The 72,089-nt window shown below is 42.6% G+C and overlaps 1 protein-coding gene across 1 annotated transcript; it reads right to left on the reverse strand.

Moving 5' to 3' along the window:
- Positions 1-23,355: 23,355 nt before the first annotated feature.
- LOC109854476 (iroquois-class homeodomain protein IRX-3-like) lies at positions 23,356-52,136 on the reverse strand. The gene is made up of 5 exons (XM_020427583.1): positions 50,833-52,136; positions 39,742-40,236; positions 36,567-36,682; positions 25,717-26,021; positions 23,356-25,521 (listed from the first exon to the last, which is right to left on the reverse strand). Exons 1-5 carry the CDS (start codon positions 50,869-50,871, stop codon positions 24,548-24,550), a joined length of 1,929 nt encoding a protein of 642 aa, XP_020283172.1. The 5' UTR covers positions 50,872-52,136; the 3' UTR covers positions 23,356-24,547.
- Between the last annotated feature and the right edge of the window lie 19,953 nt (positions 52,137-72,089).

Below are 72,089 nucleotides of genomic sequence, written 5' to 3' on the forward strand. Positions count from 1 at the left end.
ATCTACGACGAGGGTGCAAAGGTCCCCAATTGTACTCCCGTCGACATTCCTCTTCTCTACTCACGGATGTCGCGAGTCGATCGTAATCTCTACCACATCAATCGGTCACACGTACGAACAAAAGTGTCTTCCGCGACTGACAATTGTGCGCTATATATATATATATATTTTACTCCAAATAATCAAATTTAATGATATCAAAATTTAAATACCGATGCGTCACATACTCGGCTATATGCGGTTAGGTGCACCGCAGCCGAGCGGAGTATTATTAAAAATCCGCTCGGCATTCACGCGCGCGGCGGGCACACGGTAGGCTCTGAAAGGAAAACCATTTATTATCTTTCTGTCAGGAGGGTCCCCGATTACGCTGCATCGGCAGGAACGGTAACGAGCGCAGCAATTACCGCACTTTTTTCATAGAGCGATAGCGAGAGACGCCAGGCATCTTGGCAGAACAATGGGCCGTGCTTCGAGCTTGCACTTGCTATTGAGATAATTCTCCATCCCTGGCACGTAGCCGAGGTTCCTGCAGTCGGACATTTTCTTACCGAGGCGAGATGATAATTCTAACAATTATATACCTTTGCCTTTCGCGCTGTCTTGAAGACGAGTAAATGCCTTCTTCAGCTACTTTTGACAAGAAGTAGAAACTTCATCAAATGTCTTCGCGTATATTAGAGATTAATGATATTCTACTCTCTCCCAGAAAATTATATAGGTTCTTCTTGATCGCAAAATTAAATTACAAATTATTATCACGTGTTTGTAACGAATAATATACGCAATCTCGATTGTTTATATATAAAATTAAATTTGAATTATGTCTCGACATGTGAATATTTCTTCGAAAACATTCTGGAAAACTGATATCAGTCGACACTTCGCGGTGATCAATTTGAAGTTCAACTAAGGTCAAGTGGCCAGAAGAAATCTGCACCGGTCGTATCTCAATAAATCGGCTCAGACATCCACATTGCTTCTCGCGGCATCTACCACGGCCATTTTCTTACGGCGCCGCTCAGACGGTAATTCCAACAATTAGATCGCGGCTATACGTTACGTGCTTTTTCCACGGAGGGTGGCCAGGAGGAAAGCGGGAGAGGGAGGTTAGCCAGTGATACCGACAGGGGGATGAGGAACATGGCCGCACGGGCTAAGCGTCTCCACCTTTTTATTGTGAGCGCCACAGGCAGAAGGCAGAATGTCTGTCCATGCGCCCGTGTGTGTACGTGCGAAACCGAGAAAGAATGAGAGAGACAGACGGAACCGCGGGGGAAGGGGGAGGGAACCGCGGCAGGACATAGAATGAGAACGGATGAAGAGAAGACAAGGAGAAAGAGAAGCGCAGGAGCGAGACGAGAGAATTCTACGGAGAGAGACTCTCTCGCAACCACTATCTTCTGACTGGCTGGTTGGTTGGAACGGAACAGAGTCCTCCAGCACGCTTATTCTGCTCGTGCGACGGTAGTCGCATTTATTTATCGGTGGTTGCTGCTGAGTGGCGCTAGCGCGGCATTTTAATTGCGCTCTTATACCACCTCCGAGCTCTCCAGAACCGCTTTAGTCTCCCCCCGAGGTCCTTATTCTGATTTCTCAGTTTGTTCCGTGAGCATTGCTGGTACCACGAGTATGTTATCGCTTACTCTAAATCGTCTTTTCGTTATTGACTAATGATGTTCATTGCAAAGAAACATTAACATATGAAAATAGAAAGATCACACAGCTTGCACATATAATCTCACTCATCCAATTTTTTCTCTAATAAAAGTATAACGTAACGTAAGAAAACTACCGTCTAAACTGTATAGCTATAAGAAACCATAGGGACCTATAATGATGATAAACTACGCATGTATCGAGTAGGTTAAACTAACGCGCCACCGCAAAACACATTTTTATTTAATTGCTCCCTTGATACTTTCATCTCCTGTGGAATAGGTTCTCATATCTCTTATAAAGCAACCATCTTTCATCCCGCACTAAGCGCACATACTACGTCTACGTGTACATACTCGTCTCCCTCTTTCTCTCTTTCTTTCTTTCCTGCAGTTGGTGTGCATTCGTGTACGTCGCGTCGTAACTACTGTGTACGCGCGCGCGTGTGTGTGTGTGTGTGTTCTCGCGTGCCTCCCCGAAGGCCTGTGTCCGGCGTATTTCAGCCGGGTTATCATCGCCAGATCTACAGGGACTGCGCGAGAAATTATTTATTAGCGCGGGACACCTCCTTCGTCACCCCCCGAGGGAAACGGAGTTCTTTCGCGCGAGGCACGTCGTAAAAAAAGATTAACGAGCGTCTGACCAACCCCAACGGCGACGACCGCGCGGAGAGAAGAAACGCGCGAAATCACGCCGGAAGACGTCCGGGCCCGTTTGATGAGGAATTCACCGGAAAACGCGCGTTAATCACGATTTGCAAACGCGCTGCGCGCGATCAAGCCAATCAACACTCCATTCGTATATAACGGACTTCCGGACGAACCAACGTGGTGGATTACTTTCAGAGAAAGCAGGTCTCGGAACATAAAGCATAAAAAAAATCAAGAGTAAAAAGACAAGTAAATAGATATATAGTTCGGCGTCATAAACCTCCTTTCTATTTCTTATTCTCTCTGGCTATATAGATAGTTTCTGAGTGAACTTGTGCTTGTCAATACATTATCTCGGCATGAATCTGTGTTCAACGCGTGTTTAATAAATAAAGACCGCGGGAGAGAAAAACGGAAAGTTGTTTTATCTCGGAAGGCTACACTTCCGTCAAAAAGATGGAAGAGTGAAAGCTGCGAACCGCGTCGAGCCGGTGAGATTGTTTAAAACGCCGCGTGTGCTCGCGCGCTCGGCAATCCTCGGTGGAAGCGCATTATCATTGTCCATAAGGCGTTCGATCCTGTGGGGAAGAATTTTGCCAAGAAAAATATTTGTCGGGCGTGTCCGGCATCGTGTATAAACAGATCGGCACCGATGGAAATGCGGTCGACGTACGGACAGGTAGCAAGAGCCGCGGCAGCGTTAACGTTCAGCCTGGACTCTCTCGCGTTGTCGGACGACCCTCGGAACTGCTTTCTTGGTTACCTGTCCGGCAGGCAAGGCTCTTGAAGAATTTTCCACCGTTTCTCGCACGTCGGAGACGACGAGTCTTCTCGAGGAGAAGCAATCAAGGGCCGCGCTCGTACGACACCGCGGCTGCTCTCGCTGAATAATTCAGTAGATGTCGTCCGCGAGAGTTTTGCCGGATTTGTAGCGCGACCGCGCTCTCTCGATGTTGGCAGAAAAGGCGTCCTCCTCCAGTTTTCTCGGCTCGTAAGAAAATTCGAGAGACGCGTTTGTTTCTCAGTTTTTTGAACAATCATTAAATTTCACCAATTTCAAATCATTTTTAATAAATGCATTATCAAAATGGCAATATGACCCAATAAGAATATAACATTTTGACTTGTAAGTTGTCGCACTAAGTGCAGTTATTATTATTTCAATATTTCTAAAAATAGCGATATAAATTTTGCGCTCTCTCTCTCTCTCTCTCTCTCTCTCTTTTTTTCTGTATGAGAACATTGGAATGTTGTTTATACTACTACTCGTGTTTTACACTAAGTACATCGATTTACTCTCCGACACGCTCCGTTTACATCTCTTTAATTTCTTCAGGTTTTCCTATCTTACAACTGTGTTAATGTTATAAAACGAACACGCACCTTTTTCTCTCCCACTCGTTAACATATATCTATTTATGTAAATATCTTATCACATCTGGAGTATAAACAAGTGTCGCCGAAACTAATAGCCGATTCGACGTATACAAGAATTTATCGCGCGGGACTTCGATACAGCTCGTTACTCCCGTCACGCCTTATGTACCGCGTAAAATCTGGCGCGCGGTTCGTGAGTACCGAAAAGGCGTACTCGGAATACAATCGTATCTCGCGCAGCCAGTCCGCCGCGTAATTTTCGCACACGCCGCCAATGCGCACACATACGTCGAACTGGAAATCCACGCGTGCATCAGGTTTCGACGTCGCCGCTTATAAGCGTAACGCATTTGCATTCTCTGCTACCGTTACGCGAGTCTCACTGCCGACATGCCTCGTCGCATCTACATAAATATTCGCGGAGGAGGAAGAGCGGAATCAGCGAGCGAGAAGTGGAGATGAACCGGGCACATATAACCTGCGGCGGATGATTTAATTTTTTTTTATTAAATACATGTGTGTAGTACTGTACGAGCTCGTTTAATGGATGTACCGCGTATACAGATTCTCGGAAGACAGCAAATCCCTCCGATCCTCTCCACTTGTCGGAACGATCTCCTCGACGGAGGCATTAAGAGTTTCACCGACCGAGTGGCGTCACGGACCCCGATATGCAGGTGTCGATATGACTAAGCGCTGATTAGCGGCAAACAGACGAGAATAAAACGGCCGGAAATATCACGCCGTTTAGATTTCGCCAATCTCCTTTGATTTCCAGGAAAACTAAACTCGACAGCTCTCTTCTGATCCATTTAAATAACTGTGTGTCATGACGCATATTAAAGCCGTCAGGAAATAAATATTTAAATAACAGCAAAAGAGATTTTCGAAATATATAAATATATGAGTTTTTTTTTTTTCAAGAGTTAAAAGTGATTTTATTCGCATAAAGTGTATCGTTAAATTGATTTACGAGACCGATAAAAAAAAGTACTTGTTTGTATATGTCAAAAGAGATAAGTCGATGAAACCCGATGGTTTAATTTTTTATTAAGCAAAAGTATATATTATGGAAATCACATTGCGCGGATAGTAAGTTTCACGTATACCTATCTTCGCTCTACACTATCTCGTTAAGATAATTTATAGCACAGTTTTATAAATGACATTTTATCGCGTTTTATAACTCGCGTTTATATGTCGCGTTATTGCGATCGAGAGAAACAATTATTATTTTATTGACAAAAAAAAAGAGCTACATTGCTACGCTATCTTGATTAATCAACAATTGACACTTTCTTCGGGGAATACCACGTGCTAATTGTGAAACGGTTATCGTCAGTCTCATTATACGCATACCATGCGCGTGTATCAATCCGTTACGAGCCACACGCCAGGCTTACCTGGGGTCTAGTTGTCGTCTTTCTTCCCGAGGTAGATCTCGGAGAGTGAGAGAGGACGGAATGGTCGCCGACGACTTCAGAACGAACAGGAAGGGCGGGTTTTAACACGACGCTAAGACCCCCTTCTCCGCGCGGTTCTTGGTTGGTCCGCGCGAACGAGGGTGATGTCACTGTTGCCTGTTCGATCCGCTATCGCGAATTTTAATGATGGTGCAAATGTCTCGACGAACCGGCGCTATATTATCTCGGGAGTTTAGACCGGATGTGCAGGGCCGCCCACGCTTAGCTCGGGACGACGACGAGCCACCATTCCTTGTCGCTACTACCAGCTTCTTATATACCTCTCGCGCCTCCATGGAATTTCGGTCTTTGTCTCGGCAAAACGATTTCCGCTCTCGCGGCGCGGCAACCTCAGGCGAAACACAAAAAAATTCAGGACGAACGGACTCTGGTATGCACACCGATGCCTTCTTCGTGGCAGTCTTATGTTACCTGTCAATAGCCGCAATTTATTGCTTCTTTCAAACTTGCATTAGTTGACGCATTGGTATGAAATTGCACTAAAATGGTAGGGTTTTATCAATCTTACATACTTTTTAATAAGAAAGATAAATATTTGAATTTTCTTTGTATATATATTTTAAAAATATATATATATATTAAATTTAAGTATTAAATAAAGATAAAATCACTAATGTGTGTCTGAGAGAAAAACGAAAGTTAATTTCAGACGAGTACACGGCGCTGAATGCACGAAAGTGTGAATGAAATGAGAGGAGATCTGTACCCACGATCAGAGTGCTTCTGGTGAGAAAACGACGATGAGGTCGCTTCTATCACGCGATTCTACCAACCACTTCGTAAATTTCAATTTATACGCGTGTTCGGTCGTCTTGCTCGGTCGTTTAAGAGCCATGCGAACGACACCACTAGCGCGCGGACAAAAACCAGGTTGATTTCTCTTGTGTATTCCAAAGTGCAATACAACATGCGTATTAGAATATCTGATCGAAGACGCCAGTCGAGAGAGAAAGAGAGAGAGAATTGTAAAAACAGAAATTATTGCTTGACAATTTTAATGGAGTTTTACAATGTATTTCTCCACATCTGTGTTGTTTCTCTCGGCAACTTTTTTTTAGCGACGATTAGAGATATTGAAATATTTAATAAATACATACATGTAAAAAGCTAAATTTATTATTTTTATCTAAGCAACGATTTACGAATTAAAAATAAACAAAATAGATAATTTAGCGACATTATACAATAGCAACAAAAAAATCATAAAATAAATATGTCATAAAGAGAAAAAAGCAGCGTGCATCTCGAACAGATGCCGAGAAGTTTTCGCGTTGTTGCCCGGTTGCCGTCGCGTTTAATCAAGACCGAATGTTTTACGTGCGATCATTAAAGGCGGAAAATGGCTCGTGTTATACTTGAATACATAAACCCGAATGGCAATATCGAGGTTTACGTCAGTTTTATTTAAATAAAGTTTCCGTCACACCGAGCGCGGGGCACTTGGCTTGGCCTCTCGTTCTATATTCTCGTCTTCCCCTTCCTCGTAACACATCGCGCTGTTATCCTTGCGTGTCGCCCGTTTCGAAGCTGCAAAAAGCGACAAAAAGAGTTCAATTCGAAGCCTGCGGAAAGCAGGTAATGAAGTCTCGCGATCGTAACGCGATTAGAAAACCAGTATCGTCCTTGTAGTCGTTGTTGTCACGATCTCAAAACCACGGCCGTGTTCGCCAATGGTGAGTACCGTTGTGCTTGTAAATTAATAACGCGAATCGATAAGACAGCGTGTTACTCGCATTAAACGCTGGTGACTGCAACATCTATTACGACAGATAGCAATCGACACGCTTGTAACATAAAGTTAGTTGTACGGTAAAGACTTTTTATTATTTAGCACTGAAAACTCGTGCGAAGAATTTATATCGATAAGTATCATTTATTTTGAATGTGAATACGCAGGATAATCGTTCACCTTCGTTGCCTACGTATCATGTTGAAATTGATTTTTCACGATAAGGTATTAGACTGATAGAGGTAGAACACGTGAGAAACAAGCAGATTAAAAATCTAACAGATAAATCTAATCTGAAAAATCGATCGATGTATTATACATTGATATTTTCTTATAACGATCTCTTGAATCTAATTTGAGATTATAATGTGTGAGAAAGAAACATATATGTATATATATATATATATGACAAATCCGGAATATCTTACTCAGAAGACAAATATCGACAGGCTTAATCGTGCGAAGGGTAACGATAGGATGCGCCGTATAATTAGCCGTCCAAAAATACGCGGCTTACGTTACTCTCTCAGAGTTTGCGCAGCGGCGTATCATTTGGAATTCAAAAGCCGCCAGATGATCATCGTTAAAGTCGCTTTGAAGATCGTGTCTCCCTCCGTGCAAATGGTGGATTGCCGCGCCTTCGCGGCTTTTCGTCTCGCCCGCTGACGGACAAACGGACAGTCCTCGGAGGGACGAAAGGCACGCGAGAAGAAGCGGGGAAACGTACGACGAGGAAGAGAAAACGAACGGAAGCGAGCGAAGGATAAGTCGAGCGAGTCGTTGGCGTAGGCTGTCTAACGAGCCGAAGATGTGGACGACGTTCCTCAACCGCGCTCTCGTTATCCGGCTGCAAGCAACGCGCGCCTGTGTGTCCGCGCGTGTGTGTACATGAGCGGTGGGCGCACACTCAGCGTCGCTGCTAAAGGGTGACTTAATCACTCCGTCGCATCTCTCGAGATCGGACAAAAATCTGCTATTAAGGTGCGGTGCGTGCGCGCACGCCTGTCCGCCAAGCCGTTCCGGTGATTCTCGCCAAGATTGCCGGTCGCTTAAGGACCCTGCTAATTGCGCCTCGCGCTGTCAGACGGGCTTCGATCATACGGCAAAGTCCGTGTCGTTAAAGAGAATTTTCGGGTGGCGCAACACAAGTTAGTTACGAGCTGCCGTAATTCGTAATCCTGGCTGAGGGTCTGTCAGCAAAATAAACAAAATGTCATCATTATATTTTCTCTGCTATGTGATTAATTGCGTTTTGATCGCGATAAAACATTAAAAGAATTTTATTTTTGTATTTAGTTCGATATTTTGTTTTATAATATTACAACCTATTGTTGCAATCATACGAATTTACATAAGGAGTGATCCGCAGCAGACGATGCACAGAGTCGTCCCGTATCCCTCTTCGAGTCTTGATAAATTGATTCCAGGTGTAAGAGAGCGTTGCCGAGTGTCGCGCGCGAATACGCGTTTCCAGGCGGGTAACGATGGCGGTCGGTCATTGTCTCAGGTATTATCGAGGCGGGCATCTCGACGCCTCTCTGAGTTGCGGGGGCGGTCAAGACTTTCTTTCTCTTGTTCCGTTCTCTCATCCCGTCGTCGTTGTCGTCGTCGTCGTCGCCCTCGTCGTCGTACCTCAGAACGAACGGATGCACCAGTGGCGAAGAAAAAGGTCTCTCTTCTACCTCGATCATTCTTTTAAGGCGCGGAAGCACCAACATCGACCGCCTCGACGGAGCGGAAAATTATAAATAATGACGAGTCTATAGATTCACGTTTCATCTCGGATTTCCTCGACGGTTTACCACCTGACGACGATGATGAGCAACGAGGAAAAGAAGCAAGAGGGATCGAAGAAAAGATAGACTCGCGACGAGAAATGACGTGATTTCTTGCACGGCGCAATCGTTAAGAGACAGATACGATAGCGACCTCGCAAATGTATCAGCACGATTATAATTTTATTCTCATGCCGAAGCTCGAGAGGTTTTATAATTTTTTATTTTAAAACAGAAGAACGGGAAGAGACAATTGAATGATATATTTGACGCAAAGTGATAAACATACATGCGCAAAATTCAGTACTTGGTGTAATCGAATCTACCGTGCGGATTATATCTCATACAACGATTACGTGCAACTCGTATCTTTGTTTGTTATAATCGCGGTGGCGACCAAGATCGTTACACGCGCGCCATACCAGACATTAATGTATATGTGTGTGTGTGTGTGTGTGTGTGTGTGTGTGCGCACAGATGCGCGACCCGACGCCGACTTCGATGCCTTCCACGAACGTCCTGGTGGACATCTCCTTAATGATCGGCTCAGTGTATCGCGCTGGATAATCGTCAGATTCAGTGTGTATAGGAATGAGATGCATGGTTCTCGTTATCGCTTTGCCTACGTTGCGTGCATCGAGACACGTTGCACCACGTCGGAGACGTGGACATCAATGCCACACCGCGTTGCCGCGATCCGATCGTCTAATCTCTTACGGACGATTGCATATGTATATCGCGCGCGTTATAATATTCATTCTTATCGAACAACAAATGCGCGCCCGCGTTGCTGACACGTCTACTAACTCGTTTTCTCGCGAAGCAAGGCTTCATTATTTCGGACGTATTATCGACCGATCCTACTGTTTTTCTTCAAGGATAAGCTTTCCTGTACGCACAAGTATTCGTTCGTCATAACGTAATCGGATCCGTACCGGATACACCATCAATGTCACTACGCTTACTTGTACCGCTTACATTTGTTTTAAGTAGCGATATGTCTCATCACATCGTTCTACGTACTGTGTCTCGCAATGCTCGTGGCTGATATAAGCATTGTGTGATTTTTATACTGTCTTTAGATTTAATCTGAGAATCGTTAGGTTTTTAACTGAGAATTGTTTGACTCTCTCAGATCTGGCATTGAGAACAAAAGTTCTTTTGTTCTTTATCTTTTTGTCCGTCAAAATAAATATGTATAGAAGAGAAACGGTGTTTGAAAAAGCTCTGTGTGTGTATGAACGAAAGAATAATTTTGCAAAATAACATGTATAATAAAAAAAAAAAGTTTAGTTTTGTTGTTTTCTTCAAATTAGGCGAATGTAATAACTGCAGCGTAAGAATATTTATAACGCAGAACATTACATATACCGCAATTTTCCAAGATATTCTCCGTGTGTGATTGAACACTGAAAGTACTTTTGAAGAAGTACTTGAGATTCTTATATCCTGTTTTATGTGGGTTGCGGTACCATATCCATGGCGGCAGGCGATACTGGATGGAAGCGCGTCGCATCAAAAGACGCTGCCGCCACGATATAGGGTTACCGACTCCACTATTGGCTACGTTATACCTTTTAGTAGTTTGTATTGGGTTAGGAAATGTCTCTCTCTCTCTCTCTCTTTCTCTCTCTCTCTCTCTCTCTCTCTCTCTCTCTCTCTTTCACTTTGTGGTTATCCTACATGTGGATTCTACCGATCCTTGAACTATTCCTAGCGTACATCTAGTCGAACAGGTGCGGTTCTCATGAAGTATCTTGATCAACGATAAAATGTTTTATGACGGTCATCTTACAATCTCGTAATGTGTATTGCTTATATACATACATCGTTCTAGCTTTGATTTTCTACGCGATGACGAATCTCAGTTAAAGTAATTTAAGATACCAAAATGGAAACTGTTAGGTCAACGTGTGCTATGAGAAAAAAAAAAAAAATAAAATAAATAAAAGTAAAATCTGCGATCAGACGTGTCCGAACGATTCGATTAAATCCCTCCTCGATCTCAGAACGAATAAATTAAATCAGGCGAAAGAGAAGCGGTGGTCGTCTCTCGTGTCTTCTGCCTTCGAGTGGTGTGTTAGAATGACGAATCTCTTCGAAGGATCGTCGGCTATTTAGATACCGATCTAGATGGAGGCCACGGTCCTATCGGAGAAATCTTAGACGACGCGGTCCCTTCGATACCGGTCTCTCCCTTCCTCTGGACGCCTTCGAGGCGTCGGGCATCATTCACGTGTAAAAAATTAAAGATCGCAGCTTCTTTCTGTAATGCGCGGTCTACCCTTCTATAATGCGTTGTAACTTCGATCAGATGATACTCAGGATAATAGTGACATCAGTTTTATAGTTTTTTTTTTTTTTTCATTGCTTATGTCTATATCTCTACTTTTTTTTATCGAACTTGTATAAGACTTGTAATCAAAGAGATTTAAAACTCATAACAAATTTACGTCGCAAAAACGTAAACTTCAGTTTTTCGGGACTTTTGCTTGTACACTTTTGTGATGGTTGGTACCTTCCAAAGGAGCAAAATAGCATTGTAGCACTTGTTCACGTGGATGCTTACACGTCGAGTCGCGAGAATAGGCAAATTCGGGAAGAGAACAAGAGGTAGAAACGGTGGAAAGGTAGGCCAGCTTTGTTACCTTGTTAGAAGCGTAGAAGGAAGACGATTGCGGAGAGAACAGGAGGAGAAGATATTAGCGAGACAAATAGCTCGGCGGGCTCGGCGTGAACGCGGGATCTGAGCGCGCGTGTGTGCGTGTTACGTGCGTGCACGGTTGGTTATGCGCGTGTCTGTGCTGGAATAGGTACCCGGCACCGTAGGGCTAGTACGAACCTTTGGCGTAACCGAGTAACCGAATGAACGTGGTATGCTTGTACTTGGCTCATGGCAGCTACTACGCGAGTAAGCGGAGCTTAGTCCCCCGTATTAGCATATGAGCGTCGCCTAATTAACGCCCCAACCACCGACGCGGCACCACACCGGGGGGCATTAAATAATGTAAACCTGGAACCCCGCTATTGTCGCATCCAAAGCCGTTCGTAAAACTCCGGTTAAGTCGAGCGAGCAGATTTCGACGCCGCCAAGGGTAAAAGCGCCTCCTTGGGGACGCTCTTTCCGCGAGATCGCGGCAGAAAAGACTAATTACTTGAGGATAAACATCCCTTTTCTCATGCATTATTTTCCCCTCTTATCATTTTACACATACATGTATAAATTCTTAAAGTTAGTTATATGTATAAAATTATATACACAATACATATATATATAATTTAACATGCAATAAGTTTTTTCTTATATCATTTATTTTGATGCTAGGTTTTTGCTTTTTCACATTTGGATTATGCTTTAAAGATTTACATAGAAAGTGCAAACTGTGCCAATGACAAAAAAAAACACAAATAAGCTAGTTACCGCTTTAACAATATTTTTACATCATAAATACTGCTTCAGCGAATTGTTGTGCATGTTGAGAAACAGCTGGTATTAAAAGGCGATCGCGCGATAAAGAGAAGAAACGTGACCGTCGTGAGCATACCGATCGACGACAATCGCGCATGCAGATTTGGTTTGAGTGGCAAAAAAAAAATCAATCTCTCGATCTCGCGCGGCGTTCTGTGCACATTGGCAAACGGGTGGTTAAAGAGCGGGAGTGATGGCGGCGGACGTCGCGATTTGGAAACTAACGCGAATACACTTGGATTCCGTCGAACTGGTCTTTCCCGCGGCGGCATATTGTCAGGCAATAAAACGAAGCTGGCAAGAGGCGACGGGAATAAATTTATGAATGCTGGAAGCCGAGGCGGGCGGCTGCATTCCGCGCGCGGCCTGCGCTCGACACACTGAATTGTCGCTCTCATTAGCGACTTTGCCCGGGCTTTCTTTCTTCACTCCGACCGTCTCTTTCCTTCCCCTTTGTTCCGTCTTTTCGTTTCCCTTTCGTTTCCTCTCGCCTCTTTCTTCTTCCTCTCTTCGCTCTTTCTGATGCATCCTTTGCGCTCCCCGTCGACTCGACCGATTGATATGCGTCGCGCGGCTTTTCGAGTCCATTTCCAGAACTGCTCTAATCTCTCAGTGGTTTTTAATGAATTTTAATCGAATGCAAGCGCGCACGGCCCATTCCGTCAAGTGAATCGGGGATGCGTCTCGCTCGGAGATGGAGGACGATCGCGTTTCGTCCGTCGAGAAGCCGAGCGTGTTAATTGGGGGAACTCTCTGTTGGCGCGCCGAGCGCTACGTGGGCGTGCGCGATGAGTATACGCGACATCGTAAATGTCGCGCAACGTCGCGACAAGGTATAAAGTGGACGGAAATGCAGAGCGCATACCATTCTATGCCGAACACATGCCACTCAGTGCAGACATCTTTCGACATGTTGTTTCTCTCTCTATCTCTGTCTCTCTATCTCTCTCTCTCTCTCACTCTTCTGTCTGGGACGAGAGTTAATTCTGCAGAGCATTCTGTAATTTGTGTTACTTACAAAGAGATATCGCGGTTTTTATATTTGCGCGATAAGCTGGAAACAAACGTCGCGGGAAAGAAGGCAAGAAAATCAATTTAACGCATTTACGTAGTGGAAATAAGTGCATCGAAGTACGATCATAGCCGATCGTAAATTCTTTTCGTGCGCATATACATAAGTCAAGTCGGCGCTAATAGTTAACGACTTTCCGACCAAATAGTTCGGCCGTATGTTACGCGAAACGTATGCGCGCAGCTGTACGGAGCAGAGAGTCGTAGCGATAAAACTTTCGCTCCATAAGTTCGAGCGTTAATGCCGTTACGTATTCGACGACTCATCGAATAAATACGGAGACCGGCGAGCGTATATGCGTATCGACGCGGAGCTTAACAGCGGTTTAATAAATACCCGCGTGAAACTCCGCGGCGAATATTTTGGACTAAGCTACACGGCGACGGTATTAAAGCAAAAATTACGCGCAAACGTTACTGATTATAGAACGAAGTAAAACTGTATATTGTGTATTCCCCTATTAACAGGTAGTTGATATTCAAGAAATAAACAACTTATAACCAGTTAAAAATTTTATTAAACTTGTCACGATGATGTGTAACGCGCTAGAAATCAGTTTTCTGAAGTAACATGTGTTTTTTTCAAAGAGAAATATTTTTTATTCATTAGAGCGATTATTCATCTATCAGATTGTTGTCAAAACCTTTGTTTACAATCGTTGATGCGTGAAATCGAATTAACAATCGTAAGTCTCGACATTTTTAATCGATACACAATTCGTAATGAAGGCCGCTTTGGAAAGAGAAAGAGACAGAAAGAGAGAGAGAGCGAGAGCGAGAGCCTGTCGTTCGATTTCCGACGTTCAAGACGTACGTACACTTCCTTCGTCGTTACGGGTATTGCATGCTTAATTGTACGCCACGTCGCTCGACGTCGTTTTCGTCGTCTCGTTCTCGTCGTCGCTTAGGTGCCAGCACGCGTTAATGACGCGTGTATTAAAAACGCGGCTGACTTAAAATAAACAGGCCTGCGGACGCGGTGATTGATGAGAGAACTCCTCGCCTTACCCCGAACAGCCGTCTTGGCTCCGGGAAGACCGAGACGCGAACCCGAGGGTGAGCCGAAAGGAACAACTCGAGCTCGGTGCGCGAACAACGAAAGAGGCAAAGGTACACCTCGACGATTTGTGTCGCGCTATTTGCACAAGCATGCTGGCACGGAGCTTTCAACGGCGAGAAATTTAATGTTATATAACACAACGAGAGAAAGAGAAAGAGAGAAAAGAGGTTTATTAGCTTAGGCATCTTGAGACAGCCAAGTAAGTAACACGGTACACACGTGTACAATATTAACAGACACAATACGAAATCACCATATGCAAACGTATAAATCTATGACGGCGCAGTTAAACAACGTAATCCGATAACTATTTGCGTACAGAATACAGATACCGTAAGTTGAGGGAAAGAGATTTGAAGAAAAAAAAAAAAAAGACATATCTTATTTTAAGTAATCCGAAGTGTCTCGCGACATTTATTTTTACACACACGACGCTTTGTTGCACGTCTTACCTTGTGTTCGCTTGGAAAAGAATTTCGTCGAAGAAGCGCGGGGAATCATCTGCTGGGATTTGTAAGGCGCCACTGCGTTTCTTCCGGCGCTTGCAGAAGGCATGATCCGTCAGCGTAACGATCTTGGTGACGCGTGTCTTCCTCTTCCCACGAAAAGAGAACTGAGAGGAGAAATGACAGTATGACTTGTTCGTTCGCATCGTTAGGACTCGTTGCGCGCAATTATCCTGAATATTTTAACGAATTACGTCTAATTATTTATTATTAATTGCCACTCGACAAAGTCCGTGAAGCGACTCGTCGTTGATTATTCAAAATTCTACAAAAGTCGTTTGCCCAATTGGTGAGCGTGGTTTGTTTTACTGATTTGTAATATTAATTGTTCTGTATGTAGAGAAACTGCTGCTCTTTCTCTCTCTGTCTATCTATCTATCTGTCTATCTCTCTGAGCACGTCCGTCTTTAAATAAAAGACTTATGTCCAGATGTTTTTAAATTGTTTTAAAACGTACTATTTTTATGCTACAGATATTTTTATTCTTTAAAGATAGATTTTAAATCTATTGCAATAAGAGAAATCTACTGATTATTGTGTGGAGCAAAATACCAAGATTTCAGAGATTCGCTGCGGATTATCGTAGGTGGCTTCCTCGAATAACTTTTGTTGATCGCAATTTACTGTCGCGAATCAAGAAATCTAGGAAGTCCACAGAAAGAGAGAGAGAGAGAGAGAGAGAGAGAGAGAGAGAGAAAGAGAGAGAGAGAGAAAGAGAGAGTAAATCGCTAGCTGCTCAATTAATCTGCGCGCGGCCGCTCCAAAGAACTCGACGATTTGTTTAAAGGTCCTAAGCAAGGCGCGCGTCAAGCACGGCGATGCATCATGCGCAAGGCTCGTAAGAAACGCGACATCAAAGGCAAACTGCCTTTGCGCGTTCGTCGTTTTTAAGCCGCAGGAGTATCGCGAGAGGTGACGCTGGGAAAATATCATAAATCCACTTTGACGCTTCGCGCCTCGACGCTGTTGTGACATACACGCCGTCGTTCTCTCTGCTCTCCTCGATTCTCTCATAATAAACGTCATTTATTTATACACCGATTCGGCCAACTGCTCCACGCGCGATTAAAAGCGCCGGGCGAGAAACGCGAGTATATACTGTCGGTCGCGCGAACAGTCGGAAACACGAAAAAAATTGAAAGGAAAGAGAGAAATAGAGTGAAGTGAGAGAAAAGAAAGAGATCGACGGGGTTACGCGTGGAAAAATGTGATACAATCGTAAATCGCGCTGTGATTCCGGAATATCACATGTCGTATATTGTGTGCGCATGGAAAACAAACATTAATAGAACGACCGTCACCCTCCAAGAAACGGCGACGAAGCACCCTCTGTGCGCGCTACTAATTACGTTACAATGTAGGGACCGGGATTGTGTCACAACAACAAACTTTGAGATGAACGCGAACGCTGACTCGAAGTTATAAAACTTCAAGTATAAAATCTCCGTCATTCTGTCGAACAACTGGGGAACTAGAACGAAGTGCTTGCGCCCAGTAACTAAAATTAAACTTCTGTGAAAAGTTAAACAAAATAAACAAAAAAAAACAAAAAAACAATTTATTGAAGTAGTTACGCGCAAACGTTATTTTGCAATGCGCGAGTCAGCCACCCGTCATAAAGAAAATCAATTTATTTTATAATTCCTCTGTAATCAAATATACAGTTAGCGTACACGACGAAGATCAGCGAGATTCGAACGAGAACTTTTTCACCCGGGAGCCGATACCGCCGCGGGAACCCCGCTGACGTAATTAACATTCGGCACGTTTAGCCGGGTCTCCCCCCGATCAGCTTCTTGCCCCGATGGGCCCGCTGGAAGTTCTGACCAGACACTGATTAAGACGTGACCGCGGCGTGACACGCCGGCAAACATCGAAACTGCGCGGTTCTAGCCGCTCGTGTATCTATATCCTCGCGAGGATGCCGTGTCCTGTTCGGGGTCGATGACACCGACTGTGCGAGGCCAATATCCCTTTGAACACGCAACTTTGATGTTAATGGAAATCAAAAGCGTTGCCTAGCGATATAAAAGACTTGAAAGCAGACTGTTGCTAAAACGTGTGCTGATTAAACTCTGATTTACGTCGTGAAGAGAAAATCGTTTTTTTTTTTTGTTTTTTTTTTTCAACATATAATGTGTGTTTCTTGGAAGTATAAATTACATATTAATTATCTATAAAATTAATCAATTTCATGTGATAAAACATTTTCAATAAAAATAATTACATCCTATTAGTATAGATGTTTTCGTATTCGTATTTCTTCAATCTGTGCTTCTAATTCTTCTGTAAAGCTATCATAAAGCCTTCAAGAATCTATACCGACGATCTCTCGCGCATTAATTGTACGTTTGCGCTTGGAAGAAAAAGCGCGGTCGTATTTTGCTTGGCAATTTTATAAGCATTCTCGCACCGGTATCAATCATAACCTTCGCGACCGCGTTCGCGTTTTTGCTCTTCGTTCACTCCCAAAAAGTCCGTCATCGGCGGACACTGGAATGGCAGACGGAACGCCGACGTGTCCATCTCCGGACGGCGCGCACCGATTCTCGATTGACTCGTCATCCATCGATGTTTCATCCGTCGACATGCGCGAACGAACGGAGAACTCGGTTTTTGCTTGCGATCCCTGAACTAGTGTGGTTTCGTGATCGCCATTCTGCATGTCGTATTCCCTGTCGCGGCTTCTCTGGTCACCGTTGTCGTCGCCGTCGCCGTGACTTGGTCTCGACGACGGTCCCCTAATTAAATACGCTTTTTCATTCGCGGAGCTCGAATCCCGCGACGTCCCGCTGCGCGAACTCGATCGCAGCCCGGCAAATAAATCAAGAACAGGAGCGGATATTCTGAGATCCGAAGTCAATAATTTCTGAAGAATGTTTTGTGGAACTCGAATAAAAACAAACGCCCCCCTTCCCCCCCTCAAAAAAAAAATCTGGATTTTCTCTCTTATACGTGATATATAATTTTCGGAAATTCGGTTGATGAAGAAAAAGTATTATTTTAAAGCTTCTCAGGAACTGAAGTTCCTCTACTTGATTTCTCGATATAAATCCGCGCCTGATTAATGAAGAAAGAGCGGCGATCACGACTTTGTTCCGGCGAGCACGTCGACTTCTCAGAAAGCAAACACAAGTCGTCGATATAATTAGTGGCGCGCGTGTCCACGCTGCCGAAACTCTCGCTAGCTACATGCTGCGTTTCTGTTACATGAACTGAAGAACGGAGTCGCGTCAAAAAGGGCCTGTCGCGCTTTCGAGATAAAATAACTGTAATCTGCTGTTTTGATCGGCATTTGATCTTCGATACGACGCACTTCCGATAATTTTGTTTATGTTTTCACTTCTGAGAAACGTATTTTTATCTTGTTATATAGTACGTAAGGATCTCCTTCTAAATAATAAAGTAAATAATTATTTGTAAATGATCAGTGTGTGTTTTGATGGCGCACCCTTGACAGAAACTATAAAGGAACACTTAGTGCGATCTAACTTCTACATCTTCGCTTTATGTCCCAATCGTGCCTCGCTCTGTCACCTCTGCGAATACACATCGCGCGTTACTTACGACTCTCGTAAATCGCACGGCCAACGCCCCGTCGACGGCGACGCACGTAATCCCCGAAACATTCGCGAGCGCTCCATAGAAGAACATTAACGTTCACGCCGGGCGATTAAATAAGTCATATCGCTGCGTCTTTTCCTAACGAAGCGCCACGGCATTCTCGTATTCGAGCTGTGCCGAGTGTCGGCGTCTGTCGCAGTTGTCGGCTGCCAGAAGCAGTTTTTTTTACCTCCTCCGCCCCGTCCTTTCTCTTCCACCATCCCCCGACTCGTTCTTTTATTCTTTTCTTTGCGCGAGATGCAGTATTTATAAGCAGAGAGGACCGTCGCGACCGAGAGAGAGAGAGAGAGGAAGGGAGAGAGAGAAAGAAAGTAAGAGAGAGAAGAAGGGACGAGAATTTTGTAGCACGCGTTCTTCGCTACGGTGTTAGTAATGATACGCATGCCCCGTCCTTCTCTACACTTGTTCTTTTCCTTTCTTTCGTTCATGAGAGAGCGAGCTTCTTCCCTCGTCGTCTCGCTTCTCCGCCACCGAAGATACCGAGTGTCTTGGCTCGGTCTACGTCTCCCCGCTTCACCGCACTGTAAACTGTAGCTTCTTTGACAGACCAGCGGCTGGCGTGAAAACGCTCGCCAATTAACCAGCGGTGAATTATGCACCTCCTCCTTACTTAGCCGCTAGTTTAGTAGGTGACTTACGTCGTACTTGCCAGCCGACAAGCCACGAACGAATTCGAGTACTTCGCTGAGCGGTGAGTTCCTCTGGTCTTCTGTCTCTCCCGTTTCTGTTCTCTCTCTTCTTCTCATTCTCCTTCTTGTCCTCGTTTCTCTCGTTCTTCTGACGTTTGCTGGTCCCGCTCATCCTTCTCCCACTCCGACAGGTCTGTGCACAAAGCGGCTACGGTGTCGCAAGCAGCCGGACATCCGGTAACTCGCAGAGGTCTCTTTGAAGTCTTTGAGAACGCAAATTCGCGGGATCGTACGCCGAATGAAATATCGCGATGCGCGCCGTCTCTGTTCTCGTCCGCATCCCCATCCTCGTCGTCGATTGTCGGCAACACGTTGCGCGATGCGTTACAGTGGAGAGGATTATGTGAACCGTGCGGGATTCTACTGTAGACAGAAAATTATAGCCCGCGCTTTCTTGTGAGAAATATATAACATATTTACAGGCAGAGATTTTTTCGACGAACTTTTAACGCTTCCATGAAGATAATAACTCGCTGCAAATTTGTCGCGACATGTGAGAAACACTTCATGTATTTTTTTTTATTGTAAAAACAAAATCAACTTCTAGATTTACGTGTAACGTCAGCGAGACTTTGACTGGTAGCAAGACTTTTGCTACCAGAACTGTCGCATAACGTATTATCTGTATCTCTTTATGCGCGAGTCAGCGATGTTGTTAAAATATCGTCACACATTTCAGTCTACTCCATTGACCAAAATTATCTTTGTGTATTTCTGGCACAATGATCAATCTCGGAAAATACTTATTCAACGAGGTCGACGACTCATTTGCGAGCTTGACGGATAACTGACAATACCAACGCGAGGTGTCCCTCGTAAAATTCAAATTTGTTCGTCGGTCGTTAGTCGAGAAATCCAAAACCATCTTTCGCTCGCCGACTCCCTTTCTCTTTCCCTCTTTCTCTTTCTCTCTATCCCTTTCTCTCTCTCGCTCTCACTTTTTCTCGCTCTCCCTTCCGTAACGCGACCGTACGGAATAATCTACCAGGCGTAGAACAATCTATCACCCGTACAACGAAAGTTTGACGCAATGTCAAAACGCGAGCCCGTTAATTTTTCATGTCGTTTCACCCGGAACTCGTGCTGTAACTGCGTCTCCTAACCCCGGCCGTATATACAACGTCGACCTGATCCACGTCGTCGACGCTGGTCCAGCAAGTTGTCTCGGCGTTGCCGTTCATTATTCACCACCTACACTGATACGCTACCTTTCGAGAACGCACTTGCGTGGCGCTGCGCCAGAAAAAGAACGCGCCATATATCTGTTTTACAGATTGTCTAGTCAAATACAACTCGCTTTATATTATCGCGCATTCAAAATAAAAACTCATATTTCAAACCATTATTTACGGAATACAATTTATTCGCTCACACAATGATTATTTAGAACACCACAACTTTCATAGATAATATTTATAATAATAAATAATATTTATAATAATATTTATATAACTATAATATTTATGATAATATTTATATAACTTTTTAATTTTTTATAAAGTACTACAAATAAATATCTGTGAGATTTGTCTGTGTTGAGAGACATGATAAAACTTCAAGTGTTTTAAAAACCGAGAAAAAGTTATGTGACCAAAGTAATCAAATATTTATATAATTATTATTAAGAAATTTTTATGACATTAATTAACGTCCTTATCTAAAATTACTTGTTGTTAGATAGATATAAAAACATATCCTTATTATGTGTAATCGGTAAAAATAAAATCATGTCAAAGCACAATTTATTACCATAAATGATCGAATTTAATTATATCCTTTTCCCGTAAATTCCATTTATCTACGTAAAAAGTATAGAATACATATTACGTTATAAAAAGTTGTCTATCTTTCCCTTCTGCTGTGTATATTTACGAGGCCAACTTTGCTTTAGCAGCCCTCTTGATGTTTTAACTTTATCGCGACCGAAGTATGATTTTACGAGAAGCTGCGGGCTAAATATGCCCGCCTCGTAAAATTAACGGCGTTTCCATAAAGGAATCCGCTGCTTGCGTTAAAACTCGATAAAAGCCAATAAAGCATCGCCACAGAGCGCAGTTTAGTTGAGTTTATCGCCTGCCCTCCTTGGAAGTCTTCGCAAAGTGTCCCGAGTAACCACGACGGTCAACCTGTATCCATTTGCGACGTTCTTCTTCGTGGATAAGACGTATGCGTGTCCTGCTGCGAAGAAGAAATTTCGCGCAGAAGAACGTTTTATCGCGTCATCTACGAAAATCTCTCATTATGTGCGACGACGACCTCCGAGACGAGAGATCTCACGTTCGTTCAAATAAACGAGCTGCGCGTACACGTTTTGTGAGAACTACCATCGATTTTTATTAACCGCGACGCGCAATGGCGTAATGATGAAGTCGCGCACAAACAAGTTGAACGCTATGAAGTTTTGCCCGCGGAAATAATACGCGCGAATGAAAAGCGAAAAAGCGCTGTCTGGAAAAATGCGCGGGACGCGAATAAATTGCGAATTGCCGCAAGTACAAGCGCTGATTTATGTCGCGATTACGAGAACCACACTTTACTTACATGTTCTCGTGAAGATTGAAATGTTTTTCCTTATTTCGCGCGTGATCTCTTTCCTTTTCTCCTCACACACAATTTTACAATAACAGTATAAATTCCTATAAATTCCTATCACGCTCAGTGAGATGAGCAATATCCCGGTGTTTTTTTTTTTGAGCATGAAAAACTCGTGTTACCTGCTAAAAGGAAAGCGGACGGACGAATGAAGAAGATCGTCAATTAGCCGTTATTACATCGCAGAAACCTATAACACTAAAAATGACCGTATAACATCCGTGCGCGTTTGTTTGGAATAAAGTAGCTGATTATCGTTCGTCTCCGCGCGCGCTATTATAAAATACATCGTTCGGATGGCAGATAGTGTCTTGTCTCCCTTAGTGGCTCGCAACATGATTATTTCAGAACTGGACCGCCGTACTGGTATAATAGCTCGGTTTATCTGCGGCAGGTACCGGCTACCTCTATAACGTTGACTTCACGCATCGGCATTTTTGCTCATTGATATCTTTATAGTGATATTAAACTGAGTTATCGTAACGTTTAAAAATGCCATATACGGTATTCACGACGCGTCACGACGCGCCACGACGGAGCTTGCCACTTTTTTCGGCATTCCTCGCTTCATCGCGAGATAATCTAATGCCACATTAGTCGATTATATTCTCGATTGATTCTCGAAATTGTATGTACTAATATACTACTCTTCGCACGCGAGTTTATCAAATAAAACAAAGTAGAGAGATTAATGATTATTTATTTTGCAATACTTCTTGTAAGTTAAATTACCTTACATTTCTCTCATTTTTACCAATTTCTCGTCTTTTCGAGTCTTTAGCGTGTTTTTGAAAACATCGCGTGCATACCACCGACTGACCGAAACAGAGAATACAAGGAGACACACCGCTATTCGCATAACTCTGACAGACTCTAGCGGACGGGGGGAAAGATTGCCCCGCAAACTCTTTGAAGGTTTATGCCGATTCAGAAACGAGTTGATTCATGAAGACGGCATGGACCTCCTTGGGATCTACGGCTCGGTGCACCCCAGGTCGTAGCGGGTGGTCTCGCGAGTTGATTTCTTGTTTCTTCTACCGCAAACCGAACCGCGGTAGCCTCCGCGTCGTTTCTCTCTTTCTCTGTCTCTTTCACTCTTTCCTCTAACTGGCCCGAGAAAAGATTGAGAGCGAGAGAAAACGACGGAGAAAGATGGAGAAAGAAAGAAGGAAGATAGAAACGGGACGAAAGCGACGTTCCCCGCTGTCCGCATAGCTACAGAGATTGTCGATTTAAATGTTTACTAATAACCAGCCTTGTCCAGCAACCACCCAGAAGTCGGTCGCTTTGCATTTTTATAAGTACATCCCGGCCGTCCCGGTTCCGAGAATGAGAACGTTTCATATTCATTCACCGATCTGAAAGGACGATCCCGTACATTGACTAGAGCCTTCTCGTGTATGTATTGTCTCTGCTGAATTGCACATGATGCACGATTAGACGCTTGACTCGAATAGCATAATAAACAACATGGTAACCTTCCTCGGAAAAGCGCTCTGTACGTTCCGAGAATATCCTTGTATTTAATTATCCAGTACCGTTTAAATGTAAATTTTTAATAAAGAGTAAATAAATTGTACGTACAAAGTATACGTATAAAATAGAAAATTATAAATATTGCCCTGCGACTCTCGATGCAGTTGGCGGAACTAGGTTAAAAATAATAACTCGCTTGTTTTCCGTAATGATTCGTTTATTGCGAAAGGACACAGTCTGCGCGATGTCTGCCAATGTCTGACATCAGCGAGCTCGCGTGAAATTTTGGACACGAATGACTAAAAGATGATGGCGATCGTTCACTCTCGACATGACATGATATGTTGACAGCCGTTGCGCCCTCGAGGCTTTATTCTCGTGTAACTTTATCGATCCGCGCGACCTGAGATATTCTTACAATTGTTCTCGAGGTCTCGACAGCCGAATGTGAATTTTTTATTTGTGCGCAATGGCGATAAAACGCGCGACGGAATTGCATATGTCGCAGCAGATTGCGAGCGACGCTTTACTCCGCGAATCGGCAAAAGCACATTGATTCCCAATGAGAGTTTGCAATTCGACACTTCACGTTCCTTGCAAAAAAATTATCACGAGCCGATAATCTTTAGCAAAAATAAATAAGAGAGAGTACTTACAAGAGAGAAGAGGAACCAAGGATGCAATCACCAAGAACACACTGTGATCGTCCCTCGCAATCTGTCACCGCGACCAACGATCCATACCTCATCATGCTCGACCAAGTCGACGTGAATCGATAATATTATAAACATTGCAATAACAATAATAATCATAATAATCATAATAATAATAATCGTCATTAATATGAATTATGATCTCAGGTATGTGCTAATAATATTGCGTATCTACTCTACATACAATACATACACTGGCCGGACGATTTCTACTTGGGCCTTTCTCTACTATTTACAAACGCATAAATAATAATTATTATTATCGTATAGTTTTTATATATATTTATAGTATTTATATGCAATATAGTACTGTCGAGTTGAGACGCTAGTTGTGGTACGGTTATACCGCGATAATTACTATGGGTAGTCGGTGCTACAAGTTTTCGTTTTTATTCAGATTAACGACAGGTAAAAACAAACGGATTAAAAATGGACGAGGAAAAGAAAAGGATTTAGAAAATTGAACATTGACACTGACGTTGAAAAAGAAAGACTAGGAACAAGGAGAAAAAGGTTGGGGCAGTATCTCATTATCTCCCGATATACTGTACACTAATTACAAGATTGTAGTTTCTGATTATTGTCAGCCACACCACACAAAACGCCCGTCGGTTGGTGCATAGCGTACAGCGCGCGATAAGCGTCTCTCTTAGCGATTGGTCGTATCGTCGAGTCACACCCGTCCGGGAGACTTGAGTTCCTGAGTCGCGGGAAGACTGCCGCCTGCCGGATGCGGCGATTGATCGGACCCGCCTGACGACGCCGTCGACGACGACGACGGCGACAGTCCAGAAGACGTGGTAGTAAGTAAAACGGCCGATCCGGCCGTTGCGCCGCTCGCGCCACCGCTACCCCCGTTGATCGTGAAAGGTTTTACCGTACCAGCGACAGAGATTGACGAAGACGAGGACGTCAATATGCTTGGAGCTGTGGACGGCGTCATTACGCCGCCCAACCCACCCAGAGTTCTTGAGTAGGTCTCCAGCAAGGAGATGTCGCCTGAGCCGAGATGAGACGCGCCGTAAAGATTCCTATAGAAGTCCGGATGCGGTCTCACGAACTGCGTACCCGGATGTATCGCTGGATGCAAGGCATGATGGGGCGGCAGTCGACTGGCCAGAGGACTGACAAGTTTACTTCCTGCGCCGCTGCTACCATTGCCACCGCCGCCACCACCGCCGCCGCCAACGCCACCCCCGCCACCTCCACTTCCGCTGTAAGGTGACGCGAGACCGGTTATAGGAGTTGGATTTGAATTCTGCTGATCGCCATCCTTGCTCGCCATGTCTGCCAATGACCAGATCCGCGGCTTCGTGGTCACGGCACTGCCCGTGGTCGACGCGCTAGTGCTCGGTGGGATATGATGTTGACTGCTCGGCGATGTGCTTTCTGGTGACGGATGACGTAATAACCGACCGTGATTTGGCGTGAGATACGCCGGATGCTGCAATTGCAGCGGATGCCTTGGTTCTCTCTGATCGTACAAGCATTCCGGACTGTCCGGCCCGCTGTCCGCTCGCGACTCGCTCCACTCACTTTCGGTTCTACCTTGGACCGCCGATCCGCCGTTGCCGCCATGCAAAAGATCCAGGCGATGCGCTGGTCGTTCTCCGTCCTCACTAGAACCTGTACCCGAGTCTTTCGAATCTGAACCAAAAAAAAACTTGACTTTGTCATTTGAAATAATACGGTATTTCCAATTCAAGTTTTTAATTTCATGAGATTCTGATTTGTTTAAAAAGAAAGATCTCAGAAATGTAATAAAATATCAAGATATATGATTGCATATATTTAATTAAACAATAATTAAAAATAAATTTATTCAAGAGAAACAAGCCTCACCTAATCGATCTTTTTCATCGACGCTCTTCCTCCCGCTATCATCATCTTCGTTATTGTTATCTTCATCTTCGACTCGATTTCTCGGTTCCCACGTCATTTTATTTTCTTTTTTCAAACGCCTTCGCGCGTTTGCGAACCACGTTGACACTTGCGTCAGTGTCATCTTGGTAATAATGGCCAGCATAATTTTTTCACCTTTCGTGGGATAAGGATTCTTCTTGTGCTCGTTTAGCCACGCTTTCAACGTACTCGTTGTTTCTCGTGTCGCGTTTTTTCGCCTCGCGCCGTTTAGATCCATGCCGTAACTACAACAAATCCAAGTAAGAACAATTATATGCTAAATAATTCGCAACGGAACTGAGTTTGTTTTTTTTTTCGAGATCTTGTAAGCCGCGAAAACACGTGTTCGTAAATTAACGATTATATCGGACAATACAAACCAACGAAGAAGAAGTAAAAATGGAAATTCGCGAAGAGAATTATTGCTTGTTTATACGTCAAAAACCTACATGCACGTTTTGCAATCGGAGAGCAGATGCGGGCCAAGTCATCCGCATATTATTCCGTAACTGGTCTGACGGGATCAAAACGGACCCTGGGCCTCACCAGACCAGTTGAGAATTAAGTTTTACACCGTGGACATATTTTCGTCGAATGCTCGCTCGAAAGATGCTTGTGACCCAGATGGAGAGAGAGAGAGAGAGCGCAATATTTTATATACGCAAAAATAAACAAGCCATCGGAGAAAGCTCCGTAACTAAGAAAATATGACCGCTGCTATAACTGCTCTGGCAGTGGTTCTGTGGAAAAACTCACGTCGGAAAACTTATCCCATCGTTTGGACTCGTTATGCCTTCCCCAGCGTCAGTATAAAAGTCCGAGTTCTACTCCCCGTTTGAGGGGCGATATAAGCGGGTAGGTAGGTACTACTTCTACCCCGAGAGCAGATCTCTATCTAACGGTTTAAGATCCTTCCTTCCATCCTGGCTAAAGGAATGGAGCGGAAAGTGAGTAGAGAGAGGGTAAAAGAGAGGAGAACAACCAACCTCCTCTTCGTCTTCCACCTCACTCTGACGGACCGAAGCGACCGACCCTCTGGGATCCCATTACTAAAAGACTAACCCTTATCAAAGATTAAACTTCGGTATAACTGCTGAATCGACGGGATCGAAATTAAATTTTCCACCACCAAAGCGACTGGCTAGGACTCACAGGATATTCTTTCTGTCCGCTCTTTTCTTTCTATTTTCCTTGTCTTCCTTTTTTCTGTTTCTTATGGAGTTCTGTTTCTTTCTTGTTCGTCTTGCGTGTTTTTTTTTCGCGTATACATCTGCGCAAAATTTCACGATTCGATTTGAGACTTCGGGCACTCAGAGAGATTTATACGAAGTATCAATCTAATTATAGGCTACAGTTTTTTTTAATTGTATTTATTATATTGTAGTGATATTATTAGTGATTATTATTGTTGTTGTGTTGTTGTTGTTGTTATGATTATTATTATTATTATTACGCCATGCAAGCGGTATAAATAATTCTAATAAACTAAAGCAGTTGTATTAAGAAAATTATATTATATTTAATTAATTAATCTCTCAATACTGATTTCGAAGATTCTTCAATATATATCTTAACAAGTAATAAATCAATATTATAAAATAAACAAAGTTTACAGATTTGTGGAAAAGTGAGAAACTTACATCCCTCATAAACATACCGGATAACGACGAGATATTGTTGATTCAAATCCCCAACCGGCGGTCTTCTCCACCTTCTGAGGCGGTGGTCTCGTCACGACGCGTCGCCATTATTGAGCTTTATTTTCGCCTTCGCGTCCCGAGACGTATCCGACGACAGGGTGAGGGCGGAAAAGCGTGTATGGACGCGCAACTGACATCCCCGGTGTTGCGTGGCGTCGGGTAGGTTAGATAGGGATGGTAAGCGTGGAAGTGGCGGCAGGAGATGGGAAATTAATAAAACTGTCACTTATCTACCCTTCTCCCCGAGGCAGACCTACACACGGTATTTCTCGCTCCTCTATCTTCGTTCTCACCCTCCAACCCCGGCGGTCCCCGTTCGCCGCTACATCCTTCTCTTCTTTCCTCCTCCTGCTATCTACCCGTCGCACTTTTCCTGCTTCTATTTGTCTCGCTCCGATTCCGGGCGCCCCGCATGCGGGATTTGAAGCAGCTGAAACGAAGCGCTAAACATTTCAATTTGGCATCAGACGCTTCCATACCATGGACGCGAGCGCGCGCACGCTGATATACATCTCTCTGTCTCTTCATTCTCCAACCTAGCCTATGCACCGCTGTGTGTTTCCTCGTTCTATCCAGCAGGTCGCAGACGCGGAGAGAGAGTCGGAGACGCGCGGTACTGTCTCTCTGTTCGTCGAGAGGCGAAGGGTGGTTTTGGACCGAGAGCAGCGAGATGAAGAGAGAGGCAAAGAGCGCGCGAAGTGGACCGACATCGATGGAACGGGGCAGGTGAAGTGAGAGAAAGACGGAAAAGAACCAAGAGCACCAAGAGGAGACGGCGGAGCGGCGGGGACGGCTTAACCCCGGTCTGTTTGCGAGGAGCAAATGGCGTTCTGCAGTTATTTTAAAATTCAGCCGGTGGCAGGGGGTGCGGATCGGATTAAAAAATCAGAGTGGAAGCTTGTTTCTCATGATAACAGCCAGCCGCCCCGAGAGCGGCAACTGCTGGTGCTGCTGCTTTCTCCCGATTCCGTCTCCCTGCCACCTCCGCTCCGTCTCTATCTCTCTGTTTCCTCCATCCACGTTCCGAGCCTGTTCTCTGTCTCTTTTCTTGGCGCCGCGAACGGTTCCGCTCTTCGTTACTCATTCTCTCGCTGTTCGTCGCCCCGTGTCGAGCGATTCTCTCAATCTATCTCCCGCACAGCCGCCACCTCCGGTATCATCGCCGCCACCAACCATCGCTATCGCCATCGTCAACCGCTTTAAATACGACAGCTATATATACGGCGAGCCGGTAGAATATAGACGAGCACTCGGTGTGCACTTGCTGGAGATATAAATATATATGCAAATGTGCATAGGTATACGTTGATACGCGTATGTACGTGCGGCATCGCGTGTGCATTTTCCTCGCCTCTGTCATCCTCTCCGAACTGATCGCATCAACTGCTTGTTTCCATGGTGATTGCTAATCGGACCGCGTCTCGCGCATCCCATACCTTGCTATTTTCATCTTGTAATATCGGTTGCTTTCGTTCGATGTTTTACTTCGGAGCAAGAAATACTTATATCTAAATAGTCGTAACTTCTATCAACCGCGTTTAAATTCTATTTCCGGCTGCAGTCGAAAATTGTTGCTATGTATTTTAAAAAAGTCTCTGATATTTTTACATCTTGAAGGAAAAAAATTTTTTATCAAGGAAATATTTCAACATGAGACCGTTGCAACTGATAGATGTTATACTTTATGACGTGCGCATGTTATGAGTGCAAATTTTATAAGAATGCTTCTTTCAATGCTATTGATATTGTTAACAAACAAGACTAGGACTATTATGGCGAAAGCTCAAAATAATTAATTTGATAAATTCGCTTTGTTGGATGATATATGAACTGTATATTCTTCTGTATCTGTGAACTTCTGCGAGATATAATTGCAATCTTTTCTTTGAAAGCGCGCAGATATAAACACGTGTCTCGCTTATCGTTCGTACTCGATTATACGAAACCCCGTCAACCGCTTTTGATCCGACTATAAATTCGTGGAAGATCGCAATTTGCATATCCCGCATATTTCAACAATGTACGGGCGCGATGGATGCTATTTTTGATCCGGACGACTTATCCATCAAACCGGACACGACCGTACTTCGCGGGATGACATCCTCCGAAAGGAAGCCCGCTATCGTGAATATATTTCTCTTTAGATAACAACCGGTTTTGCACGTTTCCAGAATGAAACGCTTCGAGTCCCGCAACGTCCAGCTGCGTTTCCACAGCGGCGACAACAACGATCGAGTCGACTATTAAGAGTCAAAACCAAAGCGGCCATTTCTTTCGCTCTTTTCCTGTCAACCGGTTAGTATAAAATGCGTCCATCACACGATGCCTTCGAAAAGGGTGAAAACGGGGAAAGGGGAAGGGGGAATCCCGGGGTGACCAAGAGCAGTTCACCTCGGGGCAGGTGTGCGGTTGGCATGACTCCGCCCCTCGTCACCAGTCGTAACTAGGGATGATATCTATAACTTCGTCCTGCTCCCTCTGTTGGGCCGTCTCTGTGGCCGACGCTCCTTTTCAGATATGGTCGTCATGCCTTGCGTTTTATCAGTGCGTTACTGCGGCCATGTTCAGCGGTGGGCGCCATCTTTTCGCGGGCCAAACGTGCACGCACGAGGGTTGCGCGTCCGCGCGCATCTTTCCATTCAGTTTGTCCCGAAGCCCGCCCGTCCGTTCGCCTGCGCACACCGTCGTCTCGGTCGTTCGTGGTCACGCTTGAGTTTAATCACCCGCGAGGCCGCGACTTATAGACTGGTTTGCGGTCCCTTTGACCCATCCGCTTTCCATAGCGGCGACCTTGCGAGCCCTCGTGAGACAGGTTGAAAACACGAGAACAAGAGGAAGTTCGCTCGGGTAGAAAAATCGACAATCGACGTCGCCATGTGTCGAGACATGCGACATCATGCATCGTGGATGTATGCATGGGACAAGAGAAAAACAATATCTTTCCGATTATTTTAATGAAGATAATATATATATCAAATAAACTATAAAACATTTTTTTTTTTAAATTAAATCTGTTTGAGTAAGAAACTTTCATTTATAAGAGAAAAGAATCATATGAGAGAGAGAAAGAAAAAGAAATTCACCTTATTTCAATGGTTTGCCGCTTTATTAGATCGAGTTTTCGCGTGCTGGATCGATTTAAATTGCGCCGAAGCGGCTCACTGTTGGAAAACTAATATACGCGAATTTCACCGCGCGCGCGGTCGCAAGTTCGGACAACGACGCGGAATGAAAAACTTTTGGTCGAGACGAAAGTTTCCGCGCGATTCCGCGGTTTCAATGGGCGCGCGTTTGTGTGTGTGCGTGTGTGTTTCAGCGAGCGCTCGTAAATCAACCACGTGGAACAAGAGGAGAAGGAAGAAAAGATAGATTCGCCGGGATGAACAAGAGAATGAGCTAATTCGACGACTCAGCAACGTGCTTCATACATCGGGCATATAAATATTTGCGTTGACTGGAACAACGACACGAGATGCGAAAGCGTAGCGCGCAGCGGAGGAGGATAGGAAGAAAGAGAAACGACACGTGGAACGAGAGAGTCGGCCGATTATTAGTGTCGAGTTACAGTCGGCCCGCGGGAGAGACGGAACATCGGCTACGGTTTTCATTCCCGCAGTTTACACGACGAGCGCGTCTAGTGTGTACCCGATGTCGTCACGTTAAGCTCTTAGAAGCGCTTAGAAGCGCGTCTCCCGTCACCCTCGTCTCTCGTCTCGTTTTGCCCGGGAGGAAGAAGTTTTGTCACCGCGGTGTGACAGTCGGTTGTTCCGCATCCAACTTTATTACCAGTTGGTCGCGGCGTGACAGATCGATCGTAAACTTCGCCGGATATGTGTGGGGCGAGCGTGTGCGTCTCGCCAGAGTCGGAGTATCTCTCTCTATCTCTCTATCTCTCTTTCTCTCTCTCTCTCTCTCTCTCTCTCTCTCTCCCCCTCTCTCTTTCACCAACGCGTGTCAACGTATGTGTACACGTGTCCCGACGCGGTCCGCACGTACGGAGATTATACAATCTCGTCCTCACTTTCTCTCTCTGTACCTCTCTCTCTTTCTGTTCCTCCAGCTGTCCCGGCGAATATCGTCGAGTTTATACAAAATGATACACGGTGCGCTACTTTGTCACACGATCGCTTAAATCCGTCCGTGAAATGTACTTCTATCCACGCTGTATCTGTGTGATTAAAGTCGAGCTAAATTATCGCCGGACGTGATTATTGCTTCTTGCTCGTCGACCGTTATCGTTGGACTTACGAAACTTATTGGACTACGCTTCCTGTGTTTTGCACATAGTCATAAGACATAAGAGAAACGTATCACCAATTGTTAATTATAGCCTTATTTCCGATCTCTTTTTCGAATTGAATTACTATTCTAACGTCTAGTTTCTTTGAAAAATATGTCTTAATCTTTTTTTTTTGTTTTGAAAAATATGTATATGTTTCTTATAAAGTAAAGCTAAATAGTACAAAAAATTACTGTTGTCTCGACAGAGATCAGAGAAGTTCATTAGTATATAAGAAATAATGTTCCGTTGAGAGATAAAAATTGTAAAATGAAATAATTTATCACATATTAAATTTGCGATTTATTGCACCGATGACTATTCTACTTAATATTCCTTAATCGAGACACAAGTTCTCATGAATTATTCATGCCGCTAAGTGAATCCCGTTGCAACTCATCGCTTCCTCGTGTTTTAACATATTTCTCACATTAAATCTTTCTTTCACATTTTCGTTAAATTGATAGTTGCACACGGTCAAGAATGTAACTTGCCGATCTGCTCGCGTTGTTTCTCGACCACGTCCGTTCGCGGTTGTCTCTCGAGGTAAGGCGACGGTATCGGAAAGAGAGAGGGGCGCGCGTCATTAAATCCTGGCGCATACAGCCTGGGTACGGGACTAATCTACGTCCATTAAGTCTAATGGGAAGAGAACGGCGTGCATTCCGCGAGCTGCCTGTCACGCGGTTCGACGAATCGCTGTCATCTGCATGTTGTCGAAGGAGCGAAGGAGCGAAGCAGCGCGCGCACGACCCTCCGTCGAACGAAAAACGAGTGTCACTGACTTTTCCGCCGGGTACGTTCCCCTCAACCCTTACCGAACGAACAAAAAGCATCCCCTGTGACCGAAACCGGGTCATTAAACGGCCGTACATCATCCACGCGAGACGTATCTCACGGGCGGGGCACCAAAGGGTGCGGGATACCAGCCCCGCCTTGTCTCATTAGCTACGAATATTCCGAGTCCTATCAGTGGTGATCGAAGGATGCTGCCGTTGAGACTTTCTAATTTCCAAATTATAACGTAAAACGGTCTTTATCTCAAACGAATATATTTTTTAGCTCTTCTCGCAATTACGACACATTAATTTTGCTTCTAATATTATCAAGAAATAAAAACGTGAAAAAAAAAAAAATAAAACCGTGCTGTAAATCTATTTTATTGTTTTGTTTTAAACAACATTGTTAATGATGAGAATTGCAGAGATCAAAAGAGGTTGGTATTATTTTTAAAAAAGCGCGTATATATTTTATTACTTGCGATTTAATGATAAATAAATTTCGGATTTTTCTCTGTATTTTGTCTCTTTTAACAAAAACTTTGTACTCGCCTGTATCGCCTGGATTCATGCGACATTACGATTCACTCATCGTACCAAGATCCTCGAGGCAACTCAAAGCGCGTGCCGACACATCGATGTCGTTGTACAGACACATTTAATACTACGTATCGGCAATCACTCAACAATGCCGGACATAGAGCGCGACATAAGCGGGCCTGTTCGTATAACAGGAAAGCCTGTGGTCGCTGCTTTCTTATTGTCTACCCTATATGTCTCCGGAAGCAGGGCCAATCCGCCGGAAAGACGAGACCGTTAACCTGCACGATCCCGAGACCTCGCGGCCGTGCATGCCAACGCTGCATTATTGGCTTTTTGTATGCTCATGTTAAGTGGTCGTCGCACACGCCCGTGCATAATGCCCGAACCCTTTACACCTCCGGGTTCCGATTTGAGCGACAGTTCCGGGCCTCGGCGTTGGCCAAAATTCTCTGTCACGTTTCGCACGATATTCTACTGTTACTACAACTTGCAAAAATATCAATATTTTTTCAATCAAATTAAAATATTTGATTTACTCGGAATTACTTTTACAATAAACATAAAGTTGGAAACTCTGTGATTAGACACATCTCGTCGCGCGAGTAATAATGATAATAAAAATAAGTAATTATAAAAAAAATAAAATATATAAACATTATATTTTATATTTAACGACAAAGTATAAAAAATAAATTGTTTTGTTATTGAACACAAGATACAAAGAGAAATTATAAGGAGAAAGTCGCGTTGCGTGTTATAAAGCTATAAGGGAAAAAAATCGAACGTGTACTGACGTGTGGTACAAAGGTGATGACGCACGCAGAAGAATTATAAGTAAATAGTAATGAATACTAATTATAAAATTAAAAACCAGCTTTTGCTTTTTGATAAATGTAAAAAGAAAAAAACAAAATAATTCAAAAAAGTCATTTCTTTTAAACGATAAGACGTGTCAACAATAACGAAAGCCTGTAGACTCATATATTATTTTTGTAAATGTTAACACAAGATACTTTTCTATAGGTTAAAGTATTTTTTTTACATAGATCTAAATTATTTATTACATGATAGCGCACACGTGCGCAAAAGTAAATGTACATTTCTCATTTACGCGCGGCACGCACGATTATGCTAAATAATGCCGCACATATATATGATCTGATTAAAGAATATCATGCACTTTACAAGTCAAAGAAAGCTTTCTTGTTCGTCGTGCTAACTCGTTCACCTCGAGGCGAAGGAAACGCGAGAATAGGGAGTGTCGCACACGAAACTTTACGAGCAAACATGCATTAGCTGAATAAGCGTAATTAAATGCGAAAAAGAAATCAGTTTATCTTGGTGTGAAAAAATTAACAACCGCGCACTCGCAAGAGAATCTTTGCTAAACGTCTTTCGTGAAATTTTATTTAAGAAGTGCGAGTGCTATAAAAAATCTATCGCACAAAACAGACATCTTGATTGTTATTCTGTGTATCTGCGAATCGGACTGACGCAGGTGTAACTGCGATTAGCTTCGTGATGTCGCGTCTTTAGTGCCGCTTAATAGCGCGTAGAACTCGCGCGTGTGGTTCCGGTGCGGCGTGGGCGCGCGCGCGAGTCGGCGCGGTAGGTCTGCGCAAAGGAGGATATCGGTCGCCAAGCCGCGACTAGACCGAATGGATGCTAAGCAAGCTGTATTACTCGATCGCTTCCTTGCATACGAAGCAGTTTCCACCGGAAGTGCGTCACGCACGAGTAGTATAGATTCCACGCGTTCACCGCTGTTGTCAACCTGGCCCGCCGCGCCTCGCCTTTAGAGGAACGCTCATCCTCGCCCGCGAGTACGTGACTGTCTGTTACATATATTTACTCTTTTGCGTCGAGTACGTACAACACGCGCTTGATCGCGTAGTTGGCGAAAATTTATTGAGAGCCTCGATCGACGGCATTGACGTAAAAGAATGCTACGAATTGAATCTTTATCGAGCTTGTTGACATGTCACTACTGGATATTGGTCCGAGAGATAATAAATGACACACACACACACACACACACACACATACAAGCTATTTCTAACGCATAGATTAATAGAATCGTCTATGATGAAAGTCTTCGAGTAAAATTCACTTTACTTTAAGTGTAATAATTTATTGATAGTCAAATATTCGTAATTGATTATATTTTCTACTTGAGCTGTGATTGAAATATATGAGTGTATGTATAAATCTATGTGTATACTGTTTACTTGTAACTGAAATATGTGAGATCTAAATATCTAATAGAATCAATATTTTTTTCTCGAGTTCATACTTCGATCGCTCGTTACATTCGCCCGAAATGAGATCCAGAAAAGTCAAAAGACAAAGCCAACATATTGATTTCTCGATTCTTTGTGAAAAATCATACGCCGATTGTTCAAACGTCGCATCTTTTGGATATCCCGAATTTAAATCTTTCTTGGATTGGCGTCCGATTAGATTTGAATTTATCAAACGAGACCTTTCACCGGTCGCGTCACGACACACTACGACCGATTCTAAGAGCGCGGAGAAAAAGCGTCGTGGCGACAGTCGCGGGTCAGCTGAGCGCTAATTTATTGGAATGTTTATGTTTCTCTTTCGTCGTCTTATCTCCGTTCGTATATGCAAGCACATCGACTATATAAGAAACATATATAAACTTGATCGCGTTTCTCGCTCGCGATGGAAAATGCATTAAAGCGCGTCAATGTTGAAAATACAACGTTGTGGAGATTTACGGAGTAATTAAGATTAGTCCGCGTTCGAACGGTCTTGTACTTTTGCGAAGAACTACGCTGCTCTCGCTGCGAGATATTGTTTTTTGTAACAACATATTATTTCACTGGCTTTAAAACAGTTGTGTCCAGTTTAAGGAACTCTAATGCTGATTATAAAATTATACAAGTACTTTTTTTTCAGTATCTCTTGTGTAAATTTTTCTAAGCAATTCTTATCTCGTGAAAACTACTAATGTTTGTAATGATTATTTTGCTTTGGATCTACTTCATAAAAACGGATTTTCTTGATATTGAATGATTTTATCTGTAACGTATGCTCATTCAAGCCAGTTAAAAAAATTTGTGCGCGTATGATAAGCTTTAATTTTTCTCCCGAAAGTTTATAAAATATATACATATATTTTTTTGCTTTTCTACAATATTACTGATTAATTTAAAACAACTTGTCTAAATCTTTAGTAGATATTCTGTATTTTATCAATAAATTATTGTAAAACTTTTTGACGATTGCATCGAGTGTTTAAAAACAAAACTAAAAAAAAATATTGACTCTGTCCGCACAATGAAATACAATTATTTATTATTTTGTTAAACATCCATTATTTTGACGGTGATTTGTATGTAAATAAGCATGAATTTCTTTTAGGCACGATAAATATTGACGTCATGCGTTAAACTTCTAATGTTATATACGACCTATGCAATTAAATAAATGCAATATAATTCGAAAAATATTTACAAGACTCACCCGTTTCCGAAGGGATAAGTCGCGAAAGCAGTGTCGTAAGGATGATACACCGAAGGATAAGGCCATACTGCTGCAGCTCCAGCACCTAGATTTTCTTTCATATCCAGTCCAGCAGCCTGTAACAGCCGAACAAATATCGAAAAAATCTTAATATTTTGTTTTCTATAATCACAATGAATAACAATAATATAACATAGAAGTTAACGATATTATAGACTAATTATTTAGAAAATAAATACTGTTAAGTAAAAAATAATAGAAGATATTATCTAATAATTAGAAATAATTAGATTATTTCCTTATGGTTATAACATGTAATATACAATCATCAACAGCATATGCATGCACAATTATTCAGTTATATAAGAACGGATAATTGCACGAGACATTTTCTATTGAAAAAAAAAGTCAGAGCGGTTTTATGCCATCCAATTTTCTCGGAGGCTATTAATACGCGAACGGGCGCGGAATCATTAGTGGTCGAACCGATAATTTTCACAGTCGTTTTAAGCGACGATGCGATCCTGCAATTTGCAGAGCGCGGATCTGCACGCGCCATGGATTTATTTCGCAGTGGAGCGTATATGCACCACACCGAACCCGGTCACTCATTATCACGCTTTTTAAATGAAATCGCGCAGAATGCGGTTAATTGGTCGAAAGATCCATTTTTAGAAACGAACGTCGCAATTAGTCCGTATCTCAACTCGGTTCGGTTCGATCTCTGCGATGCATCGACCGTGATGAAAGAATAGCTAGCAAAGCGCTGATAATAATAATTAGGATCGATGTGTATGGCTCTCTTGTTTGCTTCTCTAACCCGCGACCTCAGTTATACGACAGGACGGTGGCTATTAAATTTCTACCGTATTTCATTTAATACGTATGATAATAGACTCATAAAAGGTTCCGCATTTTTTCGCATAATTGCACAGACGCGCAATATATTCGTATTAATTATAAACACAGAGAAATAATTATCTGAAATATACACATGAGATCATAAATAAACTATATAATGAGAAAAACAAAATAGCTTAACCTAACGTGATAATTTATACAGCTATATGGCTGTGTAATACGGCAGGGAATTATGTGTAATGTAAAATTTATAATACCGCGACCAAAGCAATTACCTGGAACAGCGTAAACGCGGATGCCAAGGTGTCGAGGGCAGAGGAAAAATAAACGTTTTCACTAAAAAGTGATACTTTAATGACTTTATACGTGGGATATCACGAACGTTGGAACTCGGTGCGCGCAACCTGTATAATCTACCACCTCGTTACGAGCAGGATACACTATATACCTCGACCCTTAAGCTCGATCATAAAGAGCGACGATAACAACTCGGTCCTAGCGACGACGGCTCGGTAACACACGACAGTGTCCCACTGTTACGGCAGGACGGATTCATAAATTTACGCTTCGTCGCTATTTTCTCTCGTATTTGCGTGTGGTCCGATAACGCTCACCAAACGAATGAACAAACGAACACTCGCTGACGCGCTCCTTCTTGATTGTATATTAACATCGCATCGTCCAATTACGGCGATAACATCTCGATACCGTATAAATAACGACACGAAAGAGCACGCGGCGTATTTTTCGCGCAAGCAACGGAGCGAAAGTTATGAAGTGCATCCAATGCGGGAGCGTCAGGAAAAACTCGACGTGACTTCATGAAAAATCGAATCGCCAAACTTTGTTAATCCCCTAAATAAACACATCACTTTGGAGCATTTGGCTGGCTCGTGAATATAAAAGTTCGGATCAGAATTTAATCCGCACTCGGTGCGATACAGAAATATAGAAGTTCGTATCGGGATTTAATCCGTGTGATAAAAATTTTACGGTGGATTTTGCGCCGCTACTATTGCCGGCAAGGCGAGCATTACTGGCATCGGAAAAGTGCATTGAACGTTTCAACATAAACGTTTCGACGAGAAACCTGAGATCAACGCCGACGGAGAACGCGGAAGTGCGGCGAAAGAGAAGCTTCGCGCGAGATTCCAATGGACCCAACTTCGTTCAGACATTAGCCTCTTGCACTTTGCGTCGAGTAGCATTCGAAGTAGAATCCAAAAATCTCGACGGAGCTGTTGCAACACTACGAGAGTGTAAGAGAACTCTCTCATAATAATGTATTTAACATACGCAAGAACGTAAATATTTTCAAAAATAAATATAAATACGTAGAAATGTCAATATACTAACATGTTTATGAACAACACACAATATATTACTTCTTTAAGTGACACATTAATTTGATTAGAATCATAAATACTGTTGCCATTTATCTTCATTATTTTTTTTTCTACATGATAAAAATACTCGATATGTACATATATATGTATGTATATTGCATTATAAATTTGTCTCTCTTTTTATTTTAAAGCGTCTAACCAAGTTGATCGCTTGAAAGATAGCATATTATCATTTTTACAAGTATATGTGATTAAACAAACTAGTTTTTGTTGCGTTGCTATCTTACAAAAACTCAAATTGAATAACAAAAAGTTTCTCATTACGCAATTAGTCTTTTTTTATTAGCATCATTATGAAATTTTTATTTATATCTACGTTAAGAACAGCGTTAAGAAGTACATCTACGTTAAGTAGTAAATGAGTCATTGTATAAATTGTCATGAGAGAGAGAGAAATATATTTGACATAATTTTGTATTCTAACCAGTGCTACGAAAATATAAGTAATATGAGACTAGCTTAAGAAATTGAGGAATTTGGAATTTTTCCACAGCATAATATCATAAAAGAACATCTTTTTTTTACGAATCGCTTAAGTTTTTCATTGTATATACTAATATATATATATATATATATATCTCTAATATGTATCTTGTCGATATATATAATAGATACAATGTGTCTATTGTCTTTATGTTAAAGAACATTCTGGAAATCATGAGCACTTTTTATTCTATTCAACAAAATATTGTTATAGGCGATTCAAAAGCTATTGAGCTTATCACCTTTACCATAACCGAGCGGTTATTATACCCGAACTGTATAAGTCATACATTTTAGGAGATGCAACACACGCAAAGTTTAAAGATTCCTTTTTTGTATACAAAAGTCACACAATTAAATTTCTATACCAACAGTTTTACTTCTGTTTACTATATTTATTCATCAAATAACATCCATTTACTCACCGTGGGTGTGTAAAACGGCGCTTGTTCCGCGCCCAGACTGGGGAAGTACGCGGCCATGCCTTCGGACGCTGCTGCGGCGGCAGCGGCCGCATACGGCGCGCTGTACATGGAGAGCGCCGCCGTAGGTAAGCCTCCTAGACGCGCCTGATAGCCACCTAGCAGCTCGTATTGGCAGGAACAGACGGTCTGACCTGTCAACGGATCTGTGAAAATCGGCCGGCCAGTGTCGCAGCATCTTGCCGCGGCTGGCCCGCCGGCCGATGGCGGCGGATGACCTTGGGACGGGCTGACCGAGGTAGTGGGACTACCAGGCGGTCTCACGACCGCGCTCGTCACCGCCATCCTTGCTTGAGACAGACCGGCTACGTCTAAAGGATGATTCGTTGTCGTAACAGCGGCTACGCTGCTGACCAGAGACGAGCTTCCTGCGCTCAGAATTGCACCGGCTGGCGAGACCGAGGACGGCGCCAACGACGAGCTAACTGTCACAGGACACTGCAAACAAACAGATCGCAAGATTTCTTATTTAAGTTGCACAAATTTATATAACTATAATATAACATATTTGCAATTTGCTACTCAATTCTATTGTTTCTTTTCTCCAAAGCTAAAGCTTATTAAAAAAGGATTTAATACGCCGAGACTTTGAAGAGAATGAACAAGGCGTGTTAAAACGCAGCTGGCAGATTATAAGAATCAAAGACGATCGCTGTTGTGCACTTTGAAAAGATCAACGCAACTGCAACGATCACGTCCCCTTTTATTTCCAACGTATAAACCAAGAATCTACGGGCCCCGGGCCCATAATGTTCCTGGTGGGGCCTCATTAATTCCATATCAAACACTACGGCTAAATAGATTAGTGGGTTGAGTGCCTTTCGCGCCCGGGAACCTAAACAAACCCCCGTGAAACATCCCTAGCTCGAGAAACGCGCTTCTCCCCGCGATTGTCCCAACCATCCATCCATCCATTGCCTCGTTTCGGGTGGCCCCAAACATATTGTTGAAACCCCTGAATGCATTGTGCCGGGGCGAAAAACCTATACGAGATGCGCATTATGGCGTCGAGAGAGAGAGAGAGAGAGTCGCGTTAATGCGTGTCGTCGATGCGTCGCCGATATTTCGAGGGCCAACTGTCGCACGTTGGTCAAACGCGTGTGCGTGCACGGTACATAATGTATCTCCGTCACGTTTCTCGATCGAGATAGGACGTGTCGTTTCGATCGACAATAAAGCTAATAAAAACTAGTTCCATTATAGTTTCCGGCGTGTACATATTTGTTCACAAGGAAAAATGTGTGTGCTTTAAAATATAATCTGTATTTTTGTGTCGAGAGTTGTGTCGATTTCAAAAGAAAGACTCCGCCGACGCACGATATCTCTTTTGATTTAGAAAAATATGTTCAATATTTGCGTCACGCTTAAAAGCGAAAGAACCGGTCCCTCGACGGATGCATAACCATACGTCGGCCATTCTCTTCCAGAAATCGTAAGATTCCGAGGAGTTCGAGGGAAAAGCCGGCAATGGCAAGAATGCGCTTCGGGACTTCGGATCCGGGCAAAGGGTTAAACGACGAAGCGTGTTGGCGAGTGTCCGCGACCACGGGCCATAATTCAGTCCTAGTCCCCAAGAGAAGAAGCCAGGCGGCGGAGCTGAGTTACTCGATGCGATCGCATCGAAGCTTCTTGCCATTCGCAACCGTGCAAACCACGGCGGCAACTATATCACCTCTGCGAGGTGTCGGCCCAGTGGTGCCTCAGAACACTTCTGCCGACAAAACTTTGTATTTCAAAACTTCATAACGCTTGTTTGTGATATTTATAAAACAAAAAGAATAGTATTTAAAATTTTCTCTCCTTCTTTTCATTTTAGAAATTAAATAAAAATTGAATTTTCTTTCTCTCTAGTTTTATTTTCGTGTGTGTTAACTATTGCGTTACTAAATAATAAATGTGACCAATCTACTTTTTTTACTACTTATCTTTTTCTTTTTTATTTACTAAGCACTTATATACCTGTAGTAAAAAAATAATATTCAAAAATCTAAACCTTATGTAAGAGGAACGTGTACACTATATCGATTTTTAATTTTACACGAGTAATCATCTATGTTAGTATATTGTAAATTCTCGATAAACACTTCAATATTTCAAGACTTTGGAAGAAAATTTTTCAAAATCAATATTTTACGTGTTTAAGCACCACTGGACTCGTCGCTGCTGCTGTGGTCTTTAAAGTAGCGTTTGAGGTAGTATTACGTGGCACGCAGCACATGCCGGTTTGTGCTGGTAGCTACCGACGAAAGCCATAATTATTCATGCACCGTATACGTGCCGATATATCGACGCGTTAACCCTCCGTTTTCTCGTTTGTGCCACGGGCGCGCTAATTGCCATCACTGTGATTACTGTTGCGAATATCTCTCGGCAAAGAAACACGCGAAAAGTGCACCGCGAATTAGTAATTGAATTACGACAAAGTATTTATTTCGACTGAAGAATATTGATTTTTCTTTCTTCTGTTTGCTATAATAAAATATCAGTTTCTTCATAAATAATTTACATGGTGAATCGTTTTTAAATTTAAACGCAGATAAAAAGATAGAGAAAAATATTACGATTAAGGAAAAACTTATGGTTTCGCCGTTCTCCTCATATTAGACATATCCTACAAAACATTTTTCATGTCTAATACGAAGTTTCGCGTGCTGTTCGGGGCGACTGTTATCATTCTTTGCACGCCAGCTATTCGTTAAAACTAGAATCGTATCATTCGCGTATCTTTTTTGGAATTATATTTCTGAGTATTTTCAGAAAAAAAGAACGAAGCACACAGATATCACCCGTCAGTCGAAAAAAAATAATCTCTAGGATTTTCTACGTTGCGTTAAATAAAATTTCAGCACGCGAGAGATAATTCCTCTTTTACGATATTAATGTAATTATACGTTACTTACGTCGTAACATACGTTGGTGTAAACTTCTGCGCGAACATCCGGTACTCGATGCGCATTATAAAAACCGGTTGGCGATAAAGCGAGCTACCTGCGTGCATTCGCTGCCGGTGGAGCGACAATTCGTCGACAAACGTACACGGATATCTCAACATTGCGGAGAAACACAACGCATCTTGGTGTCGGATGACACCTTCGAGGAAAGTTTGCGAAAAGTTATCCCGGAATCGAAACCACCACTCACACTAGCAACTGGAATATTCACGGATACCCGAACCGCGTCGTCGAGATCTGTGCACGCGTCGCGAAAAACCGATATCGCACGCATCGTACACAGCGACTCGACGATGAATGATGGATCGTCATCCGGCCTGGGAAAAAAAGAAAACTCGATGTCCTCGGATTAAAAGCGGTCGTAAACCGGCGGATACCCGCCGCGCAACTAAAGACCTGTACTCGGTAACGACAGCGGCAGCACCTGGTACACGCGTCTTATGATTCGATTTGTATGCGCCGTGTAACGATCATGTCGACGCGGGAACAAAATAATGGCGCGATCCGATGTTTCTCGGAGCGAGAAAAAGCTTCATCACGAAAGCATTACCGAAGAAGATTGGAATAATAAACTGACATTTTGTAGAAAAAGAGAAAGGATGCGTGTGTGTGTGTGTGTGTGTGTGTGTGTGTGTGTGCGCGCGCGCGCGTTAGAAACTGAATTCCAAAGTTTGAAACTTTTTCTATATAATTATATTGTCATTTACATAACTGTCAATCAGTCATTGTCTGACTTATGCTAGGACGTTGCATAAATAATATTTGAAGATATGTTATTGAGTATATATATATATTGTACTACAAATTTTTGCTTTAATTAGGTTAGGTAATTGAATAAATTATACATTGTGAACGATATCGCTAATGAATTTTACTTTGACGGATCTTTCTCACAGTCCCGTGTAAGAATAATTTATTCAAGGAAAATCCAGAAGATACTACGAATGTCTCTCTGAAGCGTTATAGAGCTCGATAAACGTAAGAGTTGACGGCGGGTTACGATAGGCGATACAGAGTGTCAGATAGAGAAGAGACTTGTAAAGAACGCGAATAGGAGGTACGTCGAATCGACGGAAACGAACGACGGACCTCCGTAGTGCGACTGCACTTCCAGGATTTATAGGCCATTCGGAAGAGAATCGGTTATCCTGTGGACACAGATGCGCCGGTGTTTGCGCACGGAGCATTTGTCACGCGTGTCCTGCGAGCGAAAAGGGACCGGCGGCGGTCGATCCCGATCCTCTTTATGCGTGCCGATGATGCCCTCTTTGCAACGAGGCCCAACCGAGTCAATATTGACTCCAGGCCAGATTGATGGACCTTCCTCGCGTGTGTGTTTAGGCCTCGCAGCACTCACTTATGTTTCCCACTCACCTATCCATATTTCTCTCTTCTGTCTTCTTTATCCGTCTTTTTTTTTCTCTTTTTATTTGCTAAATGTTACATTGGAAAAAATCGTGAAAATCCTCGCTAATTCCACACAGTGCGAATGCGATTATTCTTCAAGCTCGAGATCGAGTCCGATCGATGGAGTAAATCTTCTTATCGGACGAGGATCGGCAGCTCAGTATGGCTTCAAAAACTAGTCGTACATGGAAATTGCTAAACGAATGCTATAATGAAAACGTCTAACCGAGTGAATGCAAAAAAAGTGCGATAAAGTATCCAAACGGTGTTTATAGCATATAAAATAGAACTAATTAAAATTGTCGGTTGCAAAACGGCAAAACAGGCTTTAAATTCTTCGTGAATATACGAGTTTAACGAATCGCATAAAACTTTCCACGTTCGAAAATACCTATGCGAGTGAAATTTTAACTATCAACAATTTAAAAATGTAACTATTTCCGCAGATTGCTGCTGTGCAAATTCAATTTTTTTTCGTGACGAGAAATCAATACTCTCCCGGTTATAGCGTTTTGTTTCAAATATCCTGTATAAATTATTATCTTTTCACGATTAATTTATTCGGTTTTTCTTTTATTTATCATTTAAGGGAAAAACTTCCCACAACGCAGAGAAAAACGGTTTTGTGCACTTTTTCATACATCCTACATCGCAACTCGCAATTGGGGAACGATCGAAGCGGTTTGTGAAATCTCGTTTCACATAAATAAAATATCATCAATAATTTGATCGCGTCGATATGCAGCTAAATTAATTAATTCCTCCCTGCTAATCGCTTACGGTCACACTCCCGTGGCTCCGAGGGGGAGCAAAATGCGCGGGCGTTATCGTCGACGTGATCGCCGTGGGGAACAACCGCGATCGTACAATTGTATCGTTCGCGGAGGTTCCCGAGGGGCCCCGTGGCGAGAGAGGTCTCTCGTTCGCGCGTATTTCGACAAAAGCTGAACGGCGAAACTGCGAAGTCGCCATCCGACACCGAAGTTTCGCCGTAAAGCGATTACCAGCGACGACGGCGCGTTATCGGAAGAGCACCGGTTGCGATACACACAGCAGCGTACGTACCATACCTAAGGACGTTACTCGGTTTAGCATTGTGACGAACGAGACACAACCACACTACGCACCGCCGGAGCGATACTTACTTTCGCCCGCGTCGGCGTAATCGCATTCTCGTTGACGACGCTTACGGAAGAGCGTTACTGTGTTACGGCCACTGTGTTACCGGTGACTTATCGTGTGTGGGAGAATTATTACGCGTGTAACTTACCACGCCTCGGAAGAAAGGCTCTTATCCTGACGATAACGGATACGCGAGGCGTGTTCAATGAACATCCGGCGTGAACGTTATAAGTAATACGATAATAATACTGTTGTCTCTATAACTGACGTGTGTTTAATGCTTGTCTACATATGAAATCAACGTACGAAATTCTTGCTATCGGGCTTTTTGTGTCTCCTATCGAGTGTGAAACTAACGATCACAATCGATTGACAATAAATTTCCCAAATGTTGCTCGCGCTTGCAATGTGAACGCGAGCGAGTAAACGTATCCATATCGTGGTCGAAGGAGCGAGAAAGACAGTTGAGGGAACGAGCGGGAGGCCGAAGGCGGATCTGAGTCAGCTCTAAAAGACCGGCTCGAGTAGCGCTAAGTCAGCGCGTGAAACAGCGCTAACCGCTGGGCGCGAACTTACTACCAGCGATCGTATCTATATGTATATATACTTATATATATATATATATATGTAAATGCTTGTATATATATGTGTGTATATACATACCGACATATAATACGACACGTCGCCAATCTGCCAACTTGCAATAATACGGCCATTCATAATTTTTATGTGATCGCCATCAATGGGAAACGTCTTTTCCTCTTTCACCGTTTCGTTCACTCACTGCCATCATTGAATGTGTTTCAAACTCAGAAATATTCCTGATTGTATTTTCTTCGTTTCAAAACAAGCGTTATCTTCTACTCTCTTGTATATTCTTATTTTAATTTCATTTTTTTAAGAAACATTTCCACATTCGGAATAATTATAGCTCGCAATATAAAAATATTTGTCGAAGTAGCATAGTCGAGCGATAATTGCGTACGGCACGGTCAAACAATATATTTGTTCATTATTATAATATTACCTCAAGCGCAATAGCTTATGTACTTGGTTATGATAATTTAATTCAAGAATAGAAGAAGATTTTACGATAAGAGTTAATATATTACAAGTGTCAGCATTCCATTTTTGTTTACGTGAGAATGGCTTCTCCAAAAGTTGACTCAAGTAAGGCTCGGACTTGCGACTAAAACAGATAAATACGCGTAACATACGCCGATCGTATCGCGTACAAAGTGTTCTCAAATGTGCAAGATATAATCTACTTACGTAAGTCATTTACGTATCATCCTCGTCACGCTGGCTGCGATAGTCATCGATCATTATGATTAAACCGTTTATATCACAGCCTATCGCACGAACTTTCCCATATTGTGTCGATTCGTATCGACGAGATTCGACGAGACTGTACGCAGTGATAAGACACATTGTGACATGTTATTAAGTAAAAGTCCACTGACGTGTCGCGCTCACATAGGTACATATATCTGTAATACATTGTTACAATGAACAATATAATTTCGCGAAATTAATAAGCTTATATTAAAGCAAAGTCATTCACAGTGTGTCATCACGATGCTAGATTGTAATCGCAGAATGCGTAGAAAGCGTTACTGTAATTTCATCACAATTATTTAATTAGTTGGTTCTTTTTATATATAAAAACTTAAAAAATTGTCGTGTTCAAAATTCGATACAAAAAATGATATCTTAGAGAGTTTTTCTAAAACATGTTACAAGTATATGATACATGTACGTGTATTTGTAGTAAAACGTGAGATATATAGCAGCAAATCTTCGATTAATCTTTGTTCGCAATTAGCTTGATACGATTGCACTGTTATCAACCTTTGCCACATTTAATCTCGAGATTGTCATAACTGGTGTAATCGATTGTATGTATGGAGGTAGCTAAGAATAAAACTCTAGACAATGGTGCATATGTTGCTCATTTATTTTTCGCGTTTAACTGCAGGAGAAGTTTAATACGATATCAAAGACATTTAACAGAGATATAAGAAGGATATAAGGTATCTTCCGCTCACGTGACATAGTACGGTTATTAATGTATTTTCAGCAGCGTGTTATAACATTTTATCGAAAGGAAATGCCTGTTAGTACAATAACAAATTGTAGGCTTAACCGTGGCATAGGTTCTAAACGGGATTCCTCGATACATCAGCGATGTCGACGCTCGGTTCTTTCGGCGTTGCACGGACACCGAAAATAACACGGCAAACGCAGAGAAAAACGAGCGAGAACGCGCGAAGAGCGCGCGCGAGGACGAAAAGGTCATTATTTCAATTAAATTGATCGACGCGGATTAGCGATATGAATTCCACCGTGTTCTAAATTTGATGCAAGCGCACGCGATGTTCGCTGCGGTCGTCGAAACACAGAGAGCACGGTTTTTTGGCTCTTGGTAAAAAAAAAGACAGTTGTATTTATGGCGCGACAATTTTTCAAGCTGGAATTAAACTACGAGTGAGAACTGTATCATCCAACGTCGCCGAGTGCATTCGTACGAGATGTAGATCGACATACGGCAGATTTTAATTTAGGCAATGGTCAATGTCTCTCTTAATACTATTCTGATGATTTTAAATAGTAGATACTACAAATCGATGAGAGATATGAATAGATAAAGATGGAGAAAAATGATAAATATAAAAGTGAAATTTTTATCGTAAAATTATTGCTCAACTCAATTTGTTTACACACACATGTGCTGCGATTTATTTATGGTAAATTTATATATGCTTTGTTTTTATGGTTTTATCATTTTATTACTTCCTTGAAAATAACTATAATTAGCGATTATTAAGATCAATACAGGTAATATATAAGTCAGTCTTGAATGATATAATGATTAGAGGATAAAGTGAACAATATTATATTTGTAGTTAATTAGTGTTTTAATATTAGAATATGTTATATCGTTAGAAGAACGAAAATAGTTTCTAAAGTGACTGTGTAAAAACGTAATTTATCTTAAGTAGACAAGCTTGTAAAAAACTTGATCTGTACACATTTCATCGTAATTGATATGTTTTGAATATTGTGAAATAATGCGCGCGAAATGGAGATAAATATTAGATATATATAAAAAAAAAAATTCGTTTATTGACGCGGTATTGTCAAACTTACATATCAAAAGTATGTCAACGATAAAATATATTGACTAACATAATTATTTCTTCTTTTCTTTTAAACTTCGACATAAGTGGAGTAACTCTTACTGATAACAAGCCATTCAATTTTATCAGCATTCTAACAACATGCCACGTGTAAAGTACTATAACATATAATCGCGTTTGCGCCGGCATTCCTTTATATCTTCGGTATTCCTTTTACCTGCACTTACTTGTGTCAACAACATCCGTTGCGCTAGAATTTTTCTCAGGCAATAACGTCTCGACAAATTTCATACGTGCAAAAATATCATCGATAAATGTTCACTCGTAACGTCTACACGCGACACGGAAAAGCGACAGAAACGGATGGAAAAGGTGTCGTGAGAGGTGGTACCAATTACCACTTTTGAGATATGGTCGAAATGCAGCAGCATGCGATGCTGCTATTATGACAAAAACCTTCGTTGTTAGTAAGACAAGATAATTATTCCGCCAAGCTCGGCTCTTCGATCATTTAGGCGTGGCAACACATGTTCTCAGTTCAGCCGCTATGTGCGACATATATGCAAGGTATACCTATATACATACAGCGTGTCAGGACACGTGGTACGGAACCTCTCAGGCTTGCCAACGGCTATTCATTTTCGCAACCCTCTCCTTTCGCCGTTAGGGATTCGTCCCCGCAAATTATTCGATACGCCTCGCAAAGCTAAAAGCGAGTTAACGGCTAACGACGTGTCGCACGCATCGTGATTTTAATGACGAAAATCATTTATAACGTGTGTACTTTAGTTGGTCCGCAGTCCGAAATTAGCCCCAATCGTAATTTCTACAAACGTTGATACTGTCGCGCGACTAGTCGGCGAGGTTGTTTTGTAATCGTGCTGACAAGGTTTCATATCGCATGATCGTTACATTGTTACTAATAAGGAATATGTTTGTCGACGTTTGTATATGCGTAATGTGTCTGTGTGTGTTTGTATATGCATGCACATGAGGCTAACATATGATCACTCTTCATTATTATACATTTTTCTTTCAAATCATTATATTGAATCGAGAATGTTTTGAGTTGATCTTATATTGAAAAACCTTTTTGAATTTTATTAACACACACACAATTAACACAATATAAATTACAAAAATACTAATATAATAAAAAAAGTAAACTATATCGAAATATTAAAAGTGTGTCAGATATTAAGCATCTTACAAAAATATCTCTAATAACAATATTTTTAAAAAATTTGCTTTAGTTTTTTTTATTTGTTGATGTCAGAGATATATATATATATGTGAAAAACCAAACGAACATCTTTATCAATACATCCAACTATATTCCAATACCTTGTACAACAACGATATGTTATGATATTATCGTGTCTCTTTGCTTACATTTACATTAAAAAATATCATGTTTATTCATGTTTTATATCTTTATTTTTTTTTGCATTTAATATAATTATTTTCTAAAATGTTGTAAAAGTATTCAACAAAAACTGTGATACACAAACTCATGACAAAAACGCATTACTTCTCTTTAATAATCACATGCAAAACTACGTATTAGTTTTACAAATCAGGAAAGAATGGAATATAGTGTTGTAACATTGGTTGTGCGAATGAACATTAAACCGAACACATATCTTTTTGCTGATATAATCACCTCGTTTTGCAATTATAGGATTGGCACGAAACATCGTAAACAAGTAATAAATAATTCTGACACTCTGATAAATTCAATTTTGTATTTAATAACATTTTTGTCGAAATGTTACATATAAAGATGACACTATGTACGTAGCTCGAGATATTTGTTTTTCTTTTTTTTTTGTACCGCAATGTTATCGACGATGCTACAAATTCACTTATCTCTCGAATAATTATCCATTTTTTTTGCTTGACATGACCTTTTTAAACAGCACGTTACTTTTGACGACGATCTCCGATAAAACGAAACTTTGAGTTGACTTGAAGTACAAGCAAGAATTTATTAACAAATAGTGGCGCAAGTTTTCAGATATTACAGTTTCGATTTATCTGTTTGCTTAAGTTCGTCTCTAATCATCGATTCTCTGCATCAATTATAGCATTATCAAATCACTCATGACAATCGCGCTTTTTCCGACGCGTATCTTACGATTCCAAATCTAACAACAACTTTTAAGATACAAATCTTAGGAGTACTTTTCGAAATTTTCGCGCAAGCAAGTGACACATTAATGTCAAAGCGAAAATGTCAAATGAAATGTTTACACCAATTGGCTTTAATCCATAATGTGTACACGTAAGTAAAATTCTACGCTCACGAAGCGTAATGAATGTTACTCGCGCGGATTCACTCGTGATTGAACGTACATTTAAAAAAACGTACGTCCAGGTTTCTTGAGAGTAAACAAGAGATCGAGCGCGCTCACCTGTAGATTTGGCGATCCTCGGAAAGAGAACTGTGACATGATGTGTCGGCCGCTCAGGGCCGTGATGGTCGGACGCTGCTATGCGATCATCGTTCCAAAAGTCCGTGGCATTCGCTGTGCGTGACGCAGTCACTACGCGGATTTGTCACACTTTCGCTTTCCTCGATCACCAGCACGCGCTCGAGGCGAGCGCTCACGCGGGGACCGCGAGAACCCTTTCTTGTCGCGGGGTACGACACCCTCGCGGTAGGGTGTTACTCGCGCCGACAACACACTCGCGTGCCCTGTCGTCGCGGCTCCGTGTCCGACCGCACTCGATCCTGTCGGAATCGGTGACGATCCGTAGCCGGCATATGCACTCGCACTGTCACACGCGAGAACAGATCGGAGCTTGATGACAACCGCGCAGACGGTTTTTCCAAGTCTTCTTGTTGGACTACATCCGTTATCGTCGCGGTGACACTCGCGAAGTAGTCCGTGAAGAAATTGGAGCGGATGACAGTCCCCGCGTATTGTGAATCACACTCGCGCTAGCTGAAAAAGGGACGGCGCGCCGAAGAGCCCCTTCCCGCAGAAAGAGTGCAAAGCAGCCGCCGGCACACTGCCGAAGTGTCACGAGTCGCGGTACCGACGTCGCGGAAAAAAAAGGTCGGAGGGCACGGACACGCGCAGCGCGCAATACGTGGTGCTTGTCGTGGTGGTAACGCGCGATGCGGTTAGTCGTGGCGGCTAGTTCACTTCGTTGATCCGATCGACGCGCCAGCTATGATCGGTCGCGACTATCCTCCGAATCGTCGTTTCTTTTCGACGGAATCCAGTCCTCCGCTCGGCGGATAGGAAGGCGGAGGTACGCGGGTCGCGGGTGCAAGCGAGACGGCCGTGGCGAGAGGAAGCGAGAAGGGTGGACGGAATAGAGGGAGGAGGGAGCGAGAACGTGCGAGCGCTAGAGGGACGGGACAGCAGGCTAAGCGGGGGAGGGAAGGGGAGAAACGAGAGGGAGAGAGAAAGAGAAGTAGAGTGGTAGGTTGAGCGAGGGTGTCGGAGATACACCGCTGAAAAAGGAGAGGAATGACGGAGGAAGACAGAAGGAGTGAGAGAATGGTAAGCGAGAGAGAAAGAGGAAAAGTATGTGTGTATGTGTGTATGACAGAGAGAAAGAGAGGGAGAATGGTGAGGACAACGTGGATCGCGTAAACCGGGCCGTCTCTTTTTATCCTTTGCGGTCCTTTCACGCAGCCGGTCGTCTGGCGGCCTGCGCAATCATGCGCTCCAAACTCGCGAAAGAGAAACGTGTTCGTCTTCTTATGCCTCCTCTTCTCACGCGCCGACCGCGCCGGTTGTGGGTGTTCGTGGCGCTACCGATCGCGCGCGCTCGGTTGATTCCACGCGCGCTCCGCGAAAGCGCCAAGTACGAACTGACGACGGCGCGTGTTGCTGCGTTTACGCTTGGTTCTTGTCCCAACACAACAGCGACAGGGAACAGACACTGTTCCTGCTTTGTCTTATTGTTCCCCACTTATCTCCTTCTCTTTCTCTCTCTCTCTCTCTCTCTCTCTCTTTCTTTCCCTCTCTCTCTCTCTGTTTCTCTCTCTCTCTTTCTCTTTCTCTCTCTATTCTCTTCACTTCTTTGTAGAATCTCTGTTTTTTTCCGAGTTATTTTCAATGTAAAGATGCAATTGTCGATCTAATTGTCTATTTGTTATCCTGGTGTACACTTCCACGTGATTGTCACTGAAAAATGATTTTGTTCCACATTTTTACAAGCGCGATAAGCACTGCTTGACCATCGTCAAGTGGTCGCACCTGCGCGTCAACCGATTCCACGTTTGTCCTCCTCGCTCGCAGAAGAATGACGTGATCCGCGGTTTGTAAGTTGCAATTGTACCCACGTTTCGCGAGATGACGGTTGATCGCGGGTATCGTAGGAGGAGGCAACGGGTACAGTGCCGGTGGCGCTGGCGGTAACGATAGTATCGCGCTAGTGGTGGTGGCCCGATGACGAGAGAAACGCTCGAGAGACTCGGCCGCTGACGGTGGTGGTGGTAGTGGCGGTGGCAGTGGCAGAGTCGTCGCCGTGGTTCTTTTCCTTCTACGGAAAGGGGGACGATTTTTGCGAGATGGTTTGTCCTCGGTGAGACGGGTGGGAGGGTCCAGGTTGGTGCGGCGCGCGGTATGGTGGGGACACGGGCACCACCTCTGTCGCTGATGCCGCTGATGCCACGCTCTCTCACTGCCACCTCGTACCCGCGCGCGCGAATTCGTACCGCGGGTAGCTCTCGTATTAGCACGCCGGGTGTCGTGCGTGACTCTCTTCTCTTCCCGCTCGTCTGGTCGTTGGCATCCTTCCTCGTCGCCGATCGGGCACGGAGCCGGCGGTTAGCGTCGGCAAACGCGACAATAAAATATGGTGAGTCGCCCGTGAGGCTCGGCTAACGCGACTCCCCTCGCATTTCCTCCCCTCGCTTGTCCGTCCTTTTCTCTTTTAGTTTTTTACCTCTCACTCTTTCACATAACGACTCAATAGCTCGATCTCGCTCCTTCACGCGTTCACTTTGTTTCTCCTGACGCCCCACCGTAGCTACTTTCTTCCCTCTTCGTTCTCGGCTTTCGTTCTCGTGGAGGGGATGGGTTGAATGAGACGGAGGGGACGCGACCGGCCGAGATGCTGCCACACTCCGATATGGTGGGGCGAGAAGAGTGAGCGGTTGGTAGAGTGCGGAGGGAGCGAACATACGGGGAGACAGGGGTTGGTGGGTGGTGGGTTGAAAGGTACGGAGGCAGAAACTACACGACAATTTTAGTTCGATAGATCCCGAAGTTTAGCCTCGGCGGCGCTGCTTTACTTGCCGCTGACTTCTTCCCGGTAGTTTGTTCGTTGCCCTCTCTCTCGTTGCTGCCGACTGCTCCTCCACCTCCTCGGACACGACCGCACACTCCGACCTATGTCTCCCACCATCGGGCCCACCGTCTCGTTTTCTTTCTTCCTCTTTCTCAGTTCTCTCCTCCACCTCTTCTTCTGTGTGACAAGATCGCCGACTACTTCGTGCCCCTTCCTGTGCTCAGCGTTAGCTCCGATGCTGCGCTACCTGCCACTCCTCCTTATTCCACGCACTACGCGACACTTGACTACACCACCTTCTGTCTCTCTCTTTCCTTGTTTGTTTCTCTACATACTATTCTCTTCTCTTGCTTTCTCTGTCTCTCACATTTCGTTCGGCGACCTCTTTCGCTTCTATCCACACGTTGTAGTCTCATTTCCACCTATGACATCTCCGTCTCTCTTGCGCGTTTACACCGCGAAATGCACCATCGTCACTTCGGTGAAGGTATTACACGAACGCGTTTTACGCAGAGTACTACGCTCGTTTCGACAGTTTAACGCAACAATGTCGCACGAACATCACATTGCGCGCCCCGAGCGTCAGTCATCTCGTTAGTTGTTACACCGAGATTCTATAGCTTCGCGTCACTGTTTCTCCGCAGAATGTGGTCTAACAAAATTAATGAATGCACAAGCATATTTTTTTAAAATGATCTAATTATATCTGATCTGATTTAATCTGAATTATTTATTTAAAGTAAAGTATGCACTTATGATCAAAGTCAAACGCCAGCATGGGATAATCGCGACGACGAGAACGACGACAACGTTAGAGACCTCGGCTAAGGCGTTGTGAGATGTTTTGCGCAGTTCTTTTAAAAGAACTCGCTTCCTCGCGCGTACTTGTCACCCTCCTGGCGCGACTACCGAGGAAAGGGGCGGATAGGGGCGGTTAAAGGTGGCGGATCGCGGGCGCGGAAGTATGTTTCGTGTCCACGCTGGTGGGGGTCTTTTCTGAAGGGGGCAAGGGGTTTGCGCGCGGGGTGAGAAAAAAAGACGTACTGATATTTTTCGCCAACTGATCGACGATGCGCGCACACAATTACACGATTCTACGTGCACGTGCGCGCATACCTGCCGGCTACAATATTTTTGCAGTGAGCATACACATGTATGCACGCATGTGTTGGTACCCGAGTGCAGAAGAGAGCGCGGGGAAAGGTGCTGGATAAATCGTCCCCTTCCACACTTCTTTTGCCTCCCCTCTAGCATGTCAGGGTGGGTGCGAAGCTCGGCTTTTTTCCCCTCCGTGGGCGCGGACTAACCTCGCCCCGCCTCCGTCTCCTTCGTTCTCGTCCCCTCCACCCTCTACACGGGTGGTTGTTGTAGCACGGCGAGAGTGACTACCACTGAAACTCGTGACGCCGTCGCCTCTCCCGTCGTCACCCCGCGAGCGACGTGCACGGCACGCCGAGCCGCTACTTCGCGCTCTCACTCGCCGCAGAGCGACGGAGGAACTCGTCGAGGAAGCGAGATCGCTGACAGTTGTGACGGCCGGTGCGACCAGGACGGGACGGAAGCGGGACAGAGAAGGGAGGAAGGACAAGCGGGAGGAGGGGGTACACTCCGAGATGTGAAACATTAGTGTACCGTTTGTTAACACCGCGGTCTACACACAATCGCGCGCAAACTCTCCCTCTCCTCGTCTACGTCAGCTCGCGTCCGGCCCTCTTCCCTCCGTCATTCTGTGCGCCTTTCTTTAAGAGGGCGTTACTGTTGGTACGTGCACGGACAAACGCGTGTGAGCGCCTTCCTTCTTCGTGAGTGCATCGCGAAATGTCGGCACGTAGAAAGTTTCTCTCTTCTTGTTGTTATCCTCCTCTCGTTTTTTCTTTCACGCTTTAACCTTCTGCCTTACCACACTACCTTATATATTTGTCTGTCTGTCTCTTCCTACTGACTTTCCGCGACTGTGAATCTGAATTTGTCGACATTAATATAATTGCGTTAAGCCGCAATTTTAAGAATCTGTCGACCTAGATTGATTGATAGTTGAATTTCTTGTGCGAGTGATGACACCAAGAATCTCGTAACTTCGACTTGAGGATGATTTGCGGACGATTGTGGATAATGGAGAACCGTGAAAGGTGCAAACATATATATCGCCAAAGGATAATGACGATCAATTGAGATAATAGAGAGATTTATCTATGTACTTTCTAACTAGATAAAGAGCGAACTAAACAACAACTAAAAGTGACACAATTTCGACGTGTGCATCGTACTGCATTTGATCCGTTCTGTGACAAATAATTTATTTATTAAGTGGCTTACGATTATGAAAATGTCTACTCTAATTTTTGTCATTGCGTTATTTTAGCTTTATAAGTTCACGGTTTATCTCGTTAGATAATGATTAATAGAAAAAGAGTATCAAACGTAAGCTATGTTGTGATCTTATTGGAATTTCTTCAGCTGGAAAACGATTATCGGACTTAGTTCCTTAAACGTGCGTTGTCGTCGTGTATCGCGCGATGCGAGAAACTAACTTTTATTTAAAACTAACTTATTTAAAGAACCTGCTGTGCTTATATGCAACATGTAGTATTTTTTTTTCAAACAAAGTTTGCCGTTTTTTATTTAAGAAAATTTTATTATAATAAAGTATTTATAAAATTATTTTTTTCTTACATAATAAGGGGGGTCAGTTGCTTATAATTTGCATATAGTAGAAATAGCTTTTTAAAAAATTCTTTATTAATCAATGCATTGTTAATCAATAGGTGTCATATGAGCGAAATTATTAAATTATATATCCAGAAGATTCGCTGCTTAAATGCCGCTCTATGCGTTCGTGATAGCGTAACTCACGCGAAAGCGATATAGACGTTAAGTGGTACGTTTGACAATTTGGCGGAGTAGACGTGCAGAATGTTAGACGTGATGTCGATCAGCGATGCGTATCAGCGACGCACGCAAATGTGTAAAACACACTACGACATGTCGTACGAGATGACGCGATACACGCGTGTAAAATAGATGTGTCCCTTTGCACGTGAATTGATCCGGCAGGATCTATGTAAAAGCTGTCAGTCCTGGCAATAGCCTGCAATTATAGATCGCGCGCGATAAATAAAGTGCACGTAACACTAAAGCGAAAGGGACCCGTTCGACATCGCGCAGGCAAACTATACGGCTCATCGCATGTTTGCGGGCAACTCGCAATTATTCGCACGGAACATCACGTATATGTTAATGCTTAGCCGACATCGAAAGCGATTCCCTTGGAGGAGAGAACAGATGCCTTGTATAATTTTGCGATACACGCAATGAATACGCATTCGCATCGATTACTCTTATTCCGAGTCCGATCCCTCTTTAACCTTATGATAATTAGAGACTGCGAAACATGAAAATCTTGTCAGTTATTTTCAGTATGGTTACATCGTTGTATACATAATATGTCGTATATATAAACACATATACATAATTATTTAAACTAAATACAAATGTTCTTTCTATATCTATATCTATCTCAAATTCATTGATAATTGCATGCGGTTACTCTTTACATTAAATACTTATGTGTATATATTAAGTATATATATATTTAAATATATGTGTATTTAAATGTCTACTTGTGTGTAAAAAAATAAAGTACATTTTCCGTGATTACACATGTAATTCCTTTTCTGATTGAAAATTTCCAAAACCGGTCGCTATCCGGCGTTTGCAATATTTAATCAATTGCAGTTCTGATTAAACCATCAGATATTTTTTTTCGTATAGACATCATTCCACGATTCGTGCCAGACAGAGCGATATTCCGAAGTGTTCCACGACCAGTCACGGGCAAGGTCGTCGAAACTGCTAGGCAGGTGGCAGCACGACTCGACAAAGGACGGTTATAGACCCTCCTCGTTGGCAGAGCAAGAAAAGTGGGGAGCTAGTGTTACTAGGGATTCGGTAGAAGGGGGTGCCCCTTCCGCCGTGGCCATTCGGCGGCCACCCCTCCGTCCTGCTTACAGCAAGGGGGGTTAAAGGGGCGGCGGACACATCCTCAACGGTGTGTGCAGCAACGGTTGTCACCGTGTTGAATTACCCGCACTTCGACGGATCCTACGAGCGAGACGATTCTAATTCCCGAGCTCGGTGCAACGAGGAAAGAATCACAGACGAGTTCGTTCTGTTCTCGGCAGAGTGCGCGCGCGTTATATTTTGCGTTAATTCTTTCTGTTGAAAAATTAGAAAATTTTTATGTTTTGAGTTAAGATTTTTTATTAGGATATTAGTTGTCTTTTGTAAAAACAAACTTGATTATACAATTGAAATCAAATCTCGTTATGTCATATTATTTATTAATACAAGTTGCATTATGTTACAACAATATTGAATTGATAAACACGTTGTATGTTTTATAAATCGATTACCTGTTGTTGAGGAAGCAGAGAACAGATAAACATATTGTCACTATTAGTCTTTCTGAAAACATTGATGTAATCAATATTTCTACTTGGTTATTTTTATGACAGTGTATCTCTATATAGGTAAAATAATAGAGTACGATGTTTTTTTTTTTTTTTCGATGTGACTGGAAACTTTGCTCAATTCGTGCAAAGATTAATGTTGCTTTTCATGACACGAGATTGTTTCGTTGTAATGAAACGGTGGTTAACACAAGGTTTTCCCGGCCGACAATGACTCTCCGGATAAACTTTTATTAAGACTGCTCGTCTAGTGTAATAGCACACTGAGCAGACCCAGCACGCGCTCCACCTCATAAATCAAGAGCGGTGCTGATGGTGTTGAGACACGAGAGAAGCAGTGGGAGCAAGGCGAGGAGTACTACTTACAGAGTAAAGTGGATAGGAGAGGCCAGTATAAACTTAAGTGATTAATCTCGCGGAATTGATAACGCGCTCCCTTCGCTCGTTCTCTCGCGCCCTCATAAATTACATTATAAGGAGCCGCGCGGTATAATTAATACGCCACTCACGAGTAAGCTTGCCTCTGTTGCGACAGGGTAAACCGCGCTACTTCTGACTTATTGTGCAATATGTAATGCAAACGTGTATTACAAAGAAAAATACAATCTTTACATCAAACATTCATTACAACAAGATTTACTTTTTGTATTCTAATCGGCATCTTATTTAACTTATCTACATCTTTTATGTTTACGAACTCATCGACACACTGTTCTTTGCGTAGTAATATATACGATTGACGACATCAACGTACATAATTCGCTAAAATTTATTATGTAAAATTATGTTGTACAATGATATTTTACTTATTCAAGCACACACACACACATATACACATACAAATAATGACGCTATTATCATTGATACGTCTCCCACGCATGTGCACAGATTGTATATCTTCGATAAGATCGCTCTACCCAGGACGAATAACAGGCATTATAATCGCTCAAAGTATCAGCAATCACATCGGCCGTTATCACCAACGGACGGAGTGCTCGTCCATGTTTCGAAGCAAATCAAACATCGAGTAGACAGATACGCGATATCTTCAAAGGATTTCGGCCGACGCTTTGTCGACGTATCCACGATTATCGTCAAATCTGGCACGGGCAAACATGTCGGAGAAACATCCCAATGCTTTCGGAGTCACTAATTACGTTACTTAATATATATTATACGTATATGTTACACACACACACACACACACTTATGTATATACGAAGTCAGAAAATTATAAAGATAAAGCTATATTTCAATATATTGTTAATATAAAATTTAAATGCAATTAAAATATTATTTAACTAACTAAATTAAAAAATTGCAAATATACTTAATTTAAAAAATTTAAATTATATTTAAATTGATAAACAATTTATATAGATTACAAAATGACAGCAATCACAAAATCTTCGATTATTGACCAATGAAGTTCGAAGCTATCCGTGGTCGGCGCCATCATGGCCGATCTTTGAGAAGGGTTCTGGGTGCACCTTGTCGCGCGGCAACATGAAAGATTTGCGGTGGACGTTGTAGTTAGATTTATCCGTATATGTTCACTGTATAAAATGTGTGTGTGAGAAGCCTATAAAAAGAATTGTAGTTGAATCCGTGGTGATGAATATGTGACGTGCGTGTGTACTTGTGTGAAGACCCTAAAGAGGACTCTACGTTTAGATGAAAACGGCGGTTCTCTACAAAAAAGGGAAGAACGCTGCCGCCATTCATTAATTAAACGAAGCGCGAGATTTCCAACCCTCTCTCGGCGATTCCTTCGTTACTCAGCTTGTCTTTGTGCAATCTTGCGGACGATCTAAAGGAGCCGCTCAAATACTTGTTAGAAAGTCGATCAACTGATTCGTAAAGCTGTCAAGTGTCGACTCTTGTTTTCCAATTGAGAAATAAATGGAAAGATAAATACACACACGCGATACGGAAAAGAGAATTTTATAAAAGTTTGTATTTTATTTATGCTTTAATCGTAAGAAATACTTTATATTTTTTTAAATATAGTATTTATTTTTATTTTTGTTATTTTTTGTTTGTTATTTTATAATATTCTATGTTTATTTTATAATATTCCAATTGGTTTTAAATAAATTTTAGAACAAAAATATTATAATTTGTGTAGACAAAAACTTCAAATATTGTATTACGAAGATATATTGCGTGGTAAGTTTCTTTAAAGTGAGTGCTGAACTCAGGATACATACGCGACAGGATCGAAATAACGAGCAATTCATCATTTGTCATGGACAGATACCATTTTCTTTCGAATTTGTTTGATTTACGTAGCTGATGGATTGTGATTGAAAGACCGATCCAATGAATCTACGTGGGCATGTCAATCATTCGCAATTGTTTCGCGCATATCGTCGAACAAAGCGAGTTATGGGTTAATGATTGCTCTGTCGTTCTTAATTGTTACAATTATTTACTTATGTAATCGAAAAAATTCACCGATCAATAAATTACAACTTTTTGTAAATAGATAAGTTTAATCTTTTTCGTGCGCTGTGTGTGTTATAATATTAAGTTTTTCACACAAGAATCCATAGATTTGGAATACTATTGCAAAGGAAATTATGACGGTTGTACAATCGGCGACTCGGCTACCGCACAACCGGTGGTTAAGGGAAGTGATAAGCCTCCTTCAAACACGGGTTATGCATACACTAATTATTGAACATAATACCCTTATCTGGAAACGTGTGTGTCGTCATGTACGAGAATTAGCACTAGGTGTGAGTACGTTTTGTTCACTACAGCATTGACAATGATAGAACCGCTATTTTTCTCGCTTATTAATTAACATAATCCAAACGACATTTGTTCTTAATTCTACCTAAATGCTGGTGAGTGTCTGTTATGTAAAATCGATACACGCGTCCACGCTTTTACGTAAGTGTGTTAACGCGTGCTAATGGATTTGCAGTGTCCAAAGTTTTTTCCATTGTGCCTTTCTGTTTCTATAAAAGTAACACACTTTCAAATAATTAGATTTTGTGTAAACACACTCAGCATATAAAATCAAACTTCTGTTATTTTTGATTGTGTTACGTATGTTATTTTAATATAGTATTTCTTTATTATCTATATAGAAGTATTTTTTATTAATAGTTTTTTATTTTACACACTTTTTTTCTTTCTTTGTTTCTTTGACTTTTTCTTTGCATATTACATTATTTGGAAGATTGCATTCTGAATAGACGCGATTGAGACGTGATTTACATAGCTTGCAAAGTGCATACTTCTTCATTCTCTCTCTCTCTTTCTCTGTCTCATCTTTTTATGATAAGCACGCTGTGGAACTACTTCCACAAGTCTGTGCGATCTTACCAAATATCCAAAATAATTAAACGCCTTCATTGTGTGTTCTATCGATGCATCAGGTAGCGTATAGGCTCTGACAGGCAGGTGCCCCCCTATCGTTCTCGCTGCAGACGCTATTAAACGGTAATTACAGATAATTGCGCGAGTTTGCATCCGTCTGATAACAAAGTAACTATCGTTTCCTGTTGTAAATCGTAGTCGCGGACGCCGTTAGAAGCGGCGAAAGACTTATTTTATATTCATACACAATACATGATGTTGAGAAAGCATTTTTATCGATCGCGATCTTGAGAAAGATTTGCAACAAAGAGTCCGATGTAATAAGCGCGATATGTCGGAATATTGCGGTAATCCCGCGTTCTAAATAGCTATACATATTTATGAAGCGGATTTTAAAACCCCTGCCAACGCAGTATTTTCTCGACTAGTATCGTCTAACATACTGATTGTTAAGTAAGTGGTCACGATATATACACCTTATAATTACATAAATATCACTCTGTTCACTTACCGTCTTTTCACTAATAAATTCCAGCACTTATTTTGCAAATTTTAACTGTTTAGAATTACATCATGTTAAAGCACGGTTAATAAATTATATTATTATTTCTGGAAAAATATTTAAATAAAATTATATTACAAAAGAGTTATGAAGAGAACGATAAAAATTGTTTTTGTTTTGGTGTACTCTCTTTTTTTTATACAATATATTAGTAAAATATATTTTGCAAAGTCAGTGGCAGTATTAAATGTATTGCCTAGGGATATTTGCTTAATCATGTCCGCGCAGGGGAAAAATCATGGGAGAGCAACAGCATGGGAATAAGTAAGTGTTGGTAACAACACCAATGGTGAACTATTGGTACCCCCCATGATCACGCTATCCCATGATAGCTACACCACTCCCAGCCTCCATGGAGGCATGGTTTCTCTCAGGTGAGTTTTTCTCACCTGGTGCACGAGGGGTCCGTTCGTCCAACCAGGTCGCGCCGGTGGTCGGGCCCTATAGGCCAATCCCTGCTGATGATCAGTGGTCCAGAGCCACAACCTTCTCTTTATCTCGCTCTCTTCTCTTTCTCTCGCCTATTCTCCTTCCATTCGTTTCTGATTCTCTTCCTCTTTCTCATCTCGAACGAGAGGTTCTCCATGTCCTCCTCTCCCTCGTGCACCCTCGCGTACCTCATTAGTGCCTCCTACCTTCCTTACTCGACGAGATGCCGTATCCTGGTCCTTATATCAACGACGCGTAGGAAAAGGGAGAGAAACTCCCTCCCGCTCCTCCTCCCCCTTTATTCTCCTCCTCTGCCGTCTTGTGAGTCGAAGTAACGCCCCTTTCTGATACCTGGTCATGTTTCATTATTTTCCCCCGGAATCATTAAGGCAGCCGAGTCATCTCCCTCCTAAGAGGCGCGGACTGGACTCCCATCGGCCCACCTCCGTGTCGCGGAGGAGATTAAACGCACACCATCACAGCGCACGCACGCATTAACATCTTCCGTCTTTCTTCTGCGCATCTTCTCGTTTGTTTATTCCGTTCTCATCGTCGACCTTTTTTCGATCCACTGGTTTCTCCCTACCAGAGCATCGCAATGCGTTTCTCTCTCTCTTTCTCTCTCTTTTCTTATTTCATCGCTCTCTTGCGCATTATCTATCCTCTTCGTCCTTGTGTCATTTCATCGTCCTCTCTCGCGCACGCTCTCTTCTCCTTTCCTCTCAATCCCCGTCGCCAATCCGAGATCCTTTCTCTCTTCTGTTTGCCACGCAGCCTCTCTCGCGCTTTTTAATTCCACATGGCTCAGTGCGGTGCTGCCATCTACTACTTACGGGAACTAAACGTTTTTATACGATGCAACACTTGCACCGGGTGGTGATTGTGACTTTATGACGGTTGCGATTGCAACCAGGAACTCTGGGAATATATGAATGTCGGCGCTATAAATGCGCCGCAGTACGAACATTGGTTGTATCAAAATCGCGTATAATCGAGACGCGATTTCAGAGCTGCTTCGTTTACTGACTGGTTATTCGCATTTTAAATTTGATGACGATACGCGCTTATAAATTGACAACACACGACCAATAATAATAACAACAAAAATTAAAAGAAATTCAAACAACTTTGTTAGTGTATTGTAATCATTTTTTTTAATACCAGAAAGACATTTGCAATAAATTATTACGGACACGAACATGATTTAAATAGTGTGTTTTAAGATCGCATAAAATAAATATATCCCGTTTATCTATGTAATACATTATATCGCGTGTCACGTGTAAAGCGGAAAAATTTAGTCAATAACTTGTCGTTCTGTTGTTTCCATATTTTATCATAAATTTTATTAGCAATTTCCGTCATATAACGATGAGATATGATTAGTTACAAAACGCTCGGGAAATGGTTTAGGTGCCGACAGTCATGTTCTACACATAGGTGTAAAAATATATCACAGTATTCAATCATAAATCAGACTCGCCCGTAGGTTTCAATTTTACTGATAATAAATGCCAAAGCCGCCATTATGCTTTTAACGATAAATGCCACCTTTCCCGACGGCTTATCAGCAATAAATTACTATGAGCACACGTTAAGATTACTGCAACTGAGATCCTACGATATCGCCACGTTAATGAGCAATGACTCTCGCCTCGCCGACATATTTGTTTCCCACATACATTGGAGATTCTTATATAATGCGAGAGAAAAAGACGATAGAGAGACCACATATTTAATGATATTTAAGTAAGTCGCGCCGCGGAATTAAGAATTAAGAATTTAATGTCGGTACCGAATATGTCACAAGTGAAAATTTCATGTACGTACTACGAAATGCGACAAGATATAATACTTTACTTTATTTAAGCTTGTTACTCATTTATCACAGACGACGGTTATTGATCAAGCCTTTTTTACTTCACGATGGATACACGATGGACATCGGTTTTATCAGCGTATTTCAAGCGGAAAAAACCGTTTGAGAATTAATTTAAGAATTTATTTAATATATATATATATACATGTATAGGTACATTTTTTCAGATATATTTTGCCTCAGATTGTACATACGAGCACAATAATGTGACCCGACAAATCGCAATATTACGTGCAGAAAACTACTATGCTGCCGCAAATAATTACAACGGACGGAGGAGCCGCCGAAAGGTGCAAAGTGTCATTAGGTCATTACCGCGTAATGTTACGATGCGATCTCGTAGTATTGTAACGGGCTTTGAAGCTGTCATTTGTGATTGTGATTAGGGGCGTTCGTGTCAAGAGTGCTTAAGACACGAGATCGTCAATGTTTTTTCATCACACGTATCCGTTCCAATTGGAATGGTTTTCGCACGGTGAACGCATTTAAGTTTCACCATCTGTACCTCTGAAGAAATTAAAGTTGTACGTGCTTTTCACGCTCAGTTAGAGAACTATCGTACAAATTCCTCACGCGCGAAACCGATTGTACATACATCATTTTAATAACAGAATAAATTTCGCGTGCAACTTAGCGGGATATCGTGAAGCAAGCTTCGCGAACAAACCCGCGACGTAAGCGTCGTAATTCAGTTATATCTCGCTGTGCCGCAAAGAAGGCAAAACGCAACGAAAGGAATCGACGGTACGAACGTGGTTATTATAGCGAAATCGTTCGCGTTTTTCGCGCTTCGCGTACGATGATTGCGAAATTAGATCCCCGACGGACTTCAACTTGTACACTATGTATCCTCTCCCGCATGTGCCGTGTCCTCCGGCGATGCCTGTCGTTGCTCGTAGATCACCATCGCCGAGGAGCGAGGCAGGGATCTCAGTAAGGATCACTCGCGCTCTCTGTACCGCAATAATTATTCCGATGTAAGATAGGCGCGAGTGACTCGAGCGTTAATGTGTGTGCTCAAGCAGCGCGACACGAGCATTAGCGAAGTGCGACGGCGTCGAAACGAGGAGATAGATCGAGAGGCTTGATTGGCTCTCGGATATCCGCACAAAAGATCCATTTCACTCAATTATTTCTAAAGAGCAGGAAGTTTGATAAATTATTAACATAATTCACAAATAAGGTTTTTACAATTTAAATAATTTAATTTTTATTAAAGTGAATATGTATTTAATTTTTTAATTAATTTCGAATATAATGAACAACATGTGAGAGAATAAAGCGGGAGATCCAAGTTTGAACTAAGCTTCCAACTTTCTAAAGTGTCTTTTTCGCAATGGAATTTGTAAATTTCATAGAGTAGTAAATTGAATATTTTACATATACGGAATGCAAAACAAATTTCTTATATGAACTCTCGAATCGAATTTAATTCGCGCGCGCGCGCGCGCGCGAATCTCCGTGTGTATTAATTTACACATTTAAAAGACAAGTATACACCATGCACGTACATTCGACATATTAGCTCGTATCGACCCTAATGTTTAGTTAAACATTCTCACGAGCTTTATAATTTGTTGTAAACGAATAAGCGCATGTAAATATTTCGCAAATCCTTCCGCAATTGTGAAACATTCCGTCACCAAAGAAAAAGTTAGAGAACACCGAAGAACACTCGCGCTTTTTGCTCGAGAATATTTGACCGAACTTGTGCGTCAACTCGCAGTACACTCCGATTCATCCCCTCGCGGGGGTGACACGCGCACCATCTCCGATTTCTTCTCACCAACTGCCTTACGCTCCGTTTCTGTGCTCGCGAGCGACGTTATGTTTCCGTCGAAGCGGAGTTTCCGGCGCGTATATTCGCACACAGCAGCCGCCGAGAGAGCAGCCTCGCCTCTTTTCCCCGTACAAAGTTCAGGCAAGTTTTGCTGCGTTACGACGTATCTGCATGCACATGTATACATGTACGTGCTCGCTGTCGCTGTCGAAACGTATTGTACAGTTTGTACGGATACTTGAAGTTTTGCGACGGTACATCTCGCGCGCGACAAGATGTGCATCAAGAGTCACGCCTTGATATTGAACTATCAAACAATTTTTTTCTAACTATTTGATTTACGATATTTGCGCAATATTGCTCAAGTAACTTTAACAAGAAAAAAATTTAATTTTGTATCCGATTTAATAAGCACAAATGTTGTGAAAAACAGGCGCAATTGATTCACGTACTTGAATTGTCCGAAACACTCGTTATATATATTTGTTTTCAAATTAAGTTGTCGGCAAGTTTTTACGATTATTTCCTAATAAAAGTCGACGCTATTATGGTTTCGTTGTCATTTTCCTTGCTAGTAAATAGTACGAGCCGAAGTTAGTGTTCGCGACAGAAACTTTCACAATAGAGATCGTCCCAAATAATCTTGCTCACGCTGTTCGGCCTAAAATGTCAACGACGAAGGTACCACGGGACTTGTATTACTTACATAGCTGAATTCACCGAGGCTTCCCCTGCGACGCGTTGTCTTAATGCGCGTGGAGTGCAAAAGTTCGGCCGTAAAAGAGCGACGCCGAAGAAGCTGAAGTAACGAGCTCGATGTTCCCTTGCGTAACTCCGCACTCATCTCCCAGATACGATCGTGATAGTGGATGCGTAAATAAAAGTCAATATCACTATGTGCAAACTTATTTATGTAAAAACACGCAGTAAGAATCACAACCAATAATATGTGTGAAAATAGCTTTTAAAAAATAATATTCTCTCTCACTCCAAAAAACTCATGTGTGAAACATTTTGATTTTAATAAAATGTTAAACGAGCAAGCTTATAATTTGTTTTATAAAACACGATTGTTTATACAATTAAGTATTAAGGTCGATAGAAGCTAATATGTACGTGCAATATATATATATTTAAAAATATTTTATAAATATTTTATATATATTTTTAAATATATATATATATATATATTTATTTATTTCTGTTAAATGTGTAACTTGCTACACATGAAAACTTGAATTAAATTTAATTCAAAAATTCACATAGAATGCTAGGTTTGCATCTCATAAATGTGAAATATCCTGTTTATTCTTCCATGGAAATTAAAAAATCTATTGCAAAAAACACCTTGACCAGAATTTTTATGTATATATATTTACCTAAAGATTGTGTTTTATGAAAAAAGGCGCAATCTTTACAGAAATCTTACAAGTTGCCACGTCTGTTTTAACCGCTCGTATTCGTGTCCGTTGTAGCTTTTTGCGATATATTGTTGTATTCGGTATCGAGAGAATTTGCGAGTGTGCATATAAAACGCAGTCGGAGTCGACTTAAATGCGTTCGGAAGAGCGAGCGAATCGGCGGCGTGTTCTGCATCTCGCGGGCATGTTTCGGCCGGCTTATGAATTTATTGGGGGCCATTCATTAGACATTAAGGACAGTCCCGCGGGCGCGTAGGAGTCGGGAAAAAGGATACACCTCTACTCTCCCTGCGGGACTCCGCGCGGCAATCCTGATGCTACGACGCGCGTATATACGTTCGCGAGTTGGCACGCGTATCTGCATATAACTGCATATATACGTGCCTGTAAGTATGGGACTCAGTGTGGAACGAAACAAAACGCCGCGGTTTAGCCGCGCGCGTGGTCGGAGGATTTTATTGATACCGATAGCCCCGACGGCGCTTCTATACCTGCTGCGTTCGTAGTGACAATTCGTTGCCCTAACGTAGTCTCGCTCTAGTCCGGCAGCTTGGCTTGAAAGAAAAAAAAAAAAAAGAAAACGAAAGCGACTAGCGAACGCGAGATACAGTGATTTACCGCGTTGCGATTACGAACACGGTTTAATGAATTATTGCGACCGCTGTCGGCACACAGGAGATAGCAATAATAAGGAGATACACACGCTGTTAATCCGCGAGTGCTCGAGAAACACGAGTCGCTTTCATATGGAATAATTCACGTCTCTGTTCGCGCGGTAAATCGTATCTCCTTATAGCTCGTGTAAAAAGTGATAGTACGATGTCCCTCTTTGATTCGTGTTTTTTCTAAAAACTGGTTGAATCGCAGAACGAGTTAGTACGAAGTCAGAAAAAAAAAAGCGGCGCTGCCGCGTTCGCGGATAATCCACGGAGCGTTATGATTTTATTACCAACCGAGAGAGCGGGGGATGCAGAAGGATAGAGAAAGAGAGAAAAGCGGAACGGTACATTAAATTAAGTCAGCTTTACGAGGCCGGCATGGAAATGAATACGCCACGCCATGCTCTCGTAGTCTCCCATGCCTGCTTCTCTGGTACGCGATACCATAAAGCTCGCCGTATCACCGTAACGCGCACGTACGATCGCCGACATGAACACGGACTCGCGCGCGCATCTAGGCACACGCGTATCGCACCCACAATACGCGCGCGAATTCGGTCACGCGAATCGTACACGCGCGTTGCCGCCCGCCGTCGCCGTTACGTTGCGCCGAAGTGCAGCTCTCGGAACATTAATCTGAATTTAACGCGCAGTCATGGCTTTCATGACACTTCGATCACCCTATCGTCGGTGGTCGACTTCACGTCTTTTCGGGAAGAGCGACAGCACGCAGAGCAATAATGACTGAAATTGCTGCTGTAAAAAAAGGCACATTGCCTCAAGCAAAGTTATATACTTTAGAATGTATCTTATAAACCCTAGAGATGATTATATGGTTTGTAGACAGCACTGTAAAACCACCTTCTGCGCGCAATATACGCGAGAGTCTAAAAAGACTATGGAAGCATCAATACACGCAAGAGAGATTTGTCACGCTCGATGCGGGCCGTTCGCGCGCCGCGATCCACGTTCTAGAATCCGGTCGGACTTCAAAGAGCTCTCTAGACAGTATAACTCTAAGTTCTAGATCACCGTCGATCTCCCGCTTCGCATTCATCGTCGAGTAATGAGAACAATGCGAGGCACGTGACACCGCCGGCCATTCTTATCCGGGTTTCTCTCTTGCTATTTCTCTCCCGCTTTCGTATCTTCTTACTTTCTCCATCTCTCTTTCTACTTCCCTTCAGCGATATAGTACAACGAAGCGCAGCGAGTTATAGCGGCACGGAGCGAGGTAAATAATATATTAATATAAGATACGAGTGGCGGTGCGGTGGTTGGCAGGGCACCAGGAGGTAATGGATGCCCGGGCTCGCTGGAAGTGACGGCTCTCCGCTGGTTGCGTGGCCATTCGTGGTTAAATTCCTGGTTCTTCCGAGGAGGCCCCCCGCGGTCCGTGGGCTCCGCTGTCACCACCCCCCGCCAAGGGCCCCCCTCGAAACCACGGCCGGCATGCCTGCGGCACCGCGTTCCTCCGCCGCGTTCTCCGCCACGTTCCATCATTGCGGGGCACCTTCCTGGGCCCTCGTCGTTTCACGGCCTCTCTTTTCTGCCTTCCCTTCCTTTGCCTCCCCTCCTCCCCTTCCGCGTCTCCGCTACGCGTTCGTCGAGCGTCTTATCTCTCTTTCAGCTTCTCGTCATATCTGACTTTTTGCGGCACTTTTCTCAATAATCTCTTAATCTGACGCGAGACGTATTTAGTCATAGTCTCGCTTTCTAACATATTTATTATCGCGCATTTAAAAGTAAGGTTTCTCTGTTTTCTTATTTTTCATATTGTTACTAAATTTTATCTTATAAATTTACTTTCTTCCGCTGCCATCCCATTACCTATGTTCTTGGCATCCATCGTTAAAGTGTGACGACATTACGCAGTTATCTTCCTACCGGTGGAGACACTTCTGCGAAGCAGCAGGTACGTTTTTAGGGTCAGAAATAGCCTCGTACGAACCGAACTAGACCGCACGAATCTCTATCTCGAAAATAATTAGGGAGACCAAGATCGATGTCCCGGTCCCGAAAACCACTCGACGATAGCATCAGAAACGAAGCTGAATGGAGCCCATTGATGCGTCCGCGCCGGCCTGAACCGCGTCTTCTCCTCGCTATCAGTATTCACGGTCCGGTCTAAATATCTTCCTGAATGTCCGGCGCGAGTAAATCCCCCTCTCGCCTTCCGAGAAATCGTACGTCCTTTCCGGGACGAATTCTCGAGATAAAAAGGACCTGAATGACTCAAGGACATCGTGTTACCCTATACACTGATTTCTTCTCTGTCTTTTAACGGATGTATTTTTTTTTTTTTTTTTGATGACTATGCTCTGTCTCATGTTTCACGGTTAAACGTCGCCGAGATGTCGCCATCTTCGAACGATTAGATCTGTGGGTTCGAAGAACGTCAACGGAAATACGAATACATACGGGCGGAAGTCAGATTTCTTCTGGCACGTCGGTTTTTATTCGGACAAAAATATTCTCAAGAGAGTCGATGATTCGAATTGAATAACATAATAGAGATTGACGAACTACGTGACGCGAAATATCTCGCTTGTATTTACCACGCGATTCGATTGAATCATTTTTGTGAGATCATCATACACAGCAGGAAGAATTGGCGTGACGAGATTAGCGGGGCTAATAACAATATGCCGACGGTGTGGCGATGTAGCTGGACACGATTCCGAACAACAATAGTCTCCCGACACATAAAGAAAAACAAGATGCGGGAAAAATAAGCTGATGATGTACTTTTCTATACGTGACAGGATGAACGACCACGTGCCTAACGTGAGCCAATAGACCAAAAACCCCAATGGCGTAGATTTATAAAACATGCGGTGTCTTACAAAAATTGTACATGAATAAGAATATCTGAACACTTTCATTGTTACCGATTTATTTTGCCTAAAACATTTTTTCAGAACTTTTGTCGAGACTTTTATATATTTTTAATAAGTCGTACTGCTGTAAACGTGTAATTTTATGTTAGAAGTGTTTACAGTTACTTTACCTTTTTTTTTACGTATCAGAGTCTGTGTTCTACGTCAGTGATCCACGCGACATCTCGCACATGTGCAGTATTTCAATAATTTATACTTCGGATGTAAGCAACAAAACACAATAAATACGCGACAATATCCTAAACTTAGGCCAGGGATTCGTCTTCAGATTCGGTGTTTTGTTGTTACACGAATCGAATTGAACACCAAATTGATCAAAATCTCAGCCACATCACGAAACAATACACAAGTATAGAGTCACGTTAGTTAATCGGCGATTTTCTGTGTGTTTACGTACAAAACCTTGAATATTCTGTGTTTTAAATATCGTGATGTGTACTTTTTCATTAGATCGGAAAAATATGTTAAAAAGTGACTAAAACTCCTCTAATTACAATTAAAAATAATATAATTGAGTATACAAAGATTTTTTTTAGGAACTGATAGAGCAATCCTTACAAATCAAGCGACTTCCGGATTACCGGAAAGTGTTTTAATCACAGGAATATAATAACTACACGTTATAGCACTTTTTACGTATTTTGTATAAATAGTATAGTTAAAATCTGTTTTTTTTTATTCAGCATGTACTTTTTTTTAATGTTACTTAGGAAATATCATGATTAAATTAAAGAAAATATTGAAACCATTATATATAAATGGTAAAACGCTGAATATTTAATCACTACTTGATGTATTACTTGATTCTTTTATTGAAATATATTATATGATTAACGTGACTTTATCTGATTGCTTTCGCGGCATGTTATAAGAATTTCTAAAGATGGTTTTTTCGGCTTTAAACATCGTTAGTCACTTTTATATCGACTTTCGTGAACATTTCAGTTCACTTCATCAGAGTTCAAGAACATGATATTTTATCTAGAACA

This window comes from Pseudomyrmex gracilis, unplaced genomic scaffold (genome assembly GCF_002006095.1).
Source record: "Pseudomyrmex gracilis isolate BER0280 unplaced genomic scaffold, ASM200609v1 scaffold_67, whole genome shotgun sequence".
Taxonomy (NCBI): Eukaryota; Metazoa; Arthropoda; class Insecta; order Hymenoptera; family Formicidae; genus Pseudomyrmex; species Pseudomyrmex gracilis.

Excerpts from the sequence above, each read along its gene's own strand:
- LOC109854476 (XM_020427583.1), bottom strand. The coding sequence starts at position 50,871 with ATGTCACAGTTCTCTTTCCGAGGATCGCCAAATCTACAG. Across the intron at positions 36,683-39,741 it reads CGCCGTTTTACACACCCACG|GCTGCTGGACTGGATATGAA; the intron begins GTGAGTAAATGG and ends CGGCTGTTACAG. Across the intron at positions 26,022-36,566 it reads ACTTATCCCTTCGGAAACGG|TTACGGCATGGATCTAAACG; the intron begins GTGAGTCTTGTA and ends GATTTGTTGTAG.